Here is a 72089-nt window from a genome sequence, read left to right on the forward strand (position 1 = left end):
CATACTTTATTATTGACCAAGCACCATCATAGAGCCAAGTGTAAAACTTTTTATAGAAAATTTAAAATCTACTTATGAAATTTTTATAGGAATATCTTTCCACGTGATACATCCTCATTTCACGGTTAGTTTATGTAGTTTTCAAATAATAAAAGTTCCGGTGAACTAGGGAAGTGCATTACAACACAAGAGTGCTTTAAAATAAAATCTTGTCACTGAATTGTTAATATTGATTTCTACTTTATTATTCTTTCTTTTTCTCAATGAATAAAAATACCACATGTTTCATATGGTCGTGTACTCAGTTTGTCGTACTGGTTGTCCTTTGGATAAGGATATATGTTTTCTTGATAGGGTAATATCCTGAATTATTTATTATTTTAATCGTTTATTTAGGCATAATCATTATTTCGAGATTTCTTTTTACTATATTCGAACAAAGAATAAATAACCACTAACTTTTATAATAGGTTCACTCGGTAAAGATTATAAAGAAATTTAAATAAGAATTAAAGTAGTTTAATCAAATTATAAAATAAATTTAAAAAATAAAATAATTGTTCATTTGATTAAACATTTTAAGTTCTAAAACACAAAATTTAACTAAAAGTATCACTTGTATCAAAATAAATTAAGTAATTTCTCTAATAATCACAGGATAACGGATTAGCGAATACTTGCCCAAACGCCAATGGCAAATGGCGTCAAACTGTTATCCTTCCGAATAATCTGTCGTAATAATGAATTTCAAACAAACCATTAACATTGTTTAACCACAACAAGCCTCTGAGTATTATCTACTTTTTCATTCCTATTCAATAAAAGAAACACTTGTACAGTAGCCGTTTTAAGGTTATGATGAATCAAAATGTCAAATTGATTAACTGGGATATATTCTTATGCTGACATTATTTAAAGTAAAGCTGTAATACTCTCGTTAAAATGTAATTTATTATATGTATATAACAATTTAGTGTTTTTCTAAGTGGTTGAAATCATGTACAATGTGAAGTATAGGCTGCTTATTGATGTGTAAATATATTTTTATGGCTAAATATAATGACAATATGAAAAGCTAACTAAACTAACTAACAAAAAGTATTGGAAATGTTCACAATGCCAAATGGCAAATTCATAACTTTAAACCGTAATGATGAACCAGTTCATATTGTTGAAACAGACATTCTGTCAACTTTTGATTGTGATGAGAAGACGCACTTTTCATTCCTTCAAAGAGAAACATTCATATCTTACTCAAACTTTTTAAATCACATTATGAACGAAAACAATATTAGCTATCCTGGAGAGCAAATTGTTCGTAGTGAAATTATATATTACTATGTTTAAATTTCAAAACTAAATTTGTATGCTAAGTCTACAGTAACAGTTTCTAAAGTATCTCTTGCACAGAGCCAGCGAAAGTTTTTGATCGCAACACCGGAAACTTGTGTCACGCCTGTCAGTCTGACAGCAACTGACCATTTCCTCCTTAGTTCCGACTCCAGAGATAAATTCAGATCTGACTGGGTTTTCAACATAAGAATAAATTTCCTATCAGAGTTATGATTTTTATAGGAAAGGAATACCAAACTGTATTTCACGTTTAATATATTCTTAATAGATATCTATTTCAAGGTAATTATAATACGCACATCAAATCACCATGTGTGCTGAGCAGCAATCAAGAAGTACGTAGTTCATTTCTGTTTTAAAATTAATAATGTTCAAAAATTTCGATTTAATTTGATTCTTTCTATTTATCATCTCTCATATATTTTGAAAACCAACTGACTATACATTTGAAAATTTTCACGAAGCTTCATTATTGTAGATTCCGGCGTCGTTTTCTTATAGCCCTGTTGGATATTTTATGAGTTACACACTATAGAACTTAGATAACACATATTTCGGTACTTAGCAATTTAAAACTTGTAATTAATATGTCACATTGTATTTCATAAAATTTCATATGTTTCTACTGAGATTATTTAAAAATTTCTCCAATTAGAGTATTTATACAATTTTCTATGTACTGAAAGATATACCTATACGAAGCAAATCCTATGCATATCGCTTATGCACTATCATTGAACTCGATTTAGCTTACGTATAAAACAAATTTCGTAGTTAATGTAATATAACTTCTAGAGGGTTTTTGTTGAACAGAGCGATAAATGCAGTAAGTTTCAATATATAAGTATCATGACCTGTAAGGTTAAATATACAAAAAAATAGTAAATGGTAAGAAAAATATCTCTTTTCTGTTATTGATAATAACACATTTCAAATGTGTGCTATTAGTAAAAATATTAAGGTTTAATCACTATATTTTTTAAATGCATAGAAATTATTGTAATAATATAATTTTAACAACTTTATATGATAAACGTAAATACATGAATTGGTATATATTTTATTAAAATAAGACGTATTAATATCCATCGAAAATTTTGTATTAATAAAGCACTTATGTTATGTATGAAGATATTAAAATAATATAACATTGTGTGTGTGTGAGTGTGTGTGTGTGTGTGTGTGTGTGTGTGTTTCTGTGAAAAATATTACTTAGTAACTTCTTGAAAAGTATATTTGAATGAATGAATAACTTATAATTCATATTGCTGTAATAATAGTTTATTTAACATTTTTCATTAGTGAATATGACAATAAAAATTAACTCTTTACCACAAGAGATTTTATGGTAAGTGCTCTGCTGATGACAACCAGTTTACGACATTAACTGCTTATGTTGTTTGTGTTTTCTGAGCTAAACCGTCATTGAGTATTCATAGAGGCCGCCCAGTTGCTGGTAAACGGCCATAAACTCCCCCTCCAACTTTGTTACCCTGGTCTGTTCTGATATAAAACATACTACATTTATGCTTAACATTTAACGCCAATATATGTTAAATAGAATCGCTTTATGTGTTCTAATTTGCACGCTGAGATGGACATTCGTATTTATTTATTTATCCATGTAGTGAAGTATTATATAGTATGTCATTTTAGGCTATTTTTTATCAAAAATAACATACATTTATGATTTGTAAAGTATCTATGGTGTTCAGAACAAACGATTCAGAAATTAAGAAGATGAAAGATATAAAGAAAATATGAAGATAAATGTAAACTTACATAATTTAGAAAAAACTTTAGCTTAAACTTTTAACCTGTGACATACGTTTCCCTCAAATTATTGTTAAACATTTTTTAACAAAGCATAATGACTCTTAATGGCATTTCGTTTTAGTTTTATTGATAACTGTTTATAACCTAGATGTCAGATACAACGAAACAATGAAATAATAACACTAATAGTCGGCTGTATTAACAGCGATTTTTATTCTGGCCACATAAAACTCTTTATACTTCGTTACCCGCTCCTTCGCATAAACGTGAGAAAATTTAAAATAATGGGTATATTAATTTAAAATATATTTTAGTCACATACAACTATGTTTACACATAACAGTTAATTACATGTAACAGACTCTTTCAATTAATCATATTTTTGTTGCTGTGATGCAACTTTAGAGATCAAAATAGTGTTTTTCGCAACTTTAGAGACCAATGAGGTGTAACCATGAGGCGTATTTCGAATAAGAATAGGCTAGTCTTAAATGTTACCCAGGGACCTGAATAATGTCCATTTACATTATAATCAGTTGAAAAGCTTACTATTAATATTAGTTATTACTTAGGCTTCAGAAATCTACTTCGGTCCAAAAGGTTCTACTTCGAGCTCTTGCAAAGTGCCTTAGTGGAGTTTGCCTTATTGTCTATATGAATTAAATATACATATACTCTTATACTTATATCTGAGAAGCCTAATACGGTAAAAAAACATCTAGTTCCGATATAGGATGAATATCCTTACTAAGTTTGTGTAACATTTAAAAATAATCAAATACAATAGGTTCTGAGCTGTAGAAGTCTTGCTATTTCCAAACCTACAGTTCTGGTAAAGAAAAGCTGAAACATGTTAGTTAGTGTTCATTCCTCTGTTTTTTCTAAGCCACTGTAAAATTCCATGTCACAATGTCAAGGAATCCAACCAGTTTTTATTACCTTATACGCAAATATTCACAGCTGTGTGAGTTGTATAACATTTTTATAATAATATAAAAAATACAAAAAAGAACATTTCAAATACATTATATAATTTTGATTCCTCATTAGCGCAATCTATAATAAAATGTATAATATAGCTTTATCTCTGTTATCTGCATTCCACTACGATGTACTTAATATTTTGCAAAATTACAATTTTAACAAATATTTAAACCTCTTTACCGAACTTCGTAAACATCAAAGAAGATATAAACGTGTCAGCAGCAGTTTAATTTGGGTTATAACTGTATTATCATTATTTTGCGTACAATCTTTTGATGCTTAACATTGCTCTTACAAGTAAAAGGCATGGCTTTCAACTTACCTTTTATATACCACGATAAGTATAGTCCTAAAAAAGATTTGTAAATATTATTGTAAGACATTGTAAATTATATTCCTGTCATATAGTTTCTTCCTTTGGAATTTCGTATAGTCGGCAAATATTCAACACATTTCTTTTCGTTCTCCTCAATCTTTGCCGTTTTTTTTTACCATTTTTATTTTATTTGGTTTTTTTTGTAAAATAATTCAGTTTGTTTTTAAACCACGTTATGAGGCAATGTGTCATCAAACAGAACCAGCCTGTCAATTCAATTTAAACTGTCCTGTCAATTCCAACTTTCCATGGTCTTTTGGAATCTCCATTGCACCTTTCAAATTTTCGTTTATAAAAGTTATCCTTATTCCATTTAATTCTACAGTTTATGTCTAAAATATTTATACTACTGCTTTCAATTTACATTATTAAGATGTGTTTACAAAAACTTAAACAAATTTCTTTTAAATTTATAAGGAAATAAATGTATATATGCATGGCTTGATTTCCTTTTAGTTATTACAATTTTTAATACTATAATAATAATGTTACTACTAAACGCAGTGTTTTGAAAGATTTCGAAGAATAGATTAACAGCAGACGACGCATTAGACTGTCCGTAAACATTCGACCAGTTTTTCTTAGTCAAGCAGCCGCTCAAGAATGGTCTAGACCGTGAGGAACCGGCCAGTGTTAGCGAGGGGGTGGCAAGTTGCTCTACCCTCCCACCAACCACCAACATCAGACGCACGGCTAGCTGTTGCATTGAATTCAACTGTATCTGCGTGAACCACTGTAGCATCGTTCGCAACTTTACTTTTATTCACTATACTTTCGTAAACATGATCTTATACACGTCCCGGACCTCTTTATTATTCTCCTCAGCTCATTTACCAACCATTCCAACTATTTGATGACATTACAGTTTAGCACATACGTATATCAGCACTATGCCTACAGGTATTTCAAAAATATTAATATTTAAATCGTTCACAAAAAATTTTATTTCTATTAAAATATCTGTGTGACAATACAATCTGTCAAATAAATAAAAGATTTCACTTTCCAGTTTAAAGGAAATCAATAAAGCATTATCAGTTTGGATTTGAAATTTTCTTCAATTATATCAATAATATAATACTTTATATAAATAGCAACTCCTCCCGCCCTATATGCAACATTAAATTTTAATATTTTTTAAGTTTTCAATATTATATTAATTAGCGTCATCAGTATTAATCCATATTTATGTTAAAATCGTTATATCTGGATACTTGTAATTTGTTTCTAACTCACATAACAATTTATCAATACTTTTTTCCTTACACTTCTTATATTCTGATGTATTATAAGAAATTGTGTATACGAATTAATTTCCTCCATAAGCAATATTTTCTATGGCTCCATATCTAAAATAAAGGAAATCATTAAACATCACATGTTTACTATTTACATCACTGAGAAGTATTTCATATTTACATAAATAGTGGAATTATTTCTGCTGTGTAGAAAAGAATGGAAATGTGTTTCGTTATTATTTGAAACAAACTCCCCAAATAAATTCTGGCTTTATAAAAACCAAATGGAATTATGTGTTAACATGACAAAAGACAACTTAATACAAAAAAAGATACCGCTTACAATTTTCAAGCTCAGCCTGGCTAGTTACTTCAATTACAGGATCGGATTCCTCTGTCTACAGAAATATGTTTACACCTCTAACCCACAGATACTTGTTTGTTAGTCTTGGTTTGCCGCGCCACCGGAAACAGCCGCCTCCTCACCGATGACAAGGATTCATTGACGTACACTGGCTGCTCCACGGTCATGTCCATATGTTTGGTATAGACATTTCGCTTCACCCTGCGTTTCCTCAGTAGCTCCTCCTTATCTAAACTAATCTGACGAGGATGCCAGACGTTGGACTAGAAGAATGACAGGTATCGATCATGCACTCGGTGATTTTCGTATACAGGGCTCTCTTGACATCGTTCACAACACTCACGACATCTTCGTTCTTCTGGATCGGAATGCCGTAAATCTCAACAGCATTCATTTGGTATTATTACTCTATTTTATTAACTCCTTGTTCTAAATTTGATACTTTTTTATTTAATGTGAACAGCCATTCAATTGTTTTTAACCACCAAGTGAAAAGTTTTGTTTCTCCGCAGCTTTTCTTCACGACACTCTCATCTATTTTTTAGTTATAACTGCATAGGACTTGATGAATCTAGCTTATTACCTATTTCGATTTTCACCTCTTATTTAATTCTTTACATATTGTAATGGAGAGTAAGCTGTCCCTCTTAATGCAGCGAATCAAATCTATGGTTTCTCCCGCATGTGACTGCACACTGCTGACACCTTGAAACATCAACCGTGAAACATTTCACCTCAGATTTACTCATTCGGAGGCAAAATGCGTGAAATTCCTTTTCAAAGCCATTACAAGCTAATTTTACTTGTTTAGTGAAACTAAACAGCAACTTTTGTAACAGCTTTCACACACACACACACACACACACACACACACACACACACACACACACACACACACACACACACACACACACACACACACACTCCGAAAACTTGACGTACTGCAAAATAGGAACTGTGTTAACACAAAATAAAACAGTCCAACAAAATGCAACACAAGGATAAGAAAAATAAAAAATATTTATATGTGAATAAAAGAAGACTTCGCAAAAAACTCTGTAAAACGTAAAACTAATAGCGGAACCGCCGGTCAACTATCAGTTGTCGAACCGTCTAATCTGAGAGCTGACTCTTCACTGTGTAATTCATTGAGTAACTTTTGTTTTATAATTCCCAACTGTTCCATTATAACGAGTAATGTGTTTTCAGCTACGAATGTATATTTTTAGTAAGGTTGATGGAATGGACACATTTATAAGAGACCAACGTAAAGAATAACACAAAGATATTAACAGTCAAGGGCGGGAACGTGACCATGCTTACAACTGGCTTCTTTGTCTCCTCCCCCGGCGAGTATTGGGGAGGCGAGTTCAGTTTATCGTGTGGAGGAATACTTACCTCACGTTTATAAATGAAGCTGTGGTTATAAAAGGACTATAATACACAGACGACAAGTTCTCAGTGTAGTCATGCAGTAATACGTTTGTATCAATAAATTATTTAACTGAAAGTTAAACACATATTGTTTATCTTTGTAAAAACGTAATATTTGTTGTAATAAACTATATTGTTAATAATAAACTTTTATTGTTGTATGTATAAAACGTAATATTACTAAAATTCCAAACAAAAAATCAAACTGGCCCAACTAAATGTTACATTTAAAATACAAATATCACTAGTATCAAAATAAAAATTACTTTATCGTGATCCAAATGTGTATCACAATTATTAAAAGTCTAAATATTTTCAATATACTGTAAACTATAAAGTTTAAAATGTTTAAAAATTCGCCACTATACTTTACAAGAACATTTAAATTTATATTATTTAAAAATAGTCTAGTAAAGGATATCTAAAATAAATAAAATGTAATATTCATTTCTTCAGAAAACTTGTTACTTTCCAGGTACAACCAGAAATTTTGCTTTGCAGGTTTCTTCTCATTGTTCATTTTCAATCATGCTATTCTGGTATATATGTAAAATTATTTACCAACTTCTGCAAATTTCAAATCAATTTTTAATATTAATTTGGATTGAAGAAGACCTCCGTAAAGGCAATATTTTGGATGATTAATAAAGTCCTCATCCAATAAAATTCTCATCCAATCGAAAAAGAAGTTATAGCTCTTCTACCTAAATATGTATTTGCTTAATATGACGTTTAAATGTACTATTAATTTAGTTTTAATGTACCTCAAACCACTAATACGATTCAATAAGAAGGAGAAAGGTATATACTACATGAAAACCATATATACATAGATTAAGTACGTTTTTTACATACTTTTATTGTATATTTTAATAATATACAATGTGTAATTATTCAAATTATAACAAGTAAGTTACAGCAATTAGATAAGTTCAGTATCTCTTCATTCCTCAAGGTTCAAATAAAAGAAGAATTTCATAAAGTTTTGAATTGATTGTATTACGTAATTAACCAGATATAAACATGTAATACGGATAATGTAATAATCTTTTTCTCTTCTATGGATTCAAAAATGTCTTTCAAAAATGAAGAAAAATTCATAATTGTTATTTATAAGCCAACAAAATATTTAGTAAAATAATGAGATTCGTTTACTAATTCGTTACCAAAACGATATATATAAAGCGATAGTGATTGTATAATGATATTACATCAGCTTTGTAATATAAGTTGATGAATAATTTAATTCCTTTTAAAATTAAATCTATTTTATATACTTCGTCACACACGTACTGCTAAAGTCAAATGTCATCCCTAACTAATATTATACGAACAGAAAGGTATCATGACTTTTTTCGCCGTCTACAAGATATGCGGCAGCGTGCGGCACGTGTAGCTACCGAAAATGACGAGCAACGAGAATACCGATTAGAAGAACAAAGACGTCGAGACGTAAGACGTTGTAGGGCTTCAGAACTTAATAATTATTTATCGTCATATAAATTTGGCGTTACTGCAGCTGTAACATCACGCATTAGGACCATTTGAAATTTTGTGTATCCATTGCGCTGCATTGCATTTCCCTTACGACCGGGTTTCTAATCGCATAAATAGAAATTCTTTTGGTGACTCTGGTTTGCATAAACGAATTTTAATGGAGCAACCAAAATGTTCAAATGAATTAGTTCGTCTTGTTTATACCGTCACCCACATTCGGAAGTGTTCCATAAAAAAAGTTATAACATAAACCCATCTTATTTCTAGCACCCTTTAAAGCAGAACAATAAATAGCCATGGCATTTATAGTTCCATCGTTTGCGGATACGATTGCGAATATCATAAAATGAATTCCACACGATTTACCAGAAAAAATACCGAGCGAATCTCGATTTTCTGATATTGTAGTCAAAGTAAGACGAAGTAAATATAAATATATATATATATATATATATATATATATATATATATATATATATAGAGAGAGAGAGAGAGAGAGAGAGATTTTCAATATACTGTACACAATTAATTGATGTTGGGGAGTTACGGTTAGGTATACGCACTATCTTTCTTGCACTAACTCTTCTATACACCTAGCACCGTACCGCACACTGAAATAATTTGTCTGCTGTAAATTTCATTATTATTAGTATTTACTACTAACGACATGTTGTGATTGGTTTAATTTAAAGGGAGTTACCTCAAACAAACATTATTAACAAAGTTATCGCAGTTGGTTATCTGTTTTATCATTTAAACCTGCTGGTAATTACTGTTTTGTTGGGAAATATGATCTGGGCGTTAATACCCTTCAAGGAATTCGTTAGGGTAGCTAGGTCATTTTGACCGATGATAATTGTTAAATTTAAAGTATAATGAGTTGTACCAGAAAAATAAAAACCGAACACAAATGTTAATCTAAATACTAACGTGTGCACCTATCTTGTTAACTCCCCCACGTAAATTACCACACACAACAATGTTTTTGGGTCTCTTTTTTTCAGGGTTGACTTTGTATCTTGTCAAAACTGTGAAGAGCCAAAGTGGAATATATAACTGGATAATTCCACCTTTATAACTATATGTGTTACCTAGTAACTTCAAAGTTTTTTGATCTTGTGCGGTTGAAACACGGAAATCAGCCCAGATTAACAATGTTAATTTAAACTTAATTATTTATTTACGAATCAGTTAGGGATTGGAGCAGAATAATTTTTATACTGTATTATAATTTATTTTTGTTTTTATTTTTAAATAATCTCATACAAATTTATATTAGTTACCTAAGGATAGTGTTGCGGGAAATTCAGTATAATAACTCATTATCAATGTGTTTTAAAGTATTAATTAAGTACTTTGATGAGAAAGCAATTTCTTTACATAAATACAACAGCAGTAAGTAGGGTAAAGCGTAAAGACTGACAAAGAATGCATCCACCTGTACAATATAGGTGATATTTAGTACTTGTACAAACAACCCGGCACCCTTTTACTCAGAATAAAAGACACAGACAGCATACTTTGTTTGACCTGCGAGGCGTTTTACGTTCTCTTTTGTTTTGTGCTGGCAGCGATGTTTTTTTGAATTTATATTAGCTCTTTGACGACTTAGTCTGTTATATTTCTCATATACAATCTTGTTATACAATTCATAGAACAGCAGTTGGTTGAGCAGCAAACACATGCAAATGTATGAAATGTAATTGCTATTATGTATAGACACAATGAGAGAATTCATTAAATTTGCCAATTCAATCTTATCACAAGCTGGTTGTTTTGATATTTTATGATAAATCACACCCTTTGAATGCCCATAATTATTGGGTGAGTGGCTGAAAGACTATCATTAATGAGGTTTAAAATTGTAAATTAGAGCATGCTTTGCTATCACTGGAGCTTTTCCAGAAGTGTACCGAAGCAGCTTTAGACTGTAGCCTCAACCACTTCCCCTTGGATATTCGGGCTAGTCGGGCGGGACTTTGATCAGCCTCAGGCTGCAAAAAAAGGAACTGCAGGATTAGCATCCTGATTCAGGGGAATGTTCTGAACAAGATCTCTGATTAGATACCACGAAAATTTTCCTTTGAGAAACCCTTTGGGATTGTTATACCTTCTACTGAGTATTTTTTAGAGGGAAAGAAAACTCTTCCACCAGTGGAGCTTGAATGGTTTACAGACTGTTCTAAAACAAAAAGTAGCACAGGCGCCAGATTTGTGGGGGGAGACCATGTAGGGAGCTGGTGGTCCCTATGGGTCCTTATCCCACACTCTTTCAGGCTGAAGTCACAGCATATGTAATGCCCTTGTTAGAATCTTTGCCTGCGGTATAGGAGTAAAACGATAAGCATTTTCACAGATAGCCATGCAGCATTGAAGGCGTTTGACTCTTGAGTGTTCAACACCGAATTTGTCTGGAATTGCTATCAAGTAGTTTCTTCCCTTGCCAGAATAAACTATGTGACTGTTTGTTGGGTTGTTGGTCATGAGAGAATCCTTGGGAACTAAAGATCTGATACCTTGGCTAACTTGAGCTCAGCAACTAATATGAGGGGACCTCAACCGTTCTGTGGCATTTATACATGTAAATCCTTTAAGGCTGTCTCAAAATGGGTTCGCACTGAACATGAGAGAAGGTGGAGGCTGTATACGGGTCTTAGAATGAGCAGAATGGTTCTACAGTCGACTTCCCCTAGGGTGGCGTCTGACTTTGTCTATATCGATGTCTTCTTGAGTTATGGGTCTGATTACGAAACATGGTCATCTAAGGAAGCATCTTCCAAAATTCTTTATCCATAAGGAGGATCCGCTCTGTAAAATGTGTGACAAGCAAGAGGAAACTGCTGAACAGCTGCTCTTTGATTATCCTGCAGTATCAAGGGAGGGGTATGCCATCTTTGGTAGTTTGGACGAAGGTGGCAAATTGCCCCAGGGGGACCTGATCGGTGGTTTTCGGCGGTTTGCAGAACTGCTTAAACTGTAGACTGATCTATCTGATGGTGTGCTTCAAGAGTGCGCAAGAGACCCTTGAGGCTTAAGTGCATGGCGATAGACCGCCCTATCGAAGAAGAAGGCTTACAAAATGTCCTTTATTTACCAGGAATGTAAATATTTATTTGCCGTATAATTTTCTGTAGTTCTGTCTGTCAGTAATGACATAACCTGCAGACTTTATATTTTGCGTTGAACCTCATCGGCTCCTGTTACATAACACGTTGTTTGGCATAATTCTACCTTGTATTTCTTATAGATGTAGGCTACTCAGGTATATAAGGCCGTTGGCTGAGAGGTCTACAGATTCGGGAGCTTGCTACTAGTTTTTATCAAGTTTAAATTCATACAGTCTTTGGTCCTGTCCGTATTTAACTACTCTTACCCTACTTACAATAACATTATTTCGGAGTGGGATGCTAGGAAAATTCCAAAAGGTGAAAGATTTGTTGTGTTTTTCTCTGAAGCGATTTTGAAAATTTTTCCTCTTCTCAGGTTGCATAGGAATGTTACCCATAGAGACCGTTTTTGCAGGGTGTTCACCATCAGTAGACGCAGAGCGGAGGTGCTGATGGATAGGTAGAGGGAGGATCAGTTCCATGGCCTGCTCTACTTCCAATCTCGAACTCCCTTCCAATTTCTCTCCCTAGAGCATCTTAAACAATTTATTTATGCAGAAGACAACCCAAATGAAGAAATCCTTCATCGAAACGTTGTGGAAGCCTGAGAAACTGTTCAGAAACCGTACAGAAATATTTAACAGGGCATAACGAGTATGCGTGTTTATAAGCAAGAAGAGGAGATTTAGAGCATTTATTATGAGTTTTATATGTTTTGTGCTCCAATTGTGTCAGTTCAAATACTCATTAATAACTTGAAAATAAAATTGGTACACACATATTTACTGGAACTTTTTATTTATTTTGGTGTGAGAGATCTATTCTAAAGTTTGTAAAAATAGATTTGAAACACTCTGTATACTAACGTACTTTTAGGCTGGTCTAGTAAAATAGTATAGGCTTATACGATTGGCTCCCATCCACTTTTGAACAGTAAGTGGCATAATAGTTATATTATATTTTTTATTTATTTAAATAGATAAGGTTAAATTAAGGCAATATATATATATATATATATATATATATATATATATATATATATATATATATATATATATATATATATATAATATATGTATGTATGTAGGTATATATATATTAAATTTTATAAATGGCAATAGCCTTATTTAATTTCAATAAACACGGCAAGTAAGAGATCCGGGTTCGACTCCCGGCGGAGCAAGTACTTTTTGTGATTCAATGTTTATTGAAATTAAATAAGGGCTATTGCCATTTATACAAATTTAATGTAAACAAAAGTCGTTTGACAGGTATTCGGTCTTCCGATCATATGTTAGTTTGCTTATTTAAAACGCATATGTGACAGATACGGCCAAATACAAAATAATTGAATCGGAAAAAAAGTAAGCGCTCTGTGTTGTAATGGTAGCACATTCACCCGGCAAGTGAGAGATCCGGGGTTCGACTCCCGGCGGAGCAAGTACTTTTTGTGATTCAATGTTTATTGAAATTAAATAAGGCTATTGCCATTTATACAATTTAATGTAAAAAAAAGTCGTTTGACAGGTATTCGGTCTTCCGATCATATGTTAGTTTGATTATTTAAACGCATATGCGACAGATGCGGCCAAATAACAAAATAATTGAATCGGAAAAAAGTAAGCTCGAACCCGGATCTCCCACTTGCCGGGTGAATGTGCTACCATTACACCACAGAGCCCTTACTTTTTACGATTTTATATATATTAATATATATATATATAATTTTATAATTATTCCTTTTTTTTACATACAACATTGGTTATATATGTCGTTTCGTTCTTTACCTCAGCTGCAACTTCATAGACGAATTCAATGGTTAAGCAAAAGTCCCTACGACAAAGAATATAATTGTTAATAGGTTTCAAGTCACCGTTGCACGCATGTGCATTTTAATAGTTCGATGGCATAATAAATATGAATATAACGTGTGGCCTTGATATGAAGATGAATGCCTTCTTTGTATTCATAAGGAATATATGTTCTGACCAACGAGAGAGGATGTTATGGGATATTACCACGGGTTCCTCTTTACTTCTAAACTTAATTCAGAGAAGCTTGTCGAAATTTATCTCATTGACTTTCTTTAACTATTAATTAATTGTATACAGTTAATATTTCAATTTGTGTGGTGGTAGTTGTAATTGCTTCAGCAGTTTGGAAACTAAAAACCTTTTACATTTTATCTAAGTAGTAATCGACGTAAGTTTCTTGTTATTGTTCTGTTATTATAACTGTTAAAGCTAAATTATTACATAAGTTATGATAGTTTTTAAGCTAAATATTTCCTATTTTATCCAACTCTGATCGTTAGAATAAAAAAAAATTTTAAACTAATAATAAAAACAAATTATAATTTTAAGATGAAAATATTATTTTTAAGACAGCCTCTCTCAGGCGATTAAATTGACACCAAAATCTGATGGATTCTCCAGGGTGAGAATCTGACGTGATATGTCCACTTGAGTTTTATCTTACCGATATTATCTAATCAGGATTTTCAATCTTAATCTGAGGGATATTAATCCATCCTTCCCCTTCTTCGTTGAATTTTCGTAGGACTCTCTTAGGTTAGGCCAATGTCATTATATACACTGCGTAATATTACTTTTTTTATTGTAAAACATTTACGTATATATATATATTTATTTATTCTGTATCATCAGACTGAAATTCTTTTTCCATCTTAGCACTTTGTTAAAAATGCATTTCTGTATTTAATTAAATTTGAATTTAATTTATAACCTATAGCTAGCTGTACATAAAACAAGCAATATGTTTTAATGACACATTTCTCTTTTGTAAACGTACAGCAAACGTATACAACGGTATTATAAATGTTATTAAGTTCCTGGAAACATGGAAAAACTCAGAAATTTTTGGAAGATGTAACATGATGAGCATTTATAGACTTGAGTTTTTACTTTACACTTACCGTCCATTTTAGCACCACATTTGGGATACTTTTTATAGGCTACTGTTTAGAAGTTACAGCCTCTGTAGCTTCGTAATTGCTTTATTTTGCCTATAAACATTGTGTAAAGTAGCTGAGAGTTCGAACAGACCATGTACTACATCTAGTAAGTATACAAACCTAAGCAACTAGATTACAACGTAGCGATGAGTATATTAAGTTAAACATTGCCAAATATTATCCAAGATATGATGAGAGATGAAAGTCAGAAGGTGGTCTTCTAGTTAAGTCCTGCGTCGCACTAGTAGCGGGGAAAATCTTATAGCACCAATATCTGGCAGAGAGCCAGAAACAATTCTCAAGCTATTGAAACCTATTCCTAATATATTTACTGAGCGTTAGTGGGAGGGGAATAATTCCACGCTATCTGGGAATTAAATTACTTCAACTTTGGCATGAAGCTTCATTGTCCATAACTTTAAGTATTATGATAATGCATGGCATTCCATACAATTTGGCTGAGCATTTTTACATTTATTATAAATCATGATCTCAATGAAATAAATTTGTAAGGAAAATGAGTACAATCATATGACATTTTAACAAGTGACATGTAACATCCCAACACATACAAATATCATCACTTTTTGACTTGGTGATGGTATACTTGTATTATTTAAACATTAATATGTTTCCAAACCCAATATATATAAAAATATTAATGTACCATTATAACACGTATTAGCTGCAGTATTAGAAAACCTGTGCGAGATGAGTACGAGAGAACTCACTAACACTTACAAAGTTCGACTGAAGAAGGACTTTTGAAAATAATTATAATGTGTGAGTTAAAAACGACGGAGCCTGGAGATTTCTTCCCACTATTAAAAACATCAGGACCCAACAATCTGCGGTAAAGCATGATTAGAGTATTCTAGGATTTTTCACAGGGCCAATTTATTGTGATTTTCTTGAAGGTCAAAGATCAATCAACAGCCAGTGATATGCTGGAAAAACTATTAAAGCGAAATGCTCAGACTCTTGACTGAAAGCGTAATTTGCTTCATAGTAATGCCCGATTACATACGGTGCAGCTGACGAAGGGGACATCAGAAACTGGGAAGAGAGATCTTTTCAAACCCCTCCACCTATAGCTCTGACCTCGTACTATCAGATTTCCGTCTTGTTCGGACCTCTTACAAAAAGCCTACTAGGATAACATTTTCAATCTAATGAAAGTTGTTAAAAATCAGAGGCAAAAGTGGCTTCGAGATGAAACTCATTATAAACTAGCAGAAAGATGGTGTATAGGTGTTAATGGGGACTATTTTTAAAAAGTAATCAAAGTTTTGTCCTGATTTTATACAAACTTCTCTTTACTTATATAACGTCCCTTGTAAATAAATATTCAATACTTACAAAAAACATATGACAAAGTAATGAATCATTTTAAACGGTATACATCAATGAAACCTATAAAATCTAGTACTGAAATCTCCATTCAATTGGCTCAATTTTATAAAAATAATTATGATTCCATCTGAAAATGTATTTCATGCTGACCAAATGCTTGACAATAGAGAGCAGAGGGACAGTAATAGTAGTAAAGGCACGTGTAATTATATAAAAAAGGACTATGATAGAGCAGGGAATGATATACTCGTACTCTTTGCGTCGTTTTTGTCTTGATAATCCTGGGAAATAAAGTACAAAAAGTTTCAGTAGTAAAAATTATACTTAATGTATAATTTTCCTGTGTTAGTACTTTATAAGTACAATTTTTTTAGCTACATTCATTCTCTACTAATTTACCGTACTAACTATTATTACTTTCTCATTTACTTGATTATTCTACGAAATTAAATTGGTATATTGTTAAAATAAGCGTTATAGCATGGTAACTTACGTTTTGATTTAAAGCATGAGCAGCATAAAATGTATAATTCTGAATGAATTCATTATGTTTGTTACCTTATTTTAATAGTTTTGTCTCGTAGATTTAAGTTTTCATAGCGTCACTGCTAAGTACTATTTTAACGAGATCTCTTAATACAATGAATAAATAAAAAATATTTTAACGTACTTCTAGAACACACTTATATTCTACAATATGGTGATCAGACAAAGAAAAATAGCACAATCACGTGAATCAGTTGAATAGTATCTTTGATCTTTTATTCTGTTTTGCAGTTTAGCATGTTTTCACTGTTTTGTATCTTATCTATGAAATAATTAGAAATATATGTGTTTGGTATTCCTTTCAAATTGAGATTCATTCTTAAATGAATCTATCCAAAAGTATCAATTTTAAAATTTAAGGAATAATAAATATAAGCTGACTATAACTTTATATACATATTGGAAATTTTAAAGCGTATTTTGAGGACTTTCAGTTAAAATGCATGACAATTTGATGTTACCTAAGTAATGAATACAAATTTAAGAGAATTTACTACATAACCTGGTAATGAAGTATCTAATATCTCTTACGTACAAAATTTCTATGAAACCACTATACTGTTTTCGAGAATATTAATTTTAAACGTAAAATTCCTTACACAATTTATGTGCTCATAAATTACAGTCAATGTAGCCGCTCGTAGCCCAGTCAAATTATTCTCTTGCTGATAACCGATATATTATTTTGTATAAGTATTGTAAACATATATCTATTATTACGACATGAAAACATTTAATATGTAGCTCTCGGATACTACTATATATGAAAATAGTTTTTTTTTCCTAAATATAAAACTCTATATCATATTTTGAGAATCTGCTATTCGTATTTAGTTTTAATTAAAGAGATTTTCGTTATTCATTAGTAGCCATCTAAATAAGAGTCTGTACAAGTGATTAAGAAGAGGCGGTATTTGAATAACTATGATCCTTGAAATCTACGACTAGAATAAAGAACTCGGGTGGTATGTGTATGGCATTGAAAAGGAAGAGTGAACATTTTTAAATGTACAAAAATCATAAAACAATAATCTTTTACTTATATTATCCCTTCAGTTTTGAATATCGCTTACCCTGAACTAAACATTTAGAGCTTTTTATATATTAAATTAATCGAATGTGTTAGTAAATTGTATATTTTTGTGTTTTGAGGGGCCATCAAGATTCACTTAGCGATTTCACTCATCAAAAATTATGCATGATTTCAATTTTGCATAATTTTACAGTAGTCGAATATATTTACTTGGTAATTTTGTAATATTTTTATTACACACTTCCGTGTCAAGTTATTTTGCATGTTCAGTTTCTCAATAACAATGTAGATTATAATATAACACAGTTTTTACCCGGTCCATTAAACATGTTATCAAACAAAATAAACAGCACGTGGTATCAGACGAATACAGCACAGGACCTTGACACTCAACATTCGCTCAGTGTTGCAAACTTGTATGGGAAATTATCACGGTAAATTAGCTGGCCTAGGGTTTTTAGCCACTGCAATAAAAAAACTTAAACTAAAATACCTAACTACAATTTAATGGTCTTGATCTGCTAGAAATAAATGAAAATTTAAAAATCAGGAAAATGGTTGAAGACCAATTATTGTTTTCGCCTAGCTGTAAAAAAAGCCTTTTTTATTTGTATCTACACTTCACAATCTCTTAAACAGTTTTTCCATAAGGACGAAACCAGTGCAATTTAATTGAATTTAAGTAACGATCTGTAATATTCATTTTAAATTCAATATCCATCCAGTAATACTTTTAGTTCTTTCTACTGAATTCTTATATATTAACAATCATGATCTACCATATAGGAATCTTTAAAAAAAGTTGTAATAAAATGATTACGCCAACAAAAATAGGTGAATATATGTAAACAAGTTTGTTGCATGCTATGTAGATGCGTAATATTACTTATACTAAAATATAAGTAATTATATTTTAATAGGACAATAAATAGAAAAAATTTACTATTGTATTTAAATTTCGTGTAATGACGGACCGTGGCTTAATCCCATGGTTAAGCCGCACTGATGAGGGATAGTGGGTACTATCAGTCAAAAGCCATATTTAGGAAGAAGGGAGGTTTGTCTGTTGTATACCTTATTAGTCAAAGTGTATAAGAGAGGGGTTTTTCTAATTTTTTAAAACACATTAGCCTTTACCAATAAGAGAGCCCCACACACTTAAATAATAATTCCTCACTGAACTATAAATTATATCTATTAGGTTATTAATTTATCTTAGAATCTCGACCTATGCCATATTCTGGATATTAATTGGTTGCCCATATATCGGTAATAATAAAATAATAATATTAGGAATAATATCGATTATTTTGAGCATTTAGTGAAAGTCGACTGGAACAATTATAACTCCCTAAAATGGGTTGAGCGAAACTTATGTTGGTACTAAATTTACTACAATAACTTTATTCCAGTAAATTATTACTTGACGATTGGAGTTAACCTTAGAATCTGTATTTTTTTTGTGCAATAATCAACGCATTACGCACTTTTTAACACGATTTTTAAACTTTTACTGTATAAACTAATAAATCATCCTTTTGAAACTTCATTTACTGTATAGTGTCAAATAAATTAGAAACACGCTAATTCTTCCCGGAAGTTTAAAAGTAAATTACACGCATTTTATTAAGGGATTAACGAAATTTTAAATGTTAGTTCCCTAAGCGGTTCCCGTGGACGCCCGAATCTGTTTGTTATGTTCCTCAGGGAGCGGATCATGTGTTACAGTATTTAAATTGACTTCCCCGTAACATTCAATTTAACTTTTCCAGCTCGGCTAGCCCATGTATGTCATGTCTCCGAAAATTTAATATTTACCAAAGTATATTCTAACAAAGTATATTTCTTTAATTGGTAATTAGTCTACTTCACTTAAATTAATAATATTCAAATAGTTTATTTTGTTTTATTTTATATTAATTAGATATTATTCTACAAAAATCAATGTGACTGTTTTACTTTTGTAAACTACATAAAACCTTTATCAAAGCACTTTAGAACTGACAGAACGGCACAGTTTTTATCGGACACAATTAGTTATTTACACGATGGATACTATTAGGGCAGATTCATTATGTTCTTAAAGGTAAATTAAAACAGGAAAACAAAAGCAAACCGTCTCTTTTTGCGCCAGGTAGATGAAAAATGAGAGAAACGTTTATGAGAACCATTTGCTAAAACATTTCCTTTGGTTTCCTTAGGGTGAAATGAAATGAAAAAAGGCTTTATCTATAGAGACGAAGTTATGGCTTAAAAGTCCTCTCTTCCACTTAACCTCTAAACTCAAGTAAAGAAAATAAAATATAATAATCCCTATTAAATTATTGTAACTGCATGTAGTAATGCCGTTTATTCATCACGGATTCAAAATAAAATTTACTTTTAAAAATTTAGAACTTGGAATTTCGATTACACTCTAAGAAAAATCTCTTTAATACAATATACAACAAAATTATCCCATCCTTATAAAGTTAATTCTCCATTCACTCAGCTTACATGCAGTTACCTCAAGTGCGACCGTTACTCCTGCCGAGCCCGCGGCAGAAATCCGCTAACTTCGGCTCCAAAGCGATCGCGTTTGCAATAATTCTGACATTATCTTGGAGAGCGTTCCACAATCGATATGCGGGAACAGTGAAAATTGTATCATATCAAGATTTTCAATGAATTTGAATTTATAATAAACATCCACCTTTATAAGTTCTACGTGTACCTATACCAAACTTAAAAACGTAATTTAAGGCCAATTAACTTGGACAACCTCTATGGATCATTGCATGCTAGAGACAAAGTAGAGTAAAATTTACTTATTTTAAATATAATATAATATAATATAATAGTAATATAAAATAAATAAATATAAATATTTTAATATGATCGTTTAGTATTATAAACATTAGGATTACACACCAATGTACGTAATCTATTAGACAAAAAACAAGAACAGAAAACAAAACAATATGGTTAGTAACAATAAGCAAAGTTCCAATTTAAGAAAACAGATAGTCAAATTATAATAATTTATTCTAATTAAAAATTAAATACTTAATGTTATTTCATTAAAAACGAAACTAAATTATTCATAGTCAATGTTGTTAGAAATGCATGAAAAGTGATTGACAGGGAGCCCTTACAAGCTTAGGGCGCATTCCTCCCGCTACTCTACTCGTGAGCTCCATACAGTAGTCTTCACCAACATCACTCTAGCATCCAACGGCGGCTATTCAGTAAACCGCTTGAGACCATATTTTGTAGACTGTAAAATACTACACCAATAACTGACGTGTGATTTTTGTAAAATAAAATGTTTTTAATGAGATAGTATACGCTTAGTATACTATTGTATGTTTGATATAAATACATGCTGTGGTGTAATCGTATCCTGCCTGCTCTTATGGCAAATTAGAGTAAGACAGTGCCCAAACGTTTTATCATGTTCATGCCATACTTCACAATGAACAAAAAGGGAGATATTTTAGTTTGTGTTTCAGCGTTGCAAGTACTTCTTGTTAAGTGAAGTTTATATGAAAAACTGGACTATTGCCATATATAAAGATGATGTCAATATTATATACTGAGGTGCTCGCTAGTTTATACTATATCTATATAAGTGTTGATATTTGAATTGTATACTATAGTTATAGTTATTTTAATCTTATAACGCGTTTACCTTTATAGGGTTGCAGTACAAGTGTCTTTTGTGTGACCTTATATACTGTGGCGCACTCTAGTGAAACTAATATTGTATAGAATAGCTCTGGTAATTTTATATTAAATTTATTACATTATAGACATTATTACACGTTAGAATCTAAGGGTTGCGTTAAAAGCTCGCTTTGTATGTAATAAAATTATTGGCTGAGCACTAGCGAAGCCTAGAGTTGGAGGGACTGGTAAAACTCCATTTCTGATGAACTGAACGGAATGAACTGATATAAAGACTTGAAATGTTGCATGAAGCTTCATTTTTATATAAAACTGAGTTCGGTGATGGTACACGTCACTCTATGGAGTTTAGCTAAGCGTTACTGTACACATATGTCTATAGACTTTTTATATGCAATAGTGTTTGCGTACTCTTATCCTCATATTGCGGCGATCGCTAGTGAAGATTTTAGTACCGTATAGTATGAATCTTGTTGTATTACTCTTCTACACTGTAGCCCTAACTATATTTGCAATAGTGTCTGAATATAACATGTTCGAATATAAAGGATACGTATAATGTTGTGGTGTGTTTCCAACATTGAACATTGCATTCACTAGACTAATTGTTCATATATTGTAACATAATAATAATATTTATTATATCATATCATTAAATTACCAACTCAAACGAACGATTACTTTTTATAAATTATTGTAAATTATAATTTACTGATGCTATGTTATTACTCAATTACTAAATTCTTAAAATTGACACCGTAATGTTTCGGAAAGACGCCAAAGAGACGAAATTAGTTAAAAGCTAAATACATAATATAAAATATATTTTGATTCTTTATATGAAGTTGTATGGCATGGATATAAGTAAGCGTTACTTGCACCATGATCATGTACATTAATTGTAAAATTTGTTATATTTTAACAACACCCCTGGCTTGCTCCTGCACTACAGAACGGACATACAGTACAACTGTATAAATCACTCCTTCCCTGTCACATAATAAGTTGTGAATAATGCGAACTATACTCTGATTCCCATGCTCGGTTTCAAACTGTTTAGAGATAATGCAATACTTTAATATTGCAAATCCAATAATTACTGTGCTGTATATTGTTAAGGTGACAAATTTCGACCGCCACATTGTTTCTATTATTTTTAAACAAAAGTTATCTTAAAAATATAATTACGAGTGAGAGTAGTAACATTTAAATTTATTATTGGGAATCAAATAAATTTTAAGACAATATGAATTAAATTGTCTATGAATTACTCGTACGATTATCAGTGCTTAAACGATTAACAGAACATAAAGTCAAAAACATCTTCACAACCACTCTGACCTAATTGCAGTTCTGTAAGTCGAATAAGTTATTGCTGTCCTCCTTGTACTAAACAAGATTTAAAGATATTGTATTTCAGTAATCTAAGACAAATCCGTTATTGCTCTTACGACTAACAAATTGTTTTATTACTCACTGTGACTATTGTAAAGTAATTGTTGGATTTGTGTCTAAAATTTTGCTATTATTTTTTCACTATATAAATTATATGTTATTCAAAAATATTACAATGTATTATCACGTGAAAACAAAAGACCATTTCTGTATTCATTGATCTAAACATCATTAGTATAAAAATAAAAAGTATCTGTGACACTTAGCAAACTTATATTGCATCCAATTGCTTTTATTAATTTGTTTATAATTAGTTTCAATTAATTAATCACCTGTAATATCAGAGAGTCTTAGATCAGAAACTTGAAGTGATATATTATATAGTTTCATTAATATCAGCCATTTTCTGAGCATCTTACTTGAATATATTGATTTAAACTTTGAGAGAATAAGAATAGATAACACATACGTTTAATGGACATAACACGTTGTGTTTCCACACTTTGAATGTCACGAAAAAATAGAGCAGCATCCGTCTTTACAAATAACAACGTTATTATGTTAAACATCATTATAGATCAGACAATGAACTAGTATATTTTAAGAATGAAAGATAAAAGGTTCGAAACGAACTAAGTTTGTGTGTTTTTATTAGAGTCATTTGCAAAGGTTATACATGATAAACAATGCAATGACTATTAAGGTAGTAATATATCACAGGTAAACATATAACGGGAGTAATTTGAGAGGTAGGATAAGCAATAAAAGCGTAATTCCAATGTTTTACTACATCGTTTGTTTCATGAATATTTAGTTTAGTTGATAGAGTTCGTAGTAGTTCTTAATGTACAATTCACGTTAAATTATAGCTTTAATATTACTTCAATGTTTTAAAAGTTTATTATGATATTGTAGCTAATAAAATAATTGGCTGGGTGTTAGCTAACCCTATCACACATGGGCTGTAAAAATCTAATTTTTGTCTGTCTGTCTATTTATATCACTACCCACACATATCTCGACATTACACTTTATTTCTACATAGATAAATGAGTTCTATAGTAATAAATCGAATTGAATTGAAATATCTTTATTCATATTAGTACATAACAAGTATATGAATGGTGTCAAACATTCACAATAAAATAACAATTATATGTTTCGCTAAGGATTATACTATAATTGTGTACTGACTAATATGTTCTTACCTTAAACAATCCAGCAAAAACAAATTGAGTAGATACCTATTTTTTGCATGCCCATCCATAGAATTTTATTGAACACTTTTGAAGCCTTTCAGGCTGACTCACTATCTCACTTGTTTACCGGGGATGTAACAATGTCATACGGATTGTCTGTCGTATTACCTGTGTGTACTGAAATGAGCGACAAGCTTGAAATGTTACATTGATTCTCAATGAAACGTGTTACGGGGCACGTGGTGGGACGTACTCGCTCGTATTATAAAACATAATACAATATAAGAGTACATATAACACACCATGTGCAATAATACTAAATACTGATACTAATTGTAATATTCTCAATAAGGCGTAAAATTAACTAACTTTTGTTTATAGATATTCATTAATATATTCATTGATTATTGGCTATTGTATAACTACTATACTCACATCACTAGCATAAAATCTGATAGGTTGAATTATAATCGTCTATTTTCTAGTGGTTCAGTAACGTACGTAGAACTTGTAGTGTATAAACGCACAGCCTACTTTTTCATTAAATCGATACATGTAATTTCCCCTAAAAAAACATTATTCTGCGATTGGTTTGGTGGGGGTTGAAATGGAACGGTATCGAGAAATGGTTAAAAAATACTACACAGTATTTATATGCATGGGTGACGAGCGGTGGTGCTATGAGGTCAAAGTGTATGTATAGAGCGGTTGAATGTGTTATTGTTTTTTGTTTTTTCCTCTTTTACATTGTTTAATAATGACCTATTGGCTCCTTTTCTTTATCTTTCATTAAGAATTATATTTTGAAGTTCATGAATTATTTTGTGTTAATTAAACAATGTTTTATACATTTGATTGTAAAATATAAGTATATTAACATTTTACATGTTTCTGTATTCAATTATTGTACATTTTTGTACATGATATGAGACTGAGTAGTAGAGAGAGCTTTATAGCCTACACCTCTTAATAAAGACATTTTTCATTTCATTTTGAAGCTTCTCAGTAGAATAAATATTACTGTATTTATTTCAATGATTGCAACCAATTAATTAGGTATTTTTGTATTAATCACAAATCTTGTACACCTTTCACTCATACAAACTTTATTTGTGATTTTATTTTATAATTAAAAATTAAATTACCTTATCACTTGTTTTAGGACTATTAAATAATATTATTTTGAGGGTTTTCGAGAAGCTTTCACCGTAATTGAACTTTGTCTCACTGGACCAGAACTAAGTCACTCTCTAGAGTAATCCCACGGGAAAGTCTGAAAATGCTCACACAGCTATACGAAGTAAGAACACAATGGAATTATTGTTTTCTATCATTTATAAAACTCAGGTAATGTGTTTGTATGAACATACAGAGATTCTACCTATAAACTGAAAGTAAGTACTACAATTTCCTATTGTACAAATATTAAATATTTATTGCGCCTAAGCTATTTAAATTGTTTTACATTAAATATAATTCGTATTTACCATAATCAATAAATTATTAAATATATAAAAGTATGTCTAATGGAATTTCATAAACTCTTGTGACTTATTCAAGCCCTGAAGCATCGGCCCAGTGCATAAAATATGGATTACTAAGGATATTATAATTGATATAACAGTTGATAAGAAACAGTTGATCTTCCAATGGCAATTTTACTTGGCCTTTCGGGTCATAAATTTCCTCAAGAATCTATGCTAAAGCTTATTTTGTTTAATTATTCATTGGGCTTTAGCATAGCGTATCACTCGAGGGATGGAATAATTTAATTTATGTCTGTCTGCCTGTCTCTATGCCTCTCTGTTCGCTCAATAAATCGAAAACGAACTGACCCTTACATTATACAGAGTATTTCTCTTGAAGCTTCATATCTGAAATACAACATCGAGTTTAATGATGGTACATGTTACTACATGAGATATGCTTGAGCGTTAAGGAACATGTTTGCACTGGCATTATCCTTCTAAATATAGTTGAAGGCAACAACAAAAATTGCAGAATACTGAAATAAGTAAACAAACTGAGTAAACAAATATAATATTTTAACATGTGATATATTAACAATAATCTAGCATAAATATCCGTGTGATATATAAAGAAAAGTTCCATTTGTAGGCTTTAAATTTTACTTCATTTACCTATACACATTAATGACATCTATTATAGATCATATTTATCCATGGGATTTAGTTGAGAATCACTGAAGCCTGTCACTCAGCACACTTTATCTATTATCTGCCGAAGCAATGTATAAGTTTCATTATCTTATAATCATCCGTCTGATCATCCACCCACAGGACATCTGGACAATTAAATAAGCTATAAACTTGAAAGCTTGTCTGCTCCCTCCACGATATATGTTACTCGTCACTTAGTGTGGCATACAGTTTCAAATAGTGTGTTCAGAAAGGGAATGTAGTTTTTGTAAACTACTCTCCACATGGGTCCTATATAGGGCGGGGCTCTGTATTGTCTATACTTCACATCAACTCATTAGATGAAAGGAATTCTTGTCTAAATTGCTTTTGAACATAATAAGAAAATAAATCAATAAATTGTGTGTGAGCCAATGAAAGTATGCAACAATCTGTCGCTCTGATGGATGGCGAGTTTTAAGGAGGAAATCAGTATCACAAGAAGAGGATAGGTAGATGTATGTATATTTTTGCAATCGTACACAGGTAAAAGACATTTTTACTGTCTGCCAAAATATCTAAAGAAAAAATTTGACTTCAAAATTAAGAAATGAAGAGCGTGAAAATACGTATACCTTGGTGTATGCCATCAATTATTGTTGATATATTCAGTTATTGATAAATATAGCATTTAAGCATTTTCTACAGAAGATTGGCTAAGTTGATCATTAGAACTTTGTAAATCTTAAAATGTATACATCTAAAATAAAGTCGTGTTAGACCATTCAAGAATGACTATATCAATTATCTAAATAGCAGAATAACTATTAAAATATTGTAAATATTTAGCGGAAAACAATCAGGTAAATAGAAGTTTTTACATAATAGTACAGAATTTAAAACGTCTGTTAAATTGAATTGCATATTTTGTGTGAACATTGCTTTAAAATCACCACAACTATATGTTAATTAATTAATTGGTTTAATTAATTTAGCAAATATTCCCTATTTTTTACAATTATGGTCTTGAAAGCATAGAGTAAGCTTCATACTGATACACATAGCACAAAAATTTTCCAGACAAAGAAGTAAAAGTTTTTCAAAAATGTATAATTTTAACTCTAAATTTTAGCAAATATAAATTAGCAATCCTTGGTCAGTACTGTAATGCAGATATAAAAGATAAATTAATAACTTAACAATCACTCTAAATTTAAAGATTGGTGTAGAACCCATCTCAGACCTTTGTATGAGTATACATTTCATTGATCAGGGAAAACAAGGCAAAATAAACTATGACTAAGGTAATACAAAAACTAAGGGAAAACTATGACCCGAAAAATATTAACACCGGAATAAATTATAGTGGCCATAAATATGATCATAATGAAAACTCAACATCGGCGTTGGAAAATAACTCACTTGAACCAGAAGTGCTTATAGACGTGCAAACGCTATGAAATTAAGTGCGAAGCCGCGGGTAACTCTTAAATTAGCAATAAACATTCATTTAAAACTTCCGGTTTTATAAACTCCACTGTTCTGATGGAGAGGTGATAGTAAAACCAGTGGAATAGTTAAAAATTTGAAAAAAGGAAACATTGTTATGTCTGATACGGGATGTAAATTATGAAGGAATATTTAAATATTACTTATACTAAAAATTTATTACGATTTAAAATTGACAATGCAACTATCATTACATTTTCCCTCGACAATACAGTGTGAGTTTAATTTTAATTAACACAAATAAATTATATATAATTTATTAAGCGACAAATAGAATAAAGTTATTTAATGAATAATCAAAAGGAAAAGTTTTTTTTGCTATTCTGTTAATTGGAGAGGTCTTATAGGAGTACGAAAACGCAATAAAGGGTCCTGACAAACGAGGTCTGAATCCTCGCAATTTCCGGATTGCAGCACAAACCCCGGGCTTTGTGGAAGAAAGTATAGTAAATAACTGCCTTAGTTTGTTTCATTTTGAAAGCTATTGGTTGAACTAATTGGTTCTGGAATTGTCTTGATTTTCCTGGTCAAATCCCTAACATTGATATAAATGACAGAATTAGTATGATGGCATACTATTACACACACACACGCACGCACACACACACACACACACACACACACACACACACACACACACACACACACACACACACACACATATATATATATATATATATATATATATATAGTTTGCTTCTTTAAAACGCATATGTGACAGATACGGCTAAATACAAAATAATTGAATCGGAAAAAGTAAGCGCTCTGTGGTGTAATGGTAGCACATTCACCCGGCAAGTGAGAGATCCGGGTTCGAGTCCCGGCGGAGCAGGTACTTTTTGTGATTCAATGTTTATTGAAATTAAATAAGGCTATTGCCATTTATACAGTTTAATGTAAATAAAAGTCGTTTGACAGATATTTGGTCTTCCGATCATATGTTAGTTTGCTTCTTTAAACGCATATGTGACAGATACGGCTAAATACAAAATAATTGAATCGGAAAAAGTAAGCGCTCTGTGGTGTAATGGTAGCACATTCACCCGGCAAGTGAGAGATCCGGGTTCGAGTCCCGGCGGAGCAGGTACTTTTTGTGATTCAATGTTTATTGAAATTAAATAAGGCTATTGCCATTTATACAGTTTAATGTATATATATATATATATATATATATATATATATATATATATATATATATATACAGTAATATGCCATAATATTATACTTTGCTTTAGATTTAGGTTTTACATACAATAAATTTGTTTTACGTGTATTTTTTTATATGCTGCAATAAAGGCAGGAGTTCGCAACCTCATGTGTCACGCAACAGGCGTGTTTTGAATTGTTTGCAAAAATTGTTGACTACAGCTCATAGACAGGCAACCTAAACTCGGCAGATGGAAGATAACTTGCACTAAGTGACCCGTCAGAACGTTACGGAAGAGTTAGTGCATAGACGGATATACGGTGGTAAGGAGTATCTTGTAACTTTTTTACCCTATAACCAGTAGAGTTTTTCATTTGACCAAGAGGATACTATGTACTAAGTTTCAAGTCTCTAGGACCTCTCTGTCAAAAGTTATTCCTGTACAGACGGGCATACAGATGGACAGATATACAGACCTCACACCCAATAGGGCTCTTTCTTAGACCAGGCAGAACCCGTCCCGTGTTCAAAGTTTGAAGTCTCTAATTTCTTTCTGTCTAGTATTATTGCACGGTCAGACAGATAGAAGGTAAGATAGAAAGAAACTGCAATTATTTTTCTAATTTAAACACGTGACACTCTTTCTTGGATTACACCCTTTCTAGTACACCCTTTGGAAGTACCAAATTTTAAGTCTCGAGGATCATTCTATTTATATTGGGAAAACGGACATAGAGACGGACAGATGACACGATTTCAGTAAGGTCCTGCCGGCTCCTTAATAATCAATTTAAATAAATGTTTGCAAACTTTCCTTGTGAAAATAATAGTTATAAAAAGATTTCACCATCTGGTCCGGATAAAATCATGCCTGTTTTCTAACAGTTATGTCATAAAACATGTTCATATAAATAAAAACCAAAAAAGTTAGCGTAGATTCTTAACGCGACTATGAAGTATACACTACGTACAAAATTCTGTGTGTTTAGTAGCAGGAAACAAGATAAATTTCTATCACACTTTATAATAGAACGTATTATTACCATCAATTATCTTTTATTTTTGTGTAGCAAACCCAAATGGTAGCATCTTGAGTAGCAACCAAGATCCTGTTTGTGGACAGTTGAGTTTCCATAAATTTCAATTTCAAAGTCAGACGATTTCGGAATTAATAAGCATACAGGAATTCAGATAATTTCAATCCCTATGAGAAAATAGTCAGTAACAGTGCGTTTCGTAGAACCGCAATCACTCCCCTTACGCAGTTGCTATAAAATGTAAATAAGGTTAATCACACAAACATATATTACCACACAATAAAAATGGTATGGTTGTTTATAACCCTTACGTCAATAATGAATACAATTATTTCAAACATAAAAATCAGTACGTCAATAAATTAAACACGCCCGATACATATTATCAACGAAAGGGACAGTAAAATGAAGACCATTACATACTGATGCTAAATATGATGGACTTATTCCATTAAATAAGTAGATACAAAGCCAAAAATCCCTTCACGTGTAATAAATGACTTTGAAATCTACACACTACCTGTTTAAAAACACTTCAACCTTAATGAATTCGACTGTAAGGATTAATGTATTTAATTTAATTAGTTAATGCTTATATTTTATATTATGGGTTTTCCTCAAAGCACTCAACAAGAACGAACATCAACCAAAACTGTACATCAAATGAATTTTAATTCAATCTTCATTTCTCCTATTACACAACAATATGCATAAAAGCAATGACATATAGATTTGTCCATACATCCATGAATCCAAGTACATCACAAAATAATAACTTCTACATGAGAAAATTATATGACAATATAAACATAAACCATGGAAGGTTCCCTTACTCTACATTTAATAAATAAAGAAACAAAGAAAATCCCCATGTTTTGCACCCAATAATACAACAGTGCAGGAAATTCAGGTAAGAGAAGGTTAGAGAGAAAGTTCTCTTTCTTAGTGATGTGCGCTGTAAAGTTATCAGTACTCTCGAGAACAGCAGCAACCGAGATAAGAGACGTTCAGACAACTCATGCGGAGTTTCTGTCACATTAGCGACTTTCACTGGATTATCTGTACAGACGTTTGTGACTTGACTTTGTCAGGTAGAACACAGATGGATTAACGCTTGCATGATTTCTATCTAAGTAATCTTTCAGGTAATTTATGAAACGTGAGTACATAGTTTACATAAAATACCACTAGAAAGTCAAACTATATAAATGTAGCATACTTTTGTGTTCCTGACAAGGAAAAAGTAATTTAATCAACTCTCGCTACCATACATTACGTTTGGGGAATGCCATCTAAAAATCGGTAAAATGTAATAAATTCCATATTTAAATTTTATATTTGAAGAATGTTATGTTTGACTTGGAGTACAGTGTAAGAAAGAGTTCAACTAGTTTTTTTTATACTATTATACTTTAGATGTAATAACTTAAAAACTCCGTGACAAATGGAGTTTAAACATATCAGAAATAAACAAGCGCAGTGAGGATTCCCTCACTTTGTGTTTGGTTTCTTGACATAATATTTCTTAACGTTGAAATACTCTCCTACCATTTCATTCTGAAATTCTATGATTAAATTTTCAATACAACCTTCTCATTCAAATTCCATATTACCCTAAAACAGAACACCATCGAATTCAGTTAAACAACATAAAAGTTCACAAAGAGCAGCATTACACACGCACATGCGGGGAAACCCTGTTTTACAACACTGAACGCCTGTACGTTACCTCCAAATGTGCTAAGTCAACTTATACAGTAACAGCAAAGATGTCAATAGACACATTCTAAAATAAATATGTATTCTGACGCAATACAAAAAATTCATTAAAGGTGGGGAATCTCCGCATCGCGTGTCACGTAGTGTATTTGATTCTATATATTATATTTCAATTATTTTGTATTATTAAATTTTAAGGACTGAGGCTCAATATCTATCATGATAAGTGAGGTCTTGGATAAACAACCTATATAAATAGGCTGGAAAACAATGCATATTTTAATATATTAATTTAATCTCGTATCCCAATTTAAACTCTTATAAACAGTGGAGGATATATATATATCAGATAAAAATTACCAATGACAGCACATATAAGGTGATAATATTTTTTATTCCTGCTGTCCATTTAGTTGTGTACAGCTACATCCTCTGTACTGTTAAGTACTTGAAATGAATGTTCCTGTAAAAAAACCTAGTTGGTGAATACTATAATGCTTGTCATACACTACTTCATGGTTTTTATATCACCTGCCGTGTGTCACAAAGTCTATAAAACACTACAGTATCAAAATAGTTGAGTCTAAAAATAGCTAACTGAATTTATTTTTCATCTATGACCTCTATTATCGTAACAAAAATATATAATCTTAATTTTAAACTGGATGAAGTTAAAATTTTCAGATATAATAATATGAAATTCTTTCTGAGTTGCGTCATAATACCAAATGACTTTTCTTCTAAAGGCATCAAACGCTCTTAGCGTGTTTGATTTTAACTGGTATAGAGTTTTAAGTCTACAAATTTCGTATCAGTAACTGTAATTTGAGAATAGCTTGATCCCATTTCTAATAAAACACTGTGACAAATCCCTATATGTTAAACACGAGGAAAAAATCAAAAAAACAGTAACTTTGTTTATCTGAAGGGTAGTATGAGGTGGAACCAAAGTGTTATTTATCCACTTTTCAAAAATGTTGGAAATTCGTTAATATATTTTTTAACAAAATTGTTATTTTATTAACTTAAAACTTTAACCAAAACCTGTATGAAGGATAAAAGTATTTTTTTAAGAGTCTGAAAAAGTATAGTTTGTAACTGGAACATGGATAAGAGACGTTTTTAAAATGTATGAAGCCATTTTTACATGGATAAGAGACATTTTGTTTCTGAATTAACGGACTCTGAGATAAAAACCACACAACTATTCACGTGAAAACGTCGTTGCAACCATTAGGCTTTGAATTATTAATGATTCACATCCAGCTGTGCACGTGTACGGCTTTATAAATAAACGTCCATATTTACCAAAATGCCACCAGTATTTGAGCAATAATAAGACTTTTGATTTGCATACATAACACCAAACATGTTGTGACAAGAGAAACTTTGGAATTGGAGTGACCTATGGCCTTTGCAGGCAAGTTACAATAGACTTTTTAAAATTGGACATCCATATTGCATCTGGTTTGTAGTAAAAGGCACACTTTGGAACTTAAGGTACTTTAAAGGTAAACTGTAACAAATAAAACGGACGTTATAGAGAGATATGCAAGGAAACATTGAGAATGAAAACCTCAATTTCGAAACAAGTGGTTAAAGACTTTGTTTCTTGGCGCCTCATATGAGCTGATATCTGTTAATTTCTTTGACAGTGGTTGACAGTAAAGCGGTAACCAAGTGATGACGTGCCGGTTGAACACGTAGCAGCCCAGTAATGACGGGAGGCACTATTATCACATTAACGATTTAGCTTCTGTGTTGTACTGTATGTGCACATATCTACTGTGACTTTTGATTATCTAATTTTAACACAGAAATTTGGTTCTTTTTAATTGCCCAAAGAGGAGTAAAGTTATGGACCAACCAATATTTTTAGAGTTTGCTTGAAATTTAAAAACTAATAGGTAACCAATTGTTATCTATGTAGGTAAAAATTATTATTTAATTTTGTTATGAGCATCAAATTTTGAGATTTTAGCACAAAAAAATCTCTGGTTTTAAGGGTATCATAAGGTATAATATAATAAGATATTTATGATGATTTTACAAGGTCTCTGTTATGGCCCCTAAACAGCGGTAGCCTTGGCATAAGTACATATCTAATGCATTATATATCATTAACTAAATTATAACCAAAACTCAACTAAACCTTTTAATAATCTCATTCTGTGTGCCTTTTTCAAGTATTTAAGTCACATCGACAACATTGATATTCATGAATTAACACTTTTTCTATAACAACCATGTTTTAATAAATAAATTTACTCTATGTCTTCAAGGAAAGGCACATTTTTATTTTATACAGATGTAAACCATTATACCGCCAAACTTAAATGCTCAATCTGTTATCAGTATTATAGTTAAGAGATTATAAGTTTTCTAGCATGAACTATAAACAAATGTTAAAATTTTGTAGTTTATTTTTGTGTATATTATATTGCTATAATTACTTGTGACGTTCATGTTATAGATATATTGATAACGATTAATATATTTACATTATTAAATGCTGTAAGATAATCTGTTATCTGCTATGTTCTCATGAAATAATACATCGAGTTTTACATATTTTGAATTCATACATACATACATCAGTTATAACTTGCGGAAATTTTGTAGTTTTATAACAATTTTTTTTAATTTTAAATGAGATCAATTTATTATTTTCAGTATTTAGGGTTACGAAAGCCATTGTAAAAATTTCAATGAAATAATAAATTTTTTGTTGCGGAACCATGAAAATGTTAAATTTGCCATATCGAAATTTTCTCATAGCATCGTGAATTTTCTAAGCTATGAAACAGCGCTTGTGAAAATACTACGGTATTATCAGTTGTGCTAAATTTCTTTTCACTCGTTCCGTGAAAGTTATCTGTGATGCGCAGACACCATTACAGCAGTCGCTATGTTTTATTGTGATTTAACACTCGCAATAAACCTAAGGACCCATAACTTTGCCAGCTTGCTTCTTCTATCTCTTTTATTGGTATAACTAATTCGCAGATAAAATATTTTTGGGGCCTTATTTTTTGCCTTTATTTTCTTTTGCCGGACAATTAGGTAGAATTTAAACATGCAAGCAAAATAACATCTTATATAACTAATAACAGGCCATTGACGCTAAAAACTAAGGATGCAGATAACAGGCGGTCATGCATAACTTAACCTAATAAAAACTATAAAACTTAACAATCAATAAATACATAAAAACTAGTCAATAATTAAAACATGCAATAAAATGTAATAAATAAGTTAACAATACAATAATAGTCAATAAGTAAGTTTAATAAATAAAATTGGGACAGTTGATTCGACGACTAACCCACGTACTGCCGGATGCCTGTCACATGCTCCACGTAGATATCCCGGCTCCATCTGATGGCCTCGGAGACGCAGCGCCGGGCCAGGGCAGCACCCCTGCGGCGGTCAACTCCCAGGCGGCTGAGGGTGGTCCAGTTGGCGGAATCCCAGGCGCCTAGGGACCCCACCACGAAGGCGTCTACAGTTGTGCGGTAGCCCCCAGCCGAGAGCAGTCGCGCCACAGGAGCGTACTTCTCCGTCTTCCTCTCCCTGGCCGTCGTCACCGACTGCCCAACCGTCTTCATAGGGCACCGTGACGTCGACTACACGTACAATCTTGTTTCTCCGGTCGATCGTCACGATGTCCGGTCGGCAACTGGCCACCTCCTCCGGGACCTCCACGTCTGGCACCAGCTCCTGGAACGGCACCCTCTTGTCCAGACGAGTCTCCTCCTGAGGGTGCCCACAGATCTCCGATGTCAGAAGTTCCAGGATGGCGTCGTGTCGTCTCGTTATGACAGGCATCATAGGAAGGCAATGGCATAACACGTGGGCAGTCGTCTCATCAAATCTACCACATCTTCTGCAGCGGCGGTCTTCATTGCCCCACCTCCTACACCCGTTCAGTGGCAAGGTGTTGAGCCTGGCCCGGTGAATGAACCTCCAGTCGGCGAATCGGGTGTGGCGGCCTCCGCGCATCATGTGATTGGAGGTAGGGCAAGTCGTCACGACTCGAGCCACCCTGCCTTGGTCCGGCTTCGCGGCAAGGGTAGCCCGGCCGTGGAGCTGCAGTGCACGTCGCAGTGCCGAAGCCAAGGACCTCCGGCTCCTCCCGTCCACGGTGATTGGCCGCCTCCCACCAGGCATCGTGAGCTGGAATGAACGCCGCTCCTCACTCCACCCCCACCGGAGCGTGGGCAGTCGCTTGGAGAGGCGGTTTCTCGCCGTCCGGGCCGCAGAGAAGGTGGTGGTCACGTTGGAGTTCCCCGCCACGTCCCCGTTGAGGTAGTTGACGAGTAGTCCAACGTCAACCCGGGCAGCAGAGCGATGCCCAGCAGAAACGGCTAGGCCCTCCAGGGCAAGACGGGAGATCTTCGGGTCAGGTGAGGTCAGGAGCCGGAACGCATGCCCTACCGCGGCTAGATCGGCTTGATCGGCGATAGGGAGCAAACCCGCGCCGCCCCACGATGGTGGGAGCTCGACCAGCTCCACGCTGGCTCGCGAGGGGAGGCCGAGTGTGTCCTCTTGCCTTCCGCCCTCATCAAGGAGTCCAGCCCCTTCAGGGAGGTCTTCTTGATCCTCGCCGTCCTGAGGTTGAAATCCAGCTGGGGGACTATGAATGTCCTGACCGCGTCCAACTTTTGCCATGGCGCGAGCCCACTGGCAAAAAATTTTAGCTGTCTCCTCCTCCAGTCTGGCAATGGTGGCCACCGGGGTCTGGTCACCTCTCATCCCAGTGGGCACACACCAAGGTGGTCATAAGTTTCTCCTTCCTCAAGGACGCGGAGGGGGGAGCCGTAGATGGTGAATGCGGTTTGCCCTCACGGTTCTGCCGGCGACATGAAGTGTCGCACACTTCTTAGGCTTGAACCTGAGGCCAACCCAGGTCGCCGCGGAAGAAACGGAGTCCAGCAGGGCCTGAAGTGAGGCCTCTGACTTAGCCACGATGGCCAGGTCATCGGCATAGGCCAGTACGCTGACCCGCTCCCCATGCAGCGACACACCGTGCTCCCCCTCCAAGGCGAGTATTGGGCGGATTAGGGTTACTCCATAACAAGGTTGAATAGTACCGGAGACAGAGGACAGCCCTGGCGGACTCCAGCCTGGAAGGAGATGGCTGGAGGACCCCACCAGAGTGCCTGATGGTCGTGGCACTCCCCTCGTAGAGATCCTTAATTAGGGCCAGCTGAGCCTCCCGTGAGGCCCGCACTCCGTAATGCCGCCACAACAGCAGAGTGAGGGACACTCCCGAAGGCATTAGCCAGGTCGAGCCATGCTACACATAGTTCCCCCCACCCCGTCGTCGTGCCTCAGCCAACAGCTCCTGGAGCACAAAAATTATGCTCCAAGCAGCCCTCAGACGCAGTAAACCCCTTCTGCGCCCAAGATAAGAGGCGATTGTCCGACATCCACGATGAGAGGCGATGAGCCAATACACTGCAGAACAGCTTGCCTGCAGTGTCTGACAGCGCGATGGGCCGCCAGTTAGTGGATCTCATCGGGGGCCCCCCTTCTTGTGAATCAACACCGTGGATGAGACCTTCCACGACGGCGGGAAGCGCCCGGCCGCCAAACAGATGTTGAAGATGGCGAGAGAGCACGTGACCAGACGAGTCACGGCGGCGCCAGATGCCATATTTGACACCATCCGGGCCCGGAGCGGTATTGGCGGTTCTCCGGAGCATCTTCGCTACTTCCCTCGGCTCGGTCCGGTCTAGTAGCGGGGGCGGGGAAGCCGCAGCGGGAATCGTGCAGCCAGGGGGAGGCTCAACGGCACAGCCCACCTTCGCCGAGTAAGACGAGGTAAAATAAGCCATGATGGCTTCCTCCGCGAATGGAACAGCTCGGCGAGGAGGCCTCTAGAACCTCCCTCATGGCTCGCTTGGGGGCAGTCCGATATATAAATTTTGAATGCGCGCCGCCTCGCGCACATCGCGGTCGCCGTCGCGGCGCGGACGCCGGGGTCTAGACGGTCGAGTACCCCCCGGCCGCGGCTGTCGCGAGGGGTTCGGTGCCGGCGACAGTGAGGTCACCAGTTCCTCCAGAGTGGCCAAGAAGGCGGCCCACTCCATGCCCAGGGGGAAATCTGGCAAGCCACTCTCTCTGCCATTGGGTCAAATTCTCCCTCGGCGAAACGGGAGGGTCCGTTGGCGAGGGGGGGGGCCCCAGGTGGGGACGGCGGAGGGGGGGACCCTGGCAGTAGGCCCGATCTCTCGGCGATAGACCGAGTGGTGGAGTCACCGGGAGCGACAAGGCGCCGGGTGGAGACCGCACTGGGAGCGGAGGTGAGATGCTCTCCACAGAGCTTACCGATGCGCCCATGCGGCCGCGACGCCGCATGGCGCCTCTATCTGTATCACTATAAATGTCAGAATTGCACAGTTCTCAATTGTTCAGTATTAGTATTTACTGTAAACATGATTAAATATGTAGACCCAACATGCCCGTTTAATTAAAAACAGTGTAGTTAAATTCACAATTAATTGTTCATTTCTTCTTCACTTTTGTGAGCTACAGCCCGAGTAAGTACCTTTCAAAACTAAAAGGTACTGTGTTTAATCTGTGAATACAAAATTAAAACTTGAAAACATAACCAAGTGTCGCTGCTTGGTATGTCATCAAATTTAATTATTTATTCTAGCACATATATTCTTCATATATTCTTCATTTATCTAATTAATGATTTTAAAACACAAGTAAGCTTTAACTGTATCAAAAACAACTAATCTAGCTATAGTCTTATATTATTATTTTTTTATATACAAAGGAAATGACGATCCTCTTACAGGCGTCATGATGCTCGTCCTCATGGGAATATCCTGTGCTAGGATCTTATGAAACAGAATAAGAAAGAAATTAGAAGCAGTACACGACCGATGTTAATGGTAAAAGTGTGTTATGGCCACAGATAGAATTTAATTAAAATTACATGTTCATATGTCAGATCATTACATTTCTTATTTCAGAACTACACACATAATTGGCAAAGCTTTAGCGAAGGCTATTATTTTGTGGAGGTGGAAAAATATAGTCCCTGTCATTCTGTCTACAGGTCTGTCTGTCCAGATGATATCTCGAAAACTAAGTGACTTATAGACATGAAATTTTGCATAAAGCTTCATTTATACATGTGGAAAACTGAGTTTAATAATGGTGCATGTCACTCCGTGGCATTTGGCTATGCGTTGAGCGAATCTAAATAAATAAACTTGTGCAATTATATGAGATTTTAACAAGTGACATTTTAATCATAGATTAAAAAAGAAATATAATAGATTGGAGTCAACGTTAAAATTCTTTGATAATATTCTCTTAATTCATACAATCCTTGACAACTTACGTAAAGCGCGTTTCATCAACTGCGACCACCTCTTCTGAAGTAGTAAAAAGAACGTTGTAATGATAGTTATATCAAATTTAAAAAGTAGTTTTTCACCTGCTCAGATTTTACAAGGAATCCTGAAATAATTTGTAAAATCCATCAATGCAGTGGACGTGACAGTCAAGACAAGTTCCTTTACACTCATTGTGACCAAAATAATAACATGAAATACAACTGTTACCCGACAGATGACACGGAAAAATTTCCATATCTTTACATCTTCTAAAATTGCGTAATTTAACTAATAATGCCAGGAAACAACATATATAACTAATTAACTAATCTTTAGTTAAGGCTGTCACTTGAGAGGCTGAACAGATTTTATTTATGTATATCTATCAATCTGTCTGTCCATACAATATCTCGAAAACGATATTAATAACCGAAAAGATTCATTTATAAATGAGAATACAGAGTCTGAGAATACAGAGTCTGATGATTGTTCATGTAATTCCATGGTATTTACTATCGAGTTAATTTTACTTTGATATAATGGACAACCAAAATCGTAACGAGAAAGTAGCAGAAAATATAAGTGTACACACAAACTACACTGCGTACGTTATACGAGTATGTATTTAAATATGTGAAGTTTTTATTCATAGAGTAAAACGAAAAAATATAGTGAACCCAATGTTAAAATTGTTAAATGTCAATGTTAAAAACAAGATTTGTTTTCAGTCCACTCGCTTTGTAGTACTACCCTCACTAGCTCACCAGAACTTTGATTACCTGAACATTACTACGAAATGTAGTAGGATATCTTGGGAAACATTGCACGTAGACCACTGGGTGGTCTGGACCACTAATTAATATGTAGATTATAGCCCGTTAAAATTATTTCTATGCTACTTAATGGCTACAGCATTCATGCATTAAATAATTGAGTTTTACAGTTTCTGTTTTATATAGCAACATTTATTTAATACTAAACTACAGTATATAAACTATATTGGATATACATATCTTCGCATATTATTAATTTTATATTGTTAGTATTGAAACTGAAACTCTGGTTTCATACTTGACTGGCTCCAAAGCTTGTATAAGAGTTAGTTCACCCGAATCTTGTCTCTTACGCCGAGAAAGCAAAAAAGTAAATTGTTTGGACTTTTTAAGGTAGGTAGTTCAGTTAACTAAAATTGTTCAGGATTTGTATAAGTGTTTCGAGCACCTGTAGGCTATAAAACACTGGTTAGCTGATAAAAAAACACGTGAACACACACACACACACACACACACACACAAGTTGAGAACAATGGAATTATCAGGTTCTATGGAATTATTTCAATTTATTACTGACTAGCTGATTTGTTTACGTTTGTAAACAGCACATTTGTATTATATTAGATAAAAATATTCATACTAATACACCGACAGATTAACTTTCCAGTTCAATACTCACCTCTGTAAATTCCAAGGTTTAAATGGAATGGAATGGAGGATAACGGTTTGATGTAAGTCACTTTCAAGTTGCAGATTTACCTCAATTTTATGAGTGGGTAGATGGTGGAAGCGAGTACAGAAAGAATTTATACCTTCACTACATGCTTTACGTATTCTCTCACATCATCTTCATATCAACATATGATATGTATAATGAATGAATATAAGAAAAGTATAGAACTACAATAACACGTATGATTTGATAATTTTGTTTTTGTGCTGAAACAGAAACATTCTTATACTCATAATAATTGTATTGGGAATTGTTATTCTATAGGAGAATATCTCTACCCACGTCACTGGGCTATTGTCTCGCTGCTACCATTGTCAAATGCTGTAGGCTCGTTTTAACCATCGACTTTTATTTTATTATATAAAACTATACAAAAGCCCTTTATTATTAGAGTCTATATCCTTTCACCTCTATTGCTATTATAGTATTTTATTATTTTCTGTTCCTTATGCTAGGAATAATATCAAGCTACGTGTTATAAGTACCGTAACTAATTACTGCATCCAGGAACACTATAGATTTATTGGCCCTCGGAAAATGAACAACGTATTTAATAAAGTCTATTGATTACCACCACTGTAGTGGGAACGTGATGCCTGCATTGTTACTAAGGTTTTAGTGTTATATGTGTACTAATATTAGCTTCTATCTCTTCGTATATCCATCAGTCACTGATAAGTTCCATTCTACTTTGTCAAAAAAGTCGTTTTGAAACTTTAAATACATACATTCACAGTTTATTTATTAATGTTAGCTTCGTAATAAACTGATTCACAATAATAATTGGACTTTAAGTTAAAAGAGAAATAGTTTAGTCCCTAGAGTCAGAGAATAAAACATTTTGTACGTAGGAAATAAATCGGGTTTCTATGCAATATTCCATGATATTGGACAGAATGGCTTCAATGATATAAGTAACACTAGAAATATGTTCGGCCAATGTGGAGGAGTAATAAATTGAAAGCCAGTAGTCTTTTGGTGAAATCGCATAAAATATAATATTATGGAGCCCTATGACGATTTTTAAAAGGAATTAGGCATTTTTAAGTGTGTAATATTATAGTTTCTAGGTAAAGAGGGGCAGAGGTAAAGAAAAATTGCACATGGCTAATTTAGCACGCCTAAGAGCACCTTTGGATCGAATGAATTATATTTCTGTCACCACAGTTGAGTTAATCCAGTTAACAATCCTACTCCAGTAAATAAATGTATACTTCCATTACGTACTTTCATATACCTCTTGGTGTTTAGTTAGATGACGTAAAAATCATACAGTTTATTACTTTGGGCCCCTTATACGGTATTTGTCACTTCCTTATTTTCAAATTGAATACTCTTTAAAATTTAATTGAGGTATGATTTAGATAATATACCATACACGCGTATTTTCTGCATTGGCATATAAATTATTTCATAAAACTTTTGTTCAATATTATGTTCTTTAAATTTGGCTGTAAACATTTTCCAACGCGTATAATCATCTGACATAGAGTGTATTCTGTGTTCTCTTCGCTGTATATTCATGATGGATCAAGTTTTGTCTTTGACTGATGAGATTAACTACTGTAAAGTGGATAAGCCAGCTGATTTACTAAGTACTAATAGCAGGAAATGTAAGCAGAGAGTGACATCAGCATAAATTTATATTGATAAAAGTTGATACTTTATTTGCAGTTATTGATTTCCAAATAATTCGTGATATTATATATTGTATTACACTTTTTTTATAAAATAAAAATGCACACATTAATCTAATTGGAAAATACTCTTAAGTAAATAAGTTTTCTCACAAATATATAATTTTTTATTAGAGTACCTCCGACTATTAACATAATTATTAGTAACATATAGAAATATTTTTCTCAGAGCACACTCCTCCGAAATAAATGATTAGCGTTCATATAAATTTGCTTTCCTAAAATTTATCTATACGTAATGTAAAATTATCTAGAATAATAGCATTATTATTATATCACAGTTATTTAAAAGTGTGGTGTGTTCCAATTAAAACCTTCAAGTGCAACGAACTTATATTTTGTTAGTTAAGTTTTGGATTGTGTTTTGGGGCTGGTGTGTTTCCACACAAAACATAATTCACAGCAACCTATTAAAACGCAAACCTATTCACTTTACATATTAAAACGCTTACAAAAATTAACAATACATACGAATATATATATATATATATATACATATATATATATATATATATATATATATATATAATCTATTTCATAAAATTTTGTTGTTTGTCAGAAGTTACACACAGTACAGAAAACGTGTGTTCAGATTTGTATACGTTCAATATCTGTTTCTCCCTACTTAGTGCACTTTTTTACACATATTAAATTTGGAATTTTAAAAATTGAAAAGAAAAGATGGTTATTTAATTGGTTGTTTATTACTATACATTATAGAATACGAAATATGACGAACTCCTATAGTTTCCTTAAAAAACATTTTAGCGTTTGCATGTTTAAATTTGAAACACATTTTCAAAACTTTACACTGTATATATTGAAGGATGGTTAAGACAGACACATCAATATTACAAATTATTTACTTTAAAATACAAATAAGTTAAATCCTACTGTGTTTTTAATCTAAATTTGTGTACACTTTATTTAGATATTTTTGTAGAGGAAAACGAGGTTAACAGGCGACCTTAAGGATTACAATAATTTAGGAATTAATGAATTTTGAAATTCTAAATGTTTAAAAAAACAATACTTTTATAAATTGTTTTTTTTACAAGTATTCCAAACAGTATTGTTTTTAATAATATTTAGTAGCATTTTAAAATGTTTCAGTTCCTCAAAGAGTCTTCAATGTTAAATTATTTTATACAACTTTTGTAGACGTAAAAACATTTTTCCTCAAATTGTTATTGGGTTACATGACAATGTTAATTTATTTACTTTTGAACCACACGTATTTTAACCTTAACAAAAATTCACTTCCTATAGGACAATTTAGTACGATACTTTTTAATTAAAATATAACTTTTTGGTTATATTTTGCTATTTAACTTGCACCTTAATGGTATTTTGTAGTAAGCAGTTTTATTGACAATAGACAAACATAAATCCCAAGTTTTAATTGTTTTTCACCATTTTATAAGCTGTAAGAAAACAAGGAAACAATATTTTAGTGGAACAAGAAGTGAATAAATATGCAAAAGCTTGTTAGGGAGGCTGATTAAAATGGAAGCTGCGAGACAGCCCAGGTACAGCGTACTTCAAGCTGACAGTGGTATTAGAATACGGTAGCTAACATGTACATTCGTTCCAGTGTTTCCTTTACATCTGTTGTGTTGTTATTGCACTTACATACTTGGGTTAAGGTGTGATATAGTATATTTAAATTAGGCATTTGTTATTTTTTAAATTTTACTATATGAAGTAATAAGTTTATATGAAACTATATGACAAATTGTGTATTGCAAGTGTAAATTTTCAGATATCAATAAATCTGGTATAAGAAGTCTTGTAGAAAAAAATATGACTTAGTATTTCAGTATTAAATCATTTATAGGATAAGTAAGTAAACATGTTTATATTTTAATAATGTATATTCCTACAGTTTATACCACGCATTTTATTGTTTCATTCAGAGATCTTTGATAATATGCAATGGATCTTCTTAGTCTGATAAATCTTCATTGATCAATAGATTTATTTTTGGTAGCCATAATAATACAGTTATTTTAGAGTTCATCAAATATTTTCAAACTGCAGGTTAAATAAATAAATACATACGTAAAATGGACTAGATTGTTTTAAAATTATGCTAAGTAACTGTATAGCATAGTAATGTTTGCAATAGAGATTTCTTTAATTTGGGAATATATTTAAAATTTACAATCGTATATAGTACTTCAAACTTTAACATAATTTATTAAATTAGTTATTTCAGAACACAATGGCTGAGAACAGAAAACCTTTCAGGGGTGATAGAATAATATACCGGTTGAGGCAAACCAGCCGTGCAGTGTGTATAGCGGGAGAACAGTTTGGTTATTGTCATAAAACAAAGTTTCGCCATAAAACAACCATGGGGAGTCCATTGAAAATATGTTGTACAGAGTGTTCCAGAACTAAGATTCGAGCGTTAGAGTTTAAACAATTTTTAAATGTAAAGATAGATAAAAAAAATCATAGATCATTTTAAAGGTCTTGGTAAAAAAGAACTCATTGGCGAAAAGTCACTTATCTCAATAATTTACAAAATAGTGGCAGTCTTTTTTTAAAAATATTGAAATATACGGAACAACCTGCATTTTTATCCATTAGAGTTTAGATTATTATGATTACAATGTATTCCTTTACAATAAACTCAGCTACATTCTGATATGCAACATTACTACATTTAAAAAAATCGAAATATTTAAATAGCAAAATTTAAATTTTTGTATATCATTTTGAATTTCTCATTAAGATGAACAAAATGTGTGATTTAACATTTTTTTTATTTTCCAATGCTTTTTTAAAAAATAAGCAGCAATCTGTTTCTTACTTAATTTTTTTTTCAATGTTTTTATAGTGATACATTAGCCATTAATATAATTTGTACATGAAAAAATGTTTACATTATAATTAAAACAAAAACCCTTTTTCCCCCACCCCCCCCCCCCCCCACCCCCCCCCCCCCCCACCCCCCCCCCCCCCCACCCCCCCCCCCCCCCACCCCCCCCCCCCCCCACCCCCCCCCCCCCAGGTTTACTCTAATTCCTTGTTCCCTTTTGGTTTATAGCTTGTAATAAAGTGCTTGTAATAATAACTAAAGCAGGTAACTAAGGATTCACCGATTGAGATTCATCAACCTATAGCCTCGAACAGATTCACACTAATTGTAATTTCAGCTAATTCTACTCGCTAGACATACAAATACAGCACAACTTTACAAACTGAGAAATTATAATATAATCCATATGCATTTTTGATATGATTAGACTCATAAGTACCAAAACTGCGTTCTGAGACGATGCCACAAATATTCCGAGAAATACCAGACTTTAAAGAATAGTCTCTTTTTTTGCTGAGCATTAGCACTACTCAAGAGTCTTGTAAAAATTATATTCCTACCTGTCTGTATGTCCGCATGATATCTCGAAAAACAACTGACCTTCATTTTTATATAAACTACAATGATTCAATGATAAGGCATGTCACTCAATAGAATTTGGCTGAGCGTTTTACACCGTCTATAAATAGAAAAAACTATTAAAAGAAAAAACCTGAAACATGAATTTAACAGTTTATATATTATTATAGGTAGCATAATTAACTCAACACAAACACAACCTAGTATTTTGGTGACTTATGTGTGACGTAGAGTAAAATGAAGTTGTTTAAAACTTTTATTATTTAAAAACTGCTATGAAATTCAACTAACACGTTTATTTAACATGTGGCAAGATATATTGAGAAATTTGAGGACTTTAATTTTGGATGAAACTTAATTTATACATAGAAACATATGAGTTCTACGATGCTTAAAGTCCAACCATGGAAATTGACTCAGTCATAGAGGCCTATCACTAATTCGCTAACAAAATTTCGTCTTACGTGACGGGAGATGTGCTTACGTCTTTCCTCTGTAATTACCTGACTGTCAATTTATCCATAGGATACTTCAAGAACAACAAGAACTGGAGTTGAAATGTCATATGCAACTTCAGTAAAGCCAGCCACGCGAAACGTGGTATAGTGTACTTCTACCTTATAAATTTACACATGCAAACGGAATCTGTAAAACGAGATCACACCAGGAAAATATAGCTTGGCTCATTTCTCATTCATAGGTCACTTCCCAAGTCTTGGCAACTAATAAACCTCAAAGCATGTTGCCAAAAATCTTTCGTGCACGGTTTATATACTTTTGTTATTACAGCATGTGATACCGACATGGCGTCATGACTATTCATTGTTTAGATTATAGTAAAAAGGTATTAATAACAGTATGTTTATGTATTACAAACTATAAATATGTACAATTAAGGCACGATTTATAATAATAATAAACTTAACTATAAAGTACAATTTGTTAATTATACTGTTTTAAATTATAAGAAGAGTATATATATATATATATGTTTATAGTACTGAAAAAGTTTCGTAACTTGATTTTGAAAAAAACTTTCAGGAATCCAGGGTACACTTAGGGTATTTCAAAATAAGGGCATATAATGTAGCATTTAAAACTTGATTGCATTTAAAATAATTCTATTGTAGTTTAAATTTTACAAAATAATTTTTGCACGAAGATTACACAATTTGGAGTTTCCTGCTTTGCAACTTTATGCAATTTGGTAGTTTATCCGACGCAGATTGTATTCTATTACGGAAAAGTTATTTTTTGTAGACAATCTATTGTATTGATATCCTTCAAAATTTAACCGCTTGTTATATTTGTAGAGTTGTAAATTTTTAACTTGTCTTGATCTACCACAGAGCGTGGGTTGTCTTACAGCTTCTGGTTCTTAATGAGTAAAGTTATTGTATAATAGCTTAGAGAGATCGACTTGAGACGGATAAAGGCTAAACTTAAGTGTGAGATTTAGGTCATAGGGAAGATGCTGATGATATCGCTGACACTTTAGTGATCGCGTGGGAAATCTTAGCTAATAATATAATACCATCTCAGTATCGCTCCCTACTGAAATTAGTTTCTGCAGTATTTCAAAAAGGCGGTTCAATTATTTTTTCAGTGATTTCCGATGCCACATAATCTTTCCCGTGATATCTTGGTCTGTCTTTCAAAATAATATGTAGGATACACTGAATCCAATCCTTCTCAACAGAATCTATTTTCTAATCTAAATTCACATTTAATCTTGTAAAAGAAGTTCTGATTAACGTCTTAAGTGCATTTCCCTAAAACCCTTATAGACCTAGAACACTGTCTAATTTCCATCTGAAATCATCATAGCTTTTTACTAACTTAACTTTCCCGTTCTATCAATTCACGTTGGATGTCAAGTGACAATGGTGAATATTTAAGGACATGTAAGTATTTTGTTTCCTTAGCAATGCGATTTATCACAAAAATGAGAATTTTGACTTCAATAGTCCAAATGGATCGGACCATAGTTGGATCTGATACTGTCTGATAACTGTCCAGAAAAAGTTATTTCGTAAATAACAAAATTCTTGTCATAATATTCCCTATTACAACGGGATTGGGTACTAATGTAGGTGAACATTTGCTGCTCGTTTAAAACAGTTCTGTAACCATTTTTTAAACCAAACGATTTTGATCTATACACCTATGCAACGCTAACTCTGCCCCTGAACTGAGTGATTAAAACGCTTAAACAAGGTGTATTAATGGAGAATATCTCTTTTTCCAATTTTATCATAACACACAAATTTCCTATGTACTAGGCGTTTGAAAATCTACATTGAGAGCTTTTATATTTTTACGGTTTACTCTGACCTGGATTGTAGTGATTAGTCCCGACTAGCGAAAAAATGGCCTTTGCTTTTTTAGTTGCTAAAATCTATACTATCAGAACTTACTATCATCATGACACGATCGAATAACCACTTTACCTTATTGATACTAGCAGCAGGCCTGCAGAGCTGCTTGTGGTCGGATGTATAATATCCACATTTATAGTTATAGTGTGAGTAAGCGGACAAGAACCTCATATGTCTAGATCTGTATTAATAATAATAACAGTTTTTATAGCTGGCAGTTTATCAATGTTGTCTCTCCTATTGCTGGAAAAGATGAAAATATATTGTTAAACTAAATTATCTTATGGACAAAACACGATGGCGAAGCCTAATGTTGTTTAAATACATTTTCGAAGTTAAGTAACTCCCAACATATTCTTTAGGATTTTTTCTATGAAATTTAATTATTATAATCAAAAACACTAAAATTGACTTAGTTGACCCTTAAATGAGGACGCTGACTAAGAAACAATAAAGTCGGTAGACTTGGGTCAATATTAACTTTAGACAATGAAACTAAAAAGATTGCAGTTAAAATGAATCATGCCTAAGGAAATTGAAGATAGGTAGAAACGAATTCTGCTATACAACAGGACAACCACTTTAAAAAAAATCGTGACGGGATTAGCCATGTATCGAGAGAATTAACATTTAAACAACGTGTTCCCGTCAGAAGAACTTCATCACAAGTTTAGCCCTTTGAAGTCTGGCAAATTAAAGTCATTACAGATAATTTTATTAGTATGTAAAAATTACAATAATTTATATATTAAAATAGGAGTCTCACAAAAAGAGCTACTCTATGAATAGAAAAAATATTAATTTTAATTCCGTGCAAAGTGCGCGTGGTATTTACTGGTACGTGGATGGTTAGCTACAAGTACAATAAAAAAGAGATTAGTACTAGTGCCAATTTGGCTAGCATGTCGTCAAAAATTTAGTTACAAAAATATCAGAAAAATACTAATAGCTAGTATTGAGGGATAGGGTTGTGTAATATATATGAAAATAAAAAAGATACATTAAAGGTAGATATTTAAAGAATAACTTAGGACTAATTAGGTAAAGTAGATTTGCAGAGTCCGAAGTATTTATAAAGGTTAAAGGATTTAAAAGGAAGAACAAAAGTAACAAGCTTGTATTCAACCTTGCAAACAATATAAATGATGTTCAAATTTGTTCAAACAACTCAGTATCCTTTGATCCTTGACGTTACATTCGCTTGCTTGAAGTTTTATTTGAGTTCAGAGAACCTTTGTGTTTACAACGGACGGTCGACATGCTCATGAAAAATCTTGGACAGCATGAGATAACATTTTTAATTATATGGTATAAGGTTTGGTTCAAGTTGTACAAATATCGTATGCTAAACTATGCGACATATTAAAGAAAACTGTAAAGTTATATAATTATCATTTAATGTTATTTTATTAACAAAACGTGTTTGCTTTGCCAACACTTGAATGGGGATTGGTCACTTGTTGGGTATTTTGCGTGAATCAGTCTCGATTACCCTAGATAAGCCTCACCTTTAGCGTACACCTTTCCTATACGTTTTTACACATGAAATATGGAAAAAACCGGAAATATGTTGAACTATAAATAATAATATCATACTTTCTCTCACTGATAAAGGCATCTCAGACACAACTGCTAAACCGAAAACTAGGAGTTTGGCACAGATAATATACTTATATCGGCCCACAGCTGTCTCACGGACCACATAGTCACGCATGTTTCCATTGACCAGTCTTTCACAGTTAGGTATTTGAAGGCATTACTGCTTTTTTGTAACAGGAAGGGAAAAATTGAAAAATGTGAATTTTAAGTTTAGCTCCAGTTGTCCTTCCTCTTAGTGGAAATCTGGAGACATGTTCCTCTGAAGATATCCAAAAAAAGTCGATGACGAAGAAGCTCAAAACGAACTCTTTCCTTCGTTTCGACATCACAGATATCCAGACTGCAACATATAAAATATAATGTAATACAGTATAGAGAAATAGGCATTCTCATTGGGAAGAAAATTTTATTTTTTTAACCTTCTTAATGCTTTGCATTGTTATAAACGTGTAACTAGTATATTAAAATTAATATGTATTTAGATTAAAAATGTAGCTCGTAACCGTTTATTATAGCACATATATTTTAAATTTATATGGAGCAAATACTTTATAAATTAAACAACTTTTCGGAAATACTTGCTTTATTCCGAAATTTAAGTTCACACCAAAAGTTTACAAAGTTTACAAACTTTTGATTCAATTTTTCTTCAAATTTCACTCAATCGAACAAATCTAATTAAGAGTCTGATTAAAAGGTATTAAAATTAAAATTAAACTAAAAATGTATACTTCTCCAAAAATGGTTTAAATTAACAAAACAAAATAAAAAGTTCTCTTCTCAAAATACTCAAAATTAATATAACACAAAACTTGATATTTTACTTTATGACCAAAATTTAATTCACAATACTTCAAAAATTGAATTAAATTTTCAGACTCTGAAAGATGGGAAACTTTAGAAATTTTTAATTACAGTATTATAAAATAAAAGATATTAACTATACACTGGTACGGGGACTTACTACTTTGAAGATTACGGAGGGCAAAATCGAAAATAAAACGCACTAAAAATTTAAAATACTTGAAATTGAATTTACCCGCGATAAATAATTACTCTAAAATCCCAACTATTGGGTTAGAAAAAGAAATTCAGCATCTAACTCGACCGGTACAACCTTCTCTCTTCGAATCGCCAAGACTGGACTGACCGCTTGTCTCTCTCTCCAGGCTTGCCGGGTCGGAACGTAGACCGATCAGCTGATTACCGGTCCAACTAAACAAACAATGTCCACGCACCGCGTCTAGTTAACAGGAGCCTACTTCCTACCGCGATTCAGCATAAAGAATTAGAACTATGGTACATATTAGTAATATATGGCGTTTATTAACATCTTATATATAATCAGATTAAACCCTTTGTATTATTATTTAAAATATTTGTTGATAACAAATGCGCATTACAAACAGATCCAATTTTTTATATAATAAAATGAGTAGTACCAATTTTCAACGCCATACACTGAGGGGTGTGTACTCGTAGCGAGCTGGGCTTGGTATGGAAATGTTTACATTTTAATGGATATACCAGCTAGCAATAATCTTCTCAGGACACAGGCGTACCAACTATTAAGTCTAGTTTTTTTCCGTGATCTTTAACCTTCTATTACACAGTTATATCTTATGCTTTGAAAACGTAGACCCACATTCAATTAGGTCGAAACTAGTCTTCGGCTGTGAAGTAAACACTCATTGATCAACAAATCTAAGAAATAAATATTCTATATTTAAATTAGAATTAAAGGTTCAGTGGGAATTTTACGTGTGTTTATCAGACAATCGCCTTATTATTGGCCAATTTCTTTGTTGTTCAATAGAATTTTGAACTTTACTAATGTAAATTCAGTATAAAGTTTGTACTGATTTTAGGTTTTATGAAAAACTAATTTTTAATTGATATATATTTGGATATAAGTTATAATATTTCAACTTCCAATAAGTAAGGTGATTATTGATGAAAAATTGGCCTATTATTAGAGAGTGTAATGAAAATTATATTTGAAGTAATATAATTCAGATTTAAAAACTACAAAATAGCTTGAAATAAACGGACACGTTTGAAATAAATATTGAATTTTTTATTATTATATAATCATTTGATATGTTTTTTTTTAATTATTACCTATTCCAAATATTTTAAGGGTAACACACGCTAATAATCTTGTTCTTCACGATTCCAAAAAATAAGATGTGGAATTTTTACACATAAAATTTACATTTTAAGTGTTTATTTCAATTCTATCTTTTAGCTACAATTAATTGTGTTTGGATTCCAAAAACGTTAGAACCACTTATGTTTCGTATTGTGTTATTGGAATTAAATTGTGAATTGTTAATTTTGATGCTAATATTAGTTGCTCATATTTGTAGTGAAGCAATCCTTAGTGGTGTTTGCTAAGCCCTTAGGGGAAAAGAGTCTTCTCAATGTTGGCTATTACTTTGTTTCAAAGTTGTGTAGGAGGGTTGAAAGGACCTATCCTGGAAGGCTGCGATATATATTACAACTCACAAGAGAGTTTTTGTGGATAAAGATTTGACGAAACAAAATATTGGTTGGATTTACGCTCCATTTATCAAAGGCTTATTTTATGGCTATTCGTTCCCAAGAGACTTCTCCAAACGGATCAAAGTTTTTGCCAACAAATCTGTACCTCTTTATAAAACAAATCATAAATGTTTCAAGCATATACGATGTACAAACAAGATATTAACAAAGCCAACCTAATTAACCTAATAAAACATATTTAAAAGTCTATTTAAATAATGTAATTTGTATTAATATTTAGTGATGGCTTGTTTTAACAGTCATTAATTTAAGTTTGCCTAATTGGTCTTACATAGCAGGTGTTTAACAAATGGGAGCAGATCTACTAAGTTAAAGGAAAGCAATGACTCATCATCTGACTCAAAAGCAATGACTCAATCATGTTAGATTGAGTTATATATTAGATTGAGTACTAATTTTAATCCTAATTGAGTGGTTGGGTATGCGAAGCAATAATAATTAGAATTACTTTAATTGTCGAAATTAACCGTTATTGAGTAAAGAGATCATCATTCTAACACAGAATAGAAAATAAGTACACTAAATATCAATTTTGATATCGTAATTGGTTCAATTCTACATTTCACATTTTCTGTGACAAATATTAAGTACATATGTAGAGTTCTGTGGACTTATTTAAGAGTTATTGATCTGTAAGGTGCATTTTTCCTCTGTGAACTTCAAATGAAAAATCTGTAATAGAAATAGTTGCTGAGTAACATTTGTCTAAATGTAACTATGGGATTGAAGCAAAATCATTAATTAACTGTTTTTATTCTATTTTATATCTACATCCAAACACGCACTCACCTAGAAATATATATATATATATATATATATATATATATATATATATATATATATATATATATATAATAATGTATTTAATTAATTAGTTTATAACTATTACATTTAATTGATATTAGATTGACCTATTAGATCAATTAGATTACCTAGGGATGTCTACAATTAATTAACACAAAGCTTAACCGTATAAATATTTGATATTAGTTAAATACTTATTAATATTTGTAGAGATTGATTGTATTGCCATTAAAATGTGCTATAAATTACTTATTAATTTTTAAAATTTACAAACCACCGCACAAACAATTAGTCACACTTTCTGGTTTTCATTCACAGTTGTAGGGTTGTAACTATAAATACTAGTAAAAACAATGTGTTTAAAAAAAATAACAATATTAATGACACATAGATATTTGCACGCTAATTAGTAGATGGTGGATGTTTTTTGGTTGAATACGACAATTCAGTAACAGAATTCTGTTGAACGAAATATGGTACTTGCAAAACATTTTCTACTGATTACAATATAATAATATATACTGTACACAGTTTATCAATGAACTTTCAAAACTAAAATTCTGTTGTTTTTAGTGTAAGTCAACTTAAAAAAGTGTCTTCTATTTTGTCAATATTATAAACTCAAACTAAAATTTAACCTCAAAATAAACAATAAAAATGAACTAGAGAGTATATTTTACACGGTAACAGTAAATATTTAAATTAAAAGTAATTATTTTTTGCGTAGTAATAATAGTTACTTGGAGGTTTATGTGTGGTGCTGTTCATTTGTAAAACATTTATTTAAATGACCAAGTCAACTCTTTGAACTGTCTCAAAAAAACCATTTTTGCAGAGTCGATATTGGAGCGAGTATTTATTATCTCTTATTCAGCTGAAGACTGGTTTAATCCCGGAAATTGCGAGGATTTGGCTCCAGGTTGTCACAAACTCACATAGCTCACATAAACTCTTGTGAAGTCTGGGCTTGGTTTCCGTTTCTTCCAAGTAGCAAACGAAAAATCTTATCAACTCTTCTTAGTTGCTTTGACTTTCTTAGTTTTTCATCTCAGAGAACAAGTATTTGATTATGCGTTTGCTTAAATGAAACACTCGGCAAATATTGAATCTACTTAACATTTATTTATTTTAATATTTACAAACTTAAAACTAGGCTGGCCTTAAATGAAATAATTATATATAAAACTGTTAAAATACCACTATTAACTATATTGTCTATCTATTTAAATACTTATCCATTTAACTACAGACATGATAATTTACTGACACAGTCAATAATTAATAACACTTCAAACTGTCACGATCAGGAGTAGTAACACTATTTAACGCGTGATGCTTGAAGCAGCTTCCACCGACGAATCACCTGTTTCTTCGTAGTCCTGCACAGACTCTTCTGTTGCGATCCTTGTCTCCCTAGTTGTTGGATCTATTTTCCCTTTATTGGTTTCAACTCAAGGTTAGGGATGGTCATGGTGGCTCCGGTGACTGTAAGGTGTTGGCTTCCTATTCACCAAATTATTGATATAGAGACTGTTCGCGCTCCCAGCTAACAATGCTACTACTGCCTTTGTACCTGAGGGTTTCTTTCAGTCCACGAGTCGCCGGTTGGCCCTCTCCATCACCTCAGTTTACTTGTTTTTTCTTTTCCTTGATCACCTCAACTCTTATTTCGGAGATCCCCATTCTCTCGCACAGGCAAAAAACCTTAATGCATTGATTGCTTGATAATGGAAGTACGTAAATGGAAGTTACGTTATACTAGTGCTCTAGACATTCCTCATTATGCATTACGCATCTCTAACAACACTCCCTTTTTGTATCCTTTAGAGTTAGAAGAACTCGATTATCAGACGGTGGAGTTACATTAGGTTTCATTTATCAGAGATGATATGAATTTGTTATAAACTGAGTATAACTGCCAGTTAATGATCAAATATTGCATTAAGTCAACTACATATAAAATTTAATTCAACAAAGGAAATGGCTGACAACAATGGGCTGGACCAACATTAACTTTCCTGCAGAATAAAACCTTCAGATAAACTGGGAAAAAGCGGATTAATTGGATTATAGCTATTACGTGGAAATAAAATTACATAACAAATTTCATGTTTATAGCTTAAAATTTCTTACAGAGGCAGTATTTTGTAGATAGTTTGAGTGAGCTCATTAGCCAATCTTAAGCAATAAAACGTTTCACGATAACGATATTTCAAGTTTGGGCAAAATTTTCTCGACTATTTCACAAGTAAAATAAAAATTAGCAATTTTCATAAAATTTATTACTAATAATTCTTTGATAACTTTTCAGGTTTCAAGTTGTGGCCGTTTAAAATTATAGATCTATACAATCGAACAGTTTTAGGCGAATAGAAACATAATTTAGAATTGGGTTTTATTGCAAAGAAATTTAAATGTAAAGATTATTGTGAAAATTTTTGATTAATTAGGTTTCATAATTATGGAATGCTTGAAAGTGTTACGTTATACTAAAATGCTAACATTGAGGGTTATTTGTTTCATCAGTTTTTTGCGAATCAAACATCTAAACTAATAAAGCATCTTCAGTTCCACATTTAGAGATGATAGCTTTATATGGAATCTACCTTTCTTCAGACTGATACTTTTAATTCCTTTCAAAAATAGTTGACGATCGCCTTATTTCTCGGTTGAAATTCCTTTATTGATTTCGGGAAAAAACAGGTCAACTGCTTATACAATACAGATCTGCTCTCGGCTCTGGACTATTATATTACAAACAAATATGCAAGAGTAGTATTATAAATCTACACGAGTTTAACTGTCAGTTTAATCGTTCGCGGCGCGCGGAATCACTGCTTTGACCAAGGGGGTACGAGTACTCAAAAAGGCTGAGTAACCCTGTACTGCACAAAATTCCGCTCTGTATATAAAAAGTAATTAAAATTGTATCTGGATGAACTGTCGATTCCAGCCACTATTTTACTACATTACGCGTAAAAGTTATGTATGACTTTGCGTGTACTGGCATTCATATTAATTTCGTCATCAAATATTTCTTAAATCTTATTTTTCGTCATAGACTTATATAAAGCAAATTTTGAAGATACCGTACATTTACATCGAAATATCTTTTGATATTTTACGCTATATAATTTTGGTTATTCAAAAAAGTGATTTACTTCATATTAATTGGTTCTTAAAAACGAGATATCTTCCGTGACTATGTAACTAAATATAAATACATAAAGTGTTGAAGCTTTAAAATTAGCCTTCAATGTGATCATTCAAGGTTATTTCTCTACAACCGTTTCTTAATTAGTCATGTTATGCCAGAATGGATGCTCACAATCTTACTTGGTGTGGATGGAGTCTTACGCACAGGCAAAAAATTCTTAATACATTGATTTCTTGATAACGGAGGAGTAAATAGTGTTGTAGATATTCCTCATTATGCATTATGCATGTCTAATAACACTTTTTTTGTACTCTTTAGAAGTAGAAGAACTCGATTATCAGACGGTGACGGTGGAGTTACATTAGGTTTCATTTATCAGTGATGAAACCTAACTAAGTAGTAACTGCTAAGATTTATGGAGGTTAATGATCAAATATTGCATTAAGTCAACTACATATAAAATTTACTTCAACTAAGGAAAGGACTGACAACAATTGTCTGGGCCAAATGTATCTGTCCTGCACAATAAAACTCAGATAAATTAAGAAAAGCAGATAAGCAGATTATAGCTTTCTACCACTGTCTGAAGATCGTCGTTATAAGCTCGAAATATTGTAACTATTCTCAATGAATGCATAGTCTTCTGATAAAGATATTAAAGAAACCTTTTTTTTATTGGGATACAATTTTACAAATATTAAAATTAGCCTAATTGATGCGTAACCCCAGTTTTGGAATCATAAATCGTATTTTGGATCAATAGATTCAGAGTGAAAGCTAGAATCGCAAAAAAAATCTACAAAAGTAGTCAAATAATTGTACTTCCATATCGATCGCATCAACCAAGTATATCCACATATTCATATAGACTGCTTTATACCTGACGTTTACATACATATATTATATTATGCCACTCAAATTAAGTGTCTAAAGTAGTTAACAGCTTAACAAAATCTGTTTATATGTGCTTATTATATGTTTATTGTAAAATACAAATAAACAATATAAATACATTAATTATTTTAACGGGTTGCGAACACAAATCGCAAGATTTTTACCCATGCATTACATTGCTTAATATGTTAGGTTGATTTAATATATGAAAAGTATATATCGTGTACCATATTTAATATACAACATTATTTATAAATCATACCAAATGGAACTATTTAGATGTTATAATTATTAAAAAAGAAGGAGGTAAACTTTTGTTTTGCCTTTAGCCATTAAAAACCTTTTTTTCATAATAGTAACTGTACGTTGTTTCTAATTAATTATCATTAAAATTATATTTTAGTAATACTGCCATGAACATTTTTTTCTACACCATTGTTAAAAAAAACACTGTATAATAACTAAACCAATTTTTTAGTATTACCAAATAATAACCAAATTTCTCAATGTGCTTGACTGAGCGGTGTACATTATTTTCTACATCTTCACAAATATAAAAATACGACTAATACTTCCTTACGATATTTTTGTGCATTCGTAAGTGGCAAATCTCTTAAAGTATATCACCTCTCACAAATATTCTATCATCGTGAAAGAAAATTGTAAGCTATAAATTTTAGAAAACGTTTTCAATAGTCGTTCCCCTCCTCCTCAGCTTGCGACCCCTTCCTATAACTATCCTTTAATCTTATCTTCTGATAAACTAAAGACTTATAACATGATGAAAAGGCCATTATAATGTTTACTCCTAGTTTAGTAGCTTAAACGGGTACTAGAATACTAACAAGGAAATTAAGGAGATATTTTTCTTCCTCGGTATTGATAAAATTTAATTTCTATTGAAAAAGTATTACAATAGAGGTATTAAAAATAATAGTATTTTTTTCGTAAGGTTTAAAAAGAAAACAATTATTTCATTAATATTTTGTGAAGAAATAAATATGGTTTACAAATAATCCTCCCGAGAATGCCATTTTGTCATTAAAAATATTGCCCATTAAATAAAGAAAACTAAAAACAAGAAGATGCATAGGAGTCAGAAGAAAATCTTAAATGTAAGCATAGGTTGATATGCATATCAAATAAAAGGTCTTTATTAGTAGAGTACAGAGCCGCAAACCTGACCTCAAACGGATAACCGAGTCAAAAATGACAGCCGTTCAGAAATGGCTGGAGTTTGCAACTTAGGTTAATGTAAAAAAATACACTGATGAGCTTTTTGATTTTAACTTTACTCACCCAAAACTGTTTACAATTGAATCAGTCATTTGAGAAACACCTCATGTCCATTTATTACCAATAATGAGTTAGGCATGCCAAAATGTAGTTGAAGGCAAGGCGAATCCAGTACTAAGTAAACACCACATCTCCACTAAGTAACCATAGTGATAGCAGATGTTAAAATATTCATTCTTTTGAGAAATACCTCATCTCCTGGTGATGTGTTATTTCTCAAATGACTTAAACTTTGTAGTTGGTGGCAGCATTGTAAGTTCTTGCTAATATTATTCTAGCCTAGAACAGCTGTAAAATAATTACACTGTGTTTAATAAACAATTTTTGTTGTAGAATAATAAGTTTCATTATTTCTGAGGGGTATTCCCGCAGGCAGTAACCATTCTTGCTTTAGTTAGATGTTATTAGTGGCATTCTACTCGTTAGTAAAGACAGACCATAACAGTTTTTTTACTCTTAATTTGTTTCAACTTAGTTTTACCTTGTCTTTGTTATGGCACTTAGTGAACGTGAGAGTTACCATGTTAATGATGTGTGGTTGGGGGGATTTAACACGGTCTCACAGTGAAGTTCAACACCTATTCAATGACTCATTTCCAAACCGAAACCCAATATCAAAATCAACAGTTACGAGAACAATAGACCGTTTTGTAACTCTTGGAACTGTCTCTGGTCTTCCTAGAAGTGGTCATCCACCAAGTGCAACCGATCAGGATTCGAGTGTGGAAGTTCTTCAGTCATTCATTGAGAACCCTCATGAAACGCTCAGATCGGCTGCAGGCAACCATGATATGTCCGAATGCTCTGTTCAAAAACATTTAGCATAAAAATGGTTACAAGCCATACAAATTTACATTGCATCAAGAACTAAACGAAGACGATTTTGACAGGCGTCTTGAGTTTTGTGAAATTATGATGACCAAGTTAGATACAAATCAAATCCTTCTAAATGACGTATTTTCAGACGAGGCTACATTCATGTTAAATGGCAATGTGAACAAACACAACTGCCGTTACTGGACTGATAGTAATAAGCACTGGATGATAGAAAGTCACACGCAACACCCACAAAAGTTGGATGTCTGGGCCGGCATATTACGTGGAAGAATTTTGGGGCCGTTTTTTATCAACGGAACTTTAGACGGAGCTTCCTACCTTGACATGCTCAGAAACCGTATAATACCAGCTCTTCGAAATATTGTTGGTGAAGACTTGGCTCAAATCTGGTTTCAACAAGACGGAGCACCCGCGCACTACAGGAATATTGTAAGGGATTACTTAAATGTTATGTTTCCTCAAAGATGGATCGGAAGGAGAGGTGCCATCGAATAGCCCGCTCGTTCCCCCGACTTAACTCCTTTGGATTTCTTTTTCTGGGATTATCTTAAAGATAGAGTGTATAAAAGAAAACCACGTGATTTGGAAGAATTGAGGAACAGGATCTTAGAAGAAAGTGGTTGTTTGGAACGTGAGGAAACAGGACTACAACACGCTGTGGAGGCCTTTTATCACCGATTAGCTCACTGTCAAACAACAGAAGGTGGACACTTCGAGCATCTGTTGTGAAAAGGCTCTCTGTAAGTAGTAATCTTCTAATGACTAAATCATTGCAAATTATGAAACTTATTATTCTACAACAACAACTAATTGAAAACAGTTTTGGGTTAGTAAAGTTCAAATCAAAAAGCTCATCAGTGTATTTTTTACATTAACCTAAGTTGCAAACTCTAGCCATCTTTGAACGGCTGTCATTTTTGACTCGGTTACCCGTTTGAGGTCGGGTTTGCGGTTCTGTACTCTAAAAATAAAGAACTTTTATTTGATATGCATATCAACCTATGCTTACTTTTAAGATTTTCTTCTGACTCCTAGCGGGCCGCCCCTCCTGAGGAAGTAGCGGATCACTAAATATGTGATAAAATAGATTTTTATGTCCGGTAACTTTGTGCAAGGTTTTGTAGCTCTACAGGTATTTTAAATATTTTGAAAAATATTTAACCGACCCGGGACTTTTTGGACCCAAACTCTAGCCATCTTTGAACGGCTGTCATTTTTGACTCGGTTATCCGTTTGAGGTCGGGTTTGCGGTTCTGTACTCTAAAAATAAAGACATTTATTTGATATGCATATCAACCTATGCTTACTTTTAAGATTTTCTTCTGACTCCTAGCGGGCCGCCCCTCCTGAGGAAGTAGCGGATCACTAAATATGTGATAAAATATAGATTTTTATGTCCAGTAACTTTGTGTAAGGTTTTGTAGCTCTATTTTAAATATTTTGAAAAAATTTACCGACCCTGGACTTTTTGGACACCCTGTATATATATACATATATGTGTGTGTGTTTATTAATTTTGGTTATAAAATATTAATAACATTGTAACGATAAAAATAATTCGCAAGTATATTTCTGTACACATTAAAGTACATGGCCAGTCCCACAATCAGATTCTTTCTGTCCCTCTTGTGTGCGGGGAAGGAGAGGCTAGTATATCGTGTGTAGGAATAGCTCGAGGACGAGCGGCGATTACATAAGCAAAAGGTTGTGTGTTTGTGAAGTGGCTGATGATGGAATCATTGATTCAGAAAGGATTTGCAATAGTAAAACAAATATTGGCAAATTAGTTTTTATTTACCATTGATAGTAAAGTAAACTTTTCCTACGCTCCAAGATTCTTTATTCAACAGGATGTATAATGACGCAATGTGGTTGGTTATTTTCGCATCAATTAATTATTTAAGTGATAGCGACACGAAAATTAATATTGTTGTTAATTACTAAATTAATTGTGTTCCACTTGAAGCCTAGAATAAAGTTTAACACATAGACGACTATGAAACTCATAAATAATTAAATCACATGATTAAATATTTAAATTACCTCCAACTACTAATAAAATGTAATTACGTAATGAAAAGTATAAGGAACATATAAAACGTAATATCAGTTAAGTCGTTTTCTATTATAAATAGTTATACACTTGTTGATTGCTGAGAGTATATCAAGTATCAAACAAGATATTGGGTTACAATGTTTGATTGACAGGCCTAGTCTACTACCGATGATGACCGTTGGAAAGATGGAGCTCTCTTAAGTGCTAACCTAAACATGAGCGAGAGGGAATTTATCAAAGAATTTGGGAGATGAAAATAAAAGATACAATCAAATTTGTGATTGGGTACCATATCCAAAAATTAGACATTATTATTATAGTGGTTAACTTGAAACTAGTTCATTTCTTTAAGTCAGGAGCAATTTGACAATACTTGTCTGTAGCTGTGATCTTTTTAACAACTCAACATATAAATTACTTACTTTACGAACAGTTACAAGCCTTAAGTTGTGCCCGTTAGCAAATCTGAAATTTCGAATGTAATAATGTCTACAAGTAACACTAGCCACATAAGCATGGTTCAGAAAGCAAATAATATTATTTGATAGTCGGCCTCCCTCAGCCAAGTCAATTGACACCAGAATCTATCCGATTGGCTCCCCTGAGTGAGAATCTAACGTTATGTGATTGTCGGACTTTCCTCCTGGGTTTTATCTTACCGATCTCGTCAGTTCAGGAATTCTCTCACTCTTAGGCTGAAGGGTTTTATCTACAGCCTGCCTTTTCTTTGTACACTCAAACTCGTTTGAACTTCCTTACTTCCTAATATCGTCATTAAACATTCTTATACATAAAAAGTTGAGTAACTCAGCTTGTTAATCCGTAAACAATGTGTTTATTTACGAGCTGAATAATTAGCTGAATAATTATTTTTATTTATACTATTTAAATGAAGCAACGTTTTTCATTTCATAAATTCGATGAAAGATACAAATCATTAAAAAATCACTAAATTATCTGAGCGTTAGCGAATGGTCTGTCCGTCAGTATTTCTTAAACTAACCAACCCAAAACATTTCATGAAGCATTCATTATAGCATTCATAGCATTTCATGAACATTTTATTTCTGTATAGGTAACATCGAGTTCGATGATAGTGAATGTCATTTCATAGCATTTTACTGAACTAAGCATCTTTGCATTGGCCTTATAGCTAACATGCTAAAACATTTCATTCCATTTTAAAATGTGACATGATAAAATAATAATTGCATGCAGTCTTCTCAGCGAAGGCGCACCTCACACGTGGTTTGGAACATATACCATGTTTACAAGTTATTGATTAATGTAGACGTTTTCCTTTTTGAAGTGAAGAATAACTTTTGAGAGGAGGTAAATAATTCTATGTATTATAAAATTAAAAAGGATGAAACTGCTAATTTTTCTATGAAATAAACTAAAATGTACCGACTCCTTATCGGTCGTAAAGTCATTTTAGTTACAAATAATTTGAAAGTAAAATACCAATATGCCCACAGTCAAAGATTTGTTTTTCTATTAACTTTGTATAAATTGATATTAAAAAATAATGTATAATATATGACAGAGCTACATATATCATTTCCTTTTCTTCCAATTCTATAAGAAGGCATTTACCATTCACATCGGTCTTAAGGTGCGGGGCAGAGCTTTCCGTCCCTTATAAGTATCTTAGAATTTATCTTGTGTCTCTTCCAAACTGCATCACATAACTTAGCTACCCAAGTTCTGCCTGCACACACCACCAGTACGTTTTATACAGTACCATGAGTTTCTATTACGTTAGCTCCGCCACATGGCAATTTTCGAGTATTGATCCTTAAAATGGAATCTTTCAGCAGGAGCCTATTGAAGTTGCTTCAAAATAAGTATATCTCATACCAAGATTCCAAAGGAGTCGAGTCTTCTCATAGGTTGAGATGGAAACAAAATTGTCTTGAACTTATAATTGTCTATTCCACTATGAAATTTTGAAACCTACTGTATCGACCAGAAATATTATTTCTACCTTAAGAGAATTAATTTACCAATGGTTTACCGAAATCGGGTGGACAGCTATGTACTAGATAGCGTGGAAACCTTGTAACCTTACCATTTTGACAGCTAAAGCCACCCAAGTAGGAATGAAGCCACCCAATTAAATAATGAAAATATTATTTAATTCTGGCTGGTTTGTACCTTCCAGTTGAACATACACTGAGTACAGCAAACAACGATTCGTTACTTAAATCTGGGTAACCTTATGGATGCCCAGGAGCGGCACACCACTAACAGCAAAAAAAGAGATGTTGCGGTGAGAGGGTAGCTCGATAGACAGTTCCCTAAGTGTTAAGGGCTGTTGATAGCCCAGACATAAGGGCGTGCAGACTCCTAATCTGATTGGAGATGCTGGTACAGAGCTGGCTTTTCCTTCTTACAGGGAGATATGACTGAGATTATTGCGCAAAATTCACCCTCATAAATCTAGAGAGGAGGTGGCCCCTACAAACTTACCCATAAAAAATATCCTATCACTCCGGAAGCAGCTAAAGGTCCTTTAGGACCAAGTGCAAATTCCAAGCTTTTTGTCCCAAGAGAATAAAAAACTTGTAACTATAAGCAAATAATAAGGTACCTATCTCAAATTTTTAATAAGAAGTCACATACTTAGTAATATAGGCGAGGCAGAAGAAAAACACACAATATTCAGAAGCATCCTTTCGTATAATGTTATTATTTTGCCATAATAACAAAGGCATTAGGCTCACGTACTAGGAGTATTAACGGCAATGGGTTGTTTAGTTTGTTGTTTTTTTTAATGTTTATTGTTCTTTTTTTGTAGAAATCGGTGTGATCTCATGTACTGGGTGGACAGTCGTGTGATTCGCTGGTCGTATTTTTGGGATTCGGCGTTAATTAATTGGATGAAATCTTGTAATGTCACTACACTACAGGGGATATAAGAGTTTTAAATGCTATTATGCTTTATTGAAAATATAGAGGAAAATGATATTTGAACTCAAGCAAAAGTTATATTAATTAACCTGTAATGGGAAAGTAAAATTATTAAACAATGTACAATAATAGCATTTAGTTATATATTTGTAATACTGACCGACACAGATGCCAGGGATGTTTGCAGTAATCTCCATTGCACTAGACAGACGAACTCTTTTGTCTAGTGCAAAGTTCAGTTATTGTACAGTTATCTTTGGCCTTGACTATTACGGATACGGTTTATTTAAAGACATATAATTGTATAGTGAGGGAGCTCGATTATATTTTTGAAGCCGTAATTAACAGGTCGTGTGAAGGAGGTTAGGTTTGGAAATCAATTTTTTATTGATTCATTATAGCTTGCGCATGTGTTGTTAAATTTAAAGGATTTTTGTAATGTATTGGTAATCTACTTTTTAGATTAAATAGGTATTATTACCTCAGTAAAAAAACCATAAGGTGTTACCACAAGTTAATGTTTCGGATATAACACCATCATAAGACAACAGCATAAAATTGCAGGTTACATACTGTCATCTAAGGTCATAATGTTCATGTCGCGGTCTGATGTACCTCATATATATATTGCGTCAATATATATTAGACCTAAACTGTTCTAATGCGTCTTTGTCTGCGTGTTGTATTATGTCTGTTGTGCGACTACAAAAAGCAAGCGATTCGGCGGATTCAGTTTTATGTTGTAGTTTGATGGTGGAGTGTTATTCAAAACATAGAACTTATGACACGTCGCGATTGTTTTTTTTATTTAACGAACTTAAAAAATAGTGAGTAAGTAAAAATTGAACACGTTAAGCACTTCAGCTTTAAAGGTCTGAAAATATAATTAAATAGTGTGACTATTTTTTGGGATTTTAGTAAAATATATTATTTGATAAAAATATGCTTTAAAAATCACTATCTTTCATACACTGTCATAAATTTATCAAGATTGTTAATGCATGATTATATTTACATATTATCTTTCATATGTATATTATTGATAAATTAATCACGTAGTGTAATGTACTATACTCATCAGTAAATTTTTGTTGAATACGAAGATTGAAAACTAACGCTTGTAGTAAGTTTCACAATAAATCACAGGTATCCTGCCATGATGTTAACGAGGTTTGAAAGTTCAGTTCCCTCAGCGGTTCCCATGAACGTTGGAATCTATTTGTTAGGTTCCTCAGGGAACGGGTCAGGTGTAACAGGATTTAAATCGACTTTCTCCCGTTCAATTGGACGTTCTATAGCTCCCATCAACTTTATTGAATTATTCCAGATCAACAACGTGGCTTGTTAATTTGTATGATTAAAAACCTTTCTTTGCATTTTTGTCTAAAGTCAGTTGCATAAAATTAAATATTGTACGAATTTACCAATATGATTCTCCTATAAAATATTAAATTACATCAAATTTTGCAATTTTAATTCTAATACATTTCAATTTGATCTTTATACTACTTAATTTCAAGTAGGATCTTCTATGCGATAAATGTATTTTAGGGACCCTTTATTCAACAACTTAATTAATAATAACAATCATAATATTAACCATTATTTTTTGATATTGTGTTCTTGGCAACACTGTATTTTTTTTTAATTTACCGGAGTTTTCCTCCTATCATCTTAAAAAAATTAATAAAATTAAGTACAACCTTGGAAATATTTAAATAATAATAAAACGTATCAAACGTTGATTTATAACTTTGAATTAAGTTATGTGTACACTGTTAAGTTCCTTGAATTTATCCACTGTGTTAAATGCTCTAGACGACAAAAATTGTTTGTTCTTTTTTCGAATTATTTAATTTGTTATTCTTTTCTAATTTAATACATTGTGGAAATTTGTTGTGTAATTTGAATCCTGCTTGTGATGGAAGATTTCTAAATAAATGAATTCTTCAAGATCAAAGTAGGCTATTTAATATATCTCAATTGCAATTAAAATTGATATTTAATGATCTTCTATTTATTTTGGATACTTTAAAAACAAAGTTTACTCTATATATTCGTGGAAATTATCTATTTATATATAATACTTATTCAGTTGATTTTTATTACACGTAAAAGTCTTTTGTAGGTTATGAACAAATTTATATATATATATATATACATATACTTGTGTTTTTCGTGTAAATAAAGACATCATTATCTTGCATAAGTTATGAAATTAGTATTATTTAGTTATTTACAATTGTATTCCTTACAACACGCAGCAGAAAAATTAAAGTTAAATTGATAATGTTAAAATACTACATAACAATATTTTTAAGCAAACAAATTTACTTCTTTTTATCATAATACAAGAAATTACAGTTCCGATATACATAAATTATCATGTTACTTTTAAAAAAAATATTGATTTATAAATTGATATATCTAGTTTTTTTCTTATAGAAATAATTTTTAAAAACGATTTACTAAATTTTAATACATTGATTATTACTTGTGTTAATAAGATTGATAAGTTGCGGAAAGGTAATAGAAGTAACGGGTTATCTGATCTGATAACCTAGCTCTATTGATGCTTTTATATATCATCCTTTAACTGTGCAACTTATAATGATTGTAGTGTTTTGGACTTGAAGAGAATACTAGCAATATTACATATGAGAGATTGTTGGTATTTTACAGATATGAATTGAAAAATTAAAAATACTTTTTACTTCAGTTATCACAAGTTTGACGACGTACTCTAAAGTGAACTTTCCTTCCAGTTTTAAATCAATTTTATTACAGCTGATCAAATTGCACTGAAAAGACACTTAAAAGCAGTTTTCACTATGTAAATTGGAATGATTCCATCATAAAAATAGTACATTTATCATCCTACTGATCACATTTCTAGATTAGATGTTTTGCATACAATTATTATACCATGTGTTTATAGAAGCTTTATTGTGGAAGAAAAAACAATCTGGTTCTTTATACAATCTATGTATCCCCATTAATTTAAATTGTGATGCACTGTTTACTTTTTGCTTAATATGTTTAGGCATTTAATCAGTTAAATACTTGGTTAAAAAGTATTAGATAATTTACTTTTGCAAAAGGATTGCGAGAGGCTTTTATTATAATTGAATTTTGCCTCACTGAACCAAAACTAAGTAACTTTCTGAAGTTGTCCCATGGGCAAATTTAAAAACGCTGACAGAGCAGCACGAAGAAGAAACATTATGGAAGTGTATTTTACCATCACTTGTGACACCAAAATAATTACTCTTTAACACGTTTACTCAGACAGTGTATGTGAAATTAAACATTGAGCATTTCAACTCAACTATTACCTTTATTTATCTATTTAGTAATCTATTTTATTAATAAGTGTTAAATTTAATTTTTTATTATGTAAACACAAGTTTTAAAGCAACTCCAATGCTTGGGTTCACATTAAACTATAAAAAATAGCAAATAGTTCGCTTAAAAGTTCATAATACATTTCCAAAACTAATCATAAATTAGATAATGTTTATTTCATGATTTTAAATTACTATGGCATAAAAAGAAATTTTTGTATGAGGGTTAAATATATTTACCTTGCGGGAATTCTAAAAAAAAAAAAATATTTTAAGAAGAAACTTTATTTGTGCCCAGTCAGAGCTTTAATTTGGGCAAAATATTTTTGTCATAGTTAGATCATTCTGTTTCTCGATCTTCACTTTCATACCAGCTGTCATGAGCTGCCGATTGTAATATGACATATGTTCGGTCTTCTAGCTCTAGCATCATGATTAGCTTCATTATTGTGCTACATTCTTTTCAAGGTGACATGCTTAATTCATCGTCACGTCTTTGAATTCACCTTGTTCTATACTATGTAAAAAATATGCACATTAACACAAAGAATATATACTTTGTTATGTTCCAGAAAGATGAATGTATTCTTTACTTTAACATTATCACGACGCGATAGTCAAGGCTTTCATTTTAATGTTACTTAAACAAATTGGATTTTAAGTTTGGGATTCGGGAAGCTGCATATTTTTTTTAGCTAGGGGTGATCTTATGAACGTTACTTTTCTCTATAGTAAACATAATGCAATATAAACAACACATAATTATTTACTATAAGATACACACGCATAAACACTCAATGTTTTAAACTAAATACACTGAAAATGTTATTATGTCTGAATTAGTAGTGTCTAAAAAAATAGTTGCTGTCAAAGACATAACTCCTAGTAAAGGATGTGAAGACCGGTACTCGGCTTAATCCATCATAAATTACGGTTCTTTTCTTTTTTAAATGTAATGAGTAATATGTCATGGGTATATTAGTGCGGGGTTTTATACTTATAGATATTCCAGTTCCGGCCAGAATACCCATAATGTATCTCTTCACCGTAGGTATCGTGTGCTTCCAGGAATCCCTCTTACAGTCAGATATAAACCATGACGTCTCTAAGCGTGCTTGTGGTCTGTTAAAGTGATTGAAGGAAATTCACATCTTAGAAAATCAGTGTAGTTTTAGTTAGCCTAGTAGTATTTAGAATTGAACAGACGTATCGACCGAAATTGTTTGTAACACTTTGGGAGCATGCAGGAAAATGTTTGTACTTTTGTGTATTCTACGTATTTACTTAAATAATTTTTCCAATCGTAGACTGGAGATTTTTTAAGCTCTGCATAATTAAACAATAATTATTGCATTAAAAATTTGAAAAAAAGAATAAAAATCATAATGTAACAATTAAAAATAGATAGAGTGATCAAAAGTGATTTGATTTTGTTACCTGAATAGTATAGTTATAATTAATAACGTTACTTAGAAAATAAATAGGCGGCAAGTTGAACAACGTGTCCATCTTATATCAATGTACAACATTTAATTTTATTTTTATATTACATAAGGTGATGTTTTACACAGATGTTTAGCCCGTAGAATCATTTGTTTATTTCTCAGGGGAGAAACCAGTGCAACGTGGTTTGGCCAGATTATTATTTACCTTCCAATACACTAAAGATTCTTCAAATAGATTGGCTTTAGAACCTAAAACTTAATTTTTATACAGTTTCCTCTTTTATTTTGTTTATTTCCCGGGGGAGGATACGGTGCTACGTAGTTTGGCCAGATTATTATTTACCTTCCAATACTTTAAACCCTTTTCTAAAATATGCTTAAAATCTAAAACTCATATATAGCAACAATTTACGCCTACATATAATCTGACTGCATTAGACCTATTGTACAACTTTTTATTATAATAAAATTTACGAAATAACAGAACAAAAAGTAGAATTTACCCAGTATTTTGTAATTGTATTAGTATTAGCAAAATTTATTACAATTTTTTCACAGCAATTAAATAATAATAATAATAATAATTATATATATATATATATATATATATAAAATTAAAAAATTAGGAAGATAATAACAATTTGGCCTACTAAAGCGGTCTGTGGACTCTACAAACCTCTGGGTTGGATTTTGCAGTCGTTTGTAGAAGTATGCGCAACGAGAAGCGTAACCATTGATAATTTTATTGTATATCATTAATTAAAAATTTGAAGTTTTTGTGTTTAATCTTTCACCTCAAATTAGGTCACGATTAGTCAAAATATGGATATTAAGTCTATAGAAAAAGTTACTGTTTCAAAATGGCTCTTAAACTTAATTTTATGATTTGATTTGTATAAATGGATGTTTTGGGACACTTTAGTACCGTGTAGTCTTGAAGAATTTTGGGTTATTAGTCATAGTAAAATTATACTCACAAATAAATTTGCCTGTGAAGGAATTTCGTAAGCATTGGTTCTACCATACTGAAGGTTCTCATAATATCGTAAATTTATGAAGATACGATACTTTAAAAAAGATATAAAAGTACTATTATTTATTATTACTGATTTATCCCAATCCGAGAAACGTTATAGTTGATGCATAATCACTATTACAACAGTAGCTATGTTTATTGTGATATAAAACTGGCAATACAACTAAGGATCCATAAACTTACCTGCTTGCTTGTTCAATCTCCTGTGCTTGATATTCCTGTACTTAATAATTATATAATTAATAATAATAAATCCGCAGGCATTTAATAGATTATTTATATCGCGGTAATTTTTCCAGATTTGCTCCTATATTCAGTTGATATGTACAATTTCTCTATCCGTTTTGTAAAAACAGTATGGTCACCTTCAAATCGGATTTAATTCTTTGGTTTATATTTTAGAGTGGAGCAGTTCTGTAATTAAATATTTTTAGCACCGAATAATTTATTTAATGTAATATGTCTGTCATTGATAACTTCGAAGAAAAACCAGGTCACCCCGAATGGTTGTGGACAAGGTTCACTCATTTTTCGTTCATTACTTTGAATATTTACTGCAGGTATATAATTTTGTTATTTTGTTCAAGGATTTTCAAACAACACTAGCTTTATCTGTATCATAAGAGATTAATCTCACACAAAACTCACAGTGGTGTTGTCTTGTTGTGAATTGTCTTTGTATTGTACTCTGAGCAGTGAACATTACAAACATAACCTTGTTTTGTAAACTTTCTTCGAAACTTAAGTATGGATTTTCTACTTTCAAACTATTATATATATATATATTTTATATATATATATATATATATATATATATATAATTTCAATAAACATATATATATATACATACACACTATTTACAATACCATCAAAGGTATTGGAGTTTTTAATGAAATAAATAATAATACAATAATTGTAATCAAATAAACATATATACGAAAACAATTTCTCATTTTTTTACACAGATCAAATAATAAAGAAGCTGTAAAAAGAAACCACTCAATCGAGAGTTTTATGATTTATAAAATTAAGAGACGATTTGACTTATAATTTTAATTGACAGTGCAGTATCTCTGGAATTTATTTCTTATCTAATAGGAGCCACCAGTAAAGCTCTGCTTTATAATAAAAAAAATTAAAATTTGAGTGCAATTGCAGAGAAATTAATATTCGTATTTATATTTTTTCTCTTTATTTTTGTTTCGAATTCCGGTCTCGAATATAATATATTTTGTATTATTTTTTACATTTCCCCTCTTTACATTTTATACAGGGTGTACATAAAGTCCTGTACAGGTATAATATTTTCTGAACGATAACAGATGAATCAACAAGATTTGGTACATCAACACTAAACCTAAAAATCTACTTTTTGAAGGAACTATCAGTTTTCTGTAATATCATGGGGACGTCCCGCAAGGAGTCAGAAAGGAAATTTTAAATAGGAGCATAGGTTAATATGCACATCATTTTAAAGGGCGTATCTAGTAGAGTTTAATGCCGCAAACCGCACTCAAAAGGATTGATCCAGTACAAAATGGCGGCTGTTCAAAGGTTTTATTTTAAAAGATATTTACTTACCAAATGTTTTCAGAGTAAATGTGTTCGAATTGTTCACCTCCGGTTATTTGACAGTTGGAGAGACGCTCATAAAAACAGAATTTAGCAGGGCAACTTGAGGAATCGTCTGACATTCCTGAAGTATTCTTTGTCTCAGTTCATTTAAATTTTTGAGGCTTTGTTTTGTAGACGTTGTCCTTAAGATAACCCCAAACAAAAAAGTCTAATGGAGACAGATCTGGTGAACGCGCTGGCCATTCTACCAATCCTCCGCCTTCTGATCCACCGTTGCCAAAAAACAATGTTTAAATAGGCTCTTACGTTGATGCCGTAGTGTGGGGGTGCTCCGTCCTGTTGAAACCAGATATTCTGGAAATGTTCTCCAAACCATGC

At 32.5% G+C, this 72089-nt stretch overlaps 2 protein-coding genes across 2 annotated transcripts; both read right to left on the reverse strand.

Moving 5' to 3' along the window:
* Window positions 1-35165: 35165 nt before the first annotated feature.
* Window positions 35166-36600, reverse strand: LOC124358313. The gene is made up of 2 exons (XM_046810611.1): window positions 35482-36600; window positions 35166-35435 (listed from the first exon to the last, which is right to left on the reverse strand). Exons 1-2 carry the CDS (start codon window positions 36598-36600, stop codon window positions 35166-35168), a joined length of 1389 nt encoding a protein of 462 aa, XP_046666567.1.
* Window positions 36601-37178: 578 nt separating this feature from the next.
* Window positions 37179-37685, reverse strand: LOC124358314. Its single transcript, XM_046810612.1, has one exon. The coding sequence runs from the start codon at window positions 37683-37685 to the stop codon at window positions 37179-37181; it is 507 nt and encodes a 168-aa protein (XP_046666568.1).
* Window positions 37686-72089: the final 34404 nt, after the last annotated feature.

This window comes from Homalodisca vitripennis, chromosome 3 (assembly GCF_021130785.1).
Source record: "Homalodisca vitripennis isolate AUS2020 chromosome 3, UT_GWSS_2.1, whole genome shotgun sequence".
NCBI classification, from domain to species: domain Eukaryota; kingdom Metazoa; phylum Arthropoda; class Insecta; order Hemiptera; family Cicadellidae; genus Homalodisca; species Homalodisca vitripennis.

Excerpts from the sequence above, each read along its gene's own strand:
- LOC124358313 (XM_046810611.1), bottom strand. The coding sequence starts at position 36,600 with ATGAGAGGTGACCAGACCCCGGTGGCCACCATTGCCAGACTGGAGGAG. Across the intron at positions 35,436-35,481 it reads TCGACCGGAGAAACAAGATT|TCGGTGACGACGGCCAGGGA; the intron begins GTACGTGTAGTC and ends ACGGTTGGGCAG.
- LOC124358314 (XM_046810612.1), bottom strand. The coding sequence starts at position 37,685 with ATGGCTTATTTTACCTCGTCTTACTCGGCGAAGGTGGGCTGTGCCGTT.